At 44.5% G+C, this 72,089-nt stretch overlaps 1 protein-coding gene across 2 annotated transcripts; it reads right to left on the bottom strand.

The window, feature by feature from the left end:
- Positions 1–19,524: 19,524 nt before the first annotated feature.
- Positions 19,525–70,393, bottom strand: LOC139054642 (nose resistant to fluoxetine protein 6-like). Of its 2 annotated transcripts, none has more exons than XM_070531997.1 (15): positions 69,828–70,393; positions 61,957–62,168; positions 43,293–43,404; positions 42,896–42,980; positions 42,680–42,786; positions 41,293–41,472; positions 37,243–37,336; positions 36,066–36,152; positions 35,346–35,517; positions 31,944–32,026; positions 31,006–31,128; positions 29,221–29,341; positions 26,170–26,359; positions 23,668–23,810; positions 19,525–21,383 (listed from the first exon to the last, which is right to left on the bottom strand). In XM_070531997.1, the coding sequence occupies exons 1-15, from the start codon at positions 70,138–70,140 to the stop codon at positions 21,087–21,089; spliced, it is 2,319 nt and encodes a 772-aa protein (XP_070388098.1). In that variant the 5' UTR covers positions 70,141–70,393; the 3' UTR covers positions 19,525–21,086. The 2 variants fall into 2 exon arrangements, with proteins under 2 accessions (XP_070388098.1, XP_070388099.1); XM_070531998.1 differs by having other exon boundaries at positions 42,695–42,786.
- Positions 70,394–72,089: the final 1,696 nt, after the last annotated feature.

Here is a 72,089-nt window from a genome sequence, read left to right as displayed (position 1 = left end):
CCGCCACATTTCTCTCGTGATAGACTGCACTGTGCCATATGGCTCTAGCGCTTTTAACAATCCGCCTCCGTTCGAGGTGTGGGGGAAGCCAAAGAAGCTTCATCGTGGTATTCTTGCATTCCGGGTCTATGACAAGGCACTAGAGGCCCTTCACCGACAACTCGCCTTTGTCGACAAGTTTCTGTTTCGCGATGCTGTTTCGCGACACATGTCACTAACCACAAAGGACTAATCTGGTATTGTCCAGCGCCGAGGATATCAGTTGCATTTAGCACTGAGAGGAGTGCATCGCGAAAGTCTGGGGCCCGATACGGCCACCCTGCCCGGTCAGCATGCAGGAAAACTGAATCGAGAACGGTATTGCCAGTCGGTAGACGAGGGAGAACGGCTGAAAGCGAGCGCGGGCTAACATGACGCGGAAGAACTCGCCTACCTGATTAGTTGAAATCTGACCAGCTTTAACAGTGCTGCAACCAACTTGTGAGATTATTTTACAAGCCACCAATCTAAATATATAACCTATTTGATTTAAACCGCACTGCACATCTCATGCGTATATTTATGGAATCAGTGTGTGAAGTCTTCATAACGTTCATCTTCATCACAGAAACCACTGTTTCTATTTCTTACATCTTTATCAAAATCAAATTGTAAGCCCCCACAAAAAAATCCCTCGATGCATGATGAAGATGTGTACCTTGGCCGCCTGAGGTATCCTAATGCCCGAGTTTTACGTGAGTTTAGCCAGCTTTCTCAAATTCGCTCTTTGGGTTGTGCTGGCTAGAACTACTCTGTTTTGCACTGCCGTCCGTGTCAAATTGTTAAGTATGGTAGGTCGAAGTGCTCACAAACGTAGCATCCTTGTAGCAGTACTCTGCATTCACGCTGTACGGCATCCTGCCAACTTGCACTTGACTCCTTTGTTTTGGACACCGAACATTAAATCTTAGTCTTTACACGAATCATACCCATTGTTGGTGGTTGCAACAAAAGACTTCTTGTCCATAGTCCATCTCAGTCAGTCACTGCCAGGCAACGTCACCGCTCCAGAGGAAACTTCTTTCGTCTTGTGATTAAGCCTAGCCGTCGTGTTTCATTGATTATATCGAATACGCACGCAAATAAATGCTTATCAAGAGCGAAGATGAGTTATTGCTCAGTGGCGAAGCAAACGTTACGGTAAAATGTTGAAAGGCGATTCAACCACTAGTGGAAGTCAATGAAAAGGAATGTCTTTTGGGGGAGTTGGGGGTGGGAATGGGGTGTATGAACCCAATAATTTATCGTGAGAGTCGAGCTGAAGCGACAATTTTTTATCGACGTCAACTAGAGGTTGAGTCACCTTTCAACTTGCCATCAGTTATCAGCATTATCATTATCATCGTCATCAACATTACCGCCATAATCATCATCCTGTTCATTATCATCAGTGCCACTCAGAATAAATTATATGTTCATCATCATTCTCAGTCATCATCATCAGCTTTGTCACCTTTTTAGATTGCACTATCCTCGGGATTGGCCTAGGAACGGGCTACAAGCAGCGGTCTGAAGCAAACATACTCGATACGGGTATGTGGCGATAACTCTGTAAATACGGTAAAGAGGCGGTAACTTGCCAAGCAAGACATTGTCTCCACCTTTAAAAAGAGCGTGTCGTTTGCCCGCTTCCGCGACCACTTCCAAGCATGGTCACATCTCATCTGCTAAAGCAAGCGTCCCGATGCGTTGTCTGAGGCATTATTGTTGGTTATAGCGCCTGAGGGACCTGCATGTTTAATGTGGAGGATTCAAACAGCAAATATGATTACGCATTTGACATTTTTCAACGTGTTTTACAAACAACAGTAATTATTCGGGTGTTTGAATTTCCCAGTTATTCAGGCTCCTTACTTGTGCTGCCGCGCAGCGGTGCTGACGTGAAATACCACGACTTGTTTGGCGCTTTCGCCCCAGATGGCCCTGCGTTGTCGTAGCGTCTACCCTAGTAGCGTCTAGAACCCCTAAATGATCTAAAAGTCTAAAAGTAACGACATCTCCTCTCTCCTCCTCCTATGCTGGCCCTCCTTCTCTCGGTTCCTCCCGGTTGCCGACACGGGTACGCTAGCAGACGCTCCAAATGCTAGCCCCTTTGGCGCGCAGTGGCCTGCGCGCCTGAAGGATTTGGTTGTTGCGCTTCTGACAGGAGAGGTTCATAAATGAGTTACTCTAATAACTGCCGGGATCCACGTTGCACTGCTTTATCGAAGCTCCTTCCACTGCGGCCGCTTCGATTGCGGTGTCAACGGTGGATGGAAGTGGTGTGCGCAAGCGAGCTAACGGAGTGTTTTTTCTGCAACGGTGCCTTTTGATCAGCTTCATTTGAACTTCAGCACTGCCAAGAGAAATCGGAACAACATACACTTTGTATGTGGATATTTACCTTTTACTTTTTTGAAACACAGACGTGGAGTCTAGACTTTATATGAACCGACGGTGGTGTACTTCTTCCATAATATATTCCGTCAAAGACGCGTTTGCTCGTTCTACAGAAAGGCTTGGTAATGCATCTGGCCTGAATTTCTTGATGCCGTAATTCCGAAGGATTTGGCTTTCAAATTGGTATTCGGTGAAGTGGTCCTAAGATGAATAAACTAAGATTTGGAAGGGCACAACTTTTTGAGAAATGATATAAGGCACGGAAGAAAATATACGCCGTTACATTTTACAAATTATTTCGAAAATAAGAAACTGTTGATATGTCAGCACGCCATGTGCGTGGCCATAACAATTTCATCAACGTCGAACGTTGAAAATGGTCTGGGCCGACCTGCCCGACATATCCGCGTTAAAAATGTTTCAACCAGCTTAGATTTGCACGAGATCTTTGAACCCTGTATAATTTCGGCTGTGTTTAGCAGATGTCTGCATTCTGATTTATTATGCGCGCAGACATGGCATACTCAAGATATAGCTGCCGTTACTGCGCCTATGCACAGTATCTGCCGACTTTGGTAACAACATAGCAAATACGGATACGTGCATACTTTGTTTAGCGCAAAACGACGCACACGCCTTGTCCTGTCGTCTTTCTTGTGTGCGTCGTTTTGCGCTAAACAAAGTACTCATGAATTCGCACCAACTAGCCCGCCAACGCATTGTACGGATACGTGCACCAATGCGTGCTACATAAAAGCTAGACCTGCACCGTGAGTAGCATGAACAGCGGGGCCTCAAACGATGAGAACCGCCGTTTTAGTCTCGAGTTCGATAGCGGAGTCCAACTCAAACAAAAAAGAAATACATCTAGCAACGCGCGTCACTTCAGTATGCAATACGCGTCACTGAACGGCGGGTCGAACTAACATATGAAGCGCAACTTTCGTGTCCGACTGAACCCAGCAATGGTTTCAACTACAACTAAACGAGTGCGCCAAGCAATGTGCGTAACATCATAATGAAGCCTGCTGAATTAGAAGCGTGAACGGCGATGCTCAGACAGCATGAAGCACGGCTTTCGTAGCAGCGAATGAACGTTTCCAACTAGAACCATGCGGAACTTTATTTAGTGCGAAGAAAGGCTGCAGACGCTCGCGCTTCTCACCAAATCGTCCGAAAAAATACGAGTGCCTTCTGATGAACGGCCACTTTCCTCACAAAGGCGCAGGTCCCGCGCATTTTCAAAGTTTACCCGACCGATCCTGTGAAGCCAAATCTTTCGGTGAGCCGCGTTGCTTCTTCCGGATGGAATAACGAAAAGTCTTTTCCCCTAGCCTCCTCGGTTGTTGCACCCATAAGCATAACATAGGCTATCCAACGTCCCAACAGGTAAACGGCGTCAGCGCTAGCGAAACGCCTGCCGCCAAAACTCGGCTGCCAGGAACCGACGGAAACGCGATTTCGATACCCGGGAATGGCGCCGGCGTCTACTACGGACCAAAAAAGCACGTGCTAACACGTGACCACGGCGCTTCGACCAATAGGAGGGTCTACACTCCGGAGGCGTGGCAGGCGAATGAGAAAGCGGCATAGTTCAGAGGAAGTCGTTACTTCTTTATTGAGGGGCTTTTATAGCATCTGTTCTTACGCCGTGGCTGCAAACTATATATGCTTATTGCCCTCTCCTTTCTCATGTTACGTACCAAATACCACATCAGGTACTTTTGGTGTAGCAACGCATTGAATTGCACAACTGAACTTTTGCAAAAACTATTCTGTTCAAGCTGGTGCTCTGTAGTCCTGTATACGTTGTTTGCTTATCTTTGTTTTCCTTCTTTTCTTGTACTTCGTCTTACTTCTTTTTTGTGTAACAAGCACAGGGGAACATTATTCAATACAGTTTTTCTGCAGTAACATTGTGTTCAATTCTTCTCATTGCAGGGCATAAGAATGTTTTTTACATTATGCTAATTTTATGACATATTTTCTTGATGCGAGCTGTGCTGAAATTACATATTTGCTACCATTTCTTTTTTATTCGCAACATCCACGGTCTTCAAAAATGTGTAATCATGGGGAAGCTTGTAGTGCATTACATTATACCGGCATGTAGAAACGGCTGAATATCAACAAAAGATGACGTAGAATCACAAACATTCCATCAATTATTATATTTTCAGCTATGTGGGATTCGTAAAAATATTGTTTATGATGTCTCACACAAAAATAAAGCAAAGCGAAAGAATATTGTAATAATCTACAAATGTATAAACACTTTAACAAGCATCAAATAATTTTATTATTATCACATGATTACCAGATTACAAATATCCTTCTCACAGAATGACAAGAACAGTGTGCTGTTGTAAGGATTCCCGCGCAATGATGTCAGTGTTTCGTGGGTGTAACCGTTTCTTGTTGTGCCCACTCTATGCTGCGCTAAGTTGCATTTCGTGTGTTGCACACAAAGGAACAAGCTCTAATACGAAAAAAGAAAATAAAAAAAATCACAACGCTTTTAAGGAAAAACCGGGAAACCAAGTAGAAGTTCCACGCGCTGTATGATTGTATTCTCAGAAGGGCTTACTCGGGAATCTTGCTGTTTGCATAGTTACTTACCACCTGACGTCAAGAGAGCATAGCGGATAAGAAGCTAGCTACTGAGCATGGAAAGATTTCTTTCTAGTTAGGGTCAGATTGTATGGTAAATGTGCAAATACGAAATGAAGAGTGAAGCCACGATTAGGTCTAACGTTCATTCATCTTTCTAGCCTGTGTAACCAGTGACGCAAGTGCAGGGAGAAGGCTATACATGACGTTTTTTAGATCATACTGATTTTTAAAAATGAAAAACGCAATGAACGCAGCGAAGGCGGGCACACTTTGCCACTGATAACCTACGTTTCAGAAAAATGATTAAAAATTAATTAATTAACTTTTTATTAATTCCTTGGGGGCATTTGTCTAAATTGCAAATTTGGAGGCAGTGGAATTTGATGCACGCCTATATTTTTAATGAACGATAAGAAAGGGGGTTAACCGAGGGGCCCGAATCCGGCAACATTGATGCCTTCATGTAGCATGTGTGGGTTTACTGAACAGTCGCCTTCCCCCAAAAAGATCACGCACTCGGAACGCCTGCGGCAGACAGGATGTTCCACATCCTGTCTGCCGATGTTCCACAGACAGGATGTTCCACAGTGGTCACGCTGGCTAACACTCCCAGGGTTAGTTCTAGTAGCAACACATAAATACCCCAGAAATGTGTGCCGAAAAACGGCGTCGTGGTAGCTCAGTTGGTAGAGCACCGCACGCGCAATACGAAAGCGTGGGATCGTTCCCCACCGGCGGCAAGTTGTTTTTTCATTCACTTTCATTTCCATTATTTATCATTTATTAAATTCAAATAATAAGTACAAGTAATTTTCCCTGTCTTGTACTTAGTGTCTTTGTTTGTTGGCTTCCTATAATATGACCTGTATTTTTAGAATCTTGAAAATCGCACCTAATTAAAGATATCCATCATTAAATTCCAAAGCTCAATTGAAGCAATATCGAGACTGAGCTCGTCCAGACGCCCGTCAGACGACAACGCGCCGTAAAGAAGAGTGGGGGGAAGTTTGAATGATCGCATGGCGTGTCAAATACTGTCCCGACATTGTCGCACAAGTTTACCAGCTGCGACTGGCCGAGACCTTCGGTTTAAAACTTTCACATGCGTGTCATCATGGGGTGTTCCGGCCTGATATTATAGCAGGGCCACCTTTTTAGCGCTCTCACGGCGCTCGGTTTAGATATTGCGTGAATTTGCCCTTGAAATTTGATGTTAAATATCTTGAATTAAGGGCCACTTTCAGGATTTAAAAAAAAAGTGAGTGTGCATTAAAATGTGACTGCCTTCAAATTCGGCACTCAAACTGAATCTAAAGCAGTAAAAAAATGTTGAAAAATTCTTGTTAATTAGTCTTTCGGAGCTCCCGTTATAAGCGGCGAAGTATGTCCGCCTCGCGCAGGAATGAGTCTGCAAAAACGCCACACTCGCTTCGCTCATAGCTATTTTATAAAAGAACTGCATTATCTGAATGAACACCTGCATAGTAGAGCGGGGTAGGAAAAAAATAGAGAAAAGTAGCCACAACATTTGCCCATACAAATAACCTGTTATGCAGGTTATTAAAGGCAAAACCGGCAAAGATCTGAATGGTATTCTCACTATCTGCAAAGTTGTTATCGCTCTGCAGAAGCGAGTTTAGGGAAGACTTTTCTACTCTGTCAAGGAGGTTTTACGTGTCTCATCTTAATGTCATACATAAAGATATGAATAAAGCAAACAAATTAATACATTAAATCTTCTCTGTTTGATTGCACTTTCGTCAAGAGGTTACGACATTTCCATGTGCGGAGCCGCATGAGTACACGCCACACGCCTGTGACGTGGCACCTGCACGCCTCGTGACATGTGCAAATTGAGGAGAATGGTGCAGCGGCAAGTCACCTGCTTTGCCTGCTGCGGGAGACTGAAAATCTTTCACGAACACAAGCAGGAATGCTAAGCACAGTTACGCTGAAGTGATGCTGTAACAGATGTGGAGCTAGTGCAGCGGCAGCATTACCTGAGTAAATGCAGCACGCGAGAACAATCACGCTCGAATAAAAGGAAGTCAGCATGCTCTATAACCTTTCGCAGGCATGTATTGACAACCTGCGAGGCACCTAACATGTGCTCAGTTGCTTCCGCCAAATAGAGTGCCTGTTTTAATCGAAAAACAGGAAACATTGCCATCCTCCAGCTACTATTGAACATGCGCAACACGTTGTCGTCTCCTATAAAAAGCATGCAAGGCGTTTACATCGCCTGCCCTTCCAAACCAACCAGATGAAGGGGGCCAGGAACTCGTGTACCTTTGCTGCTTGCAGCGCTTTAATTTGAGAAGAGTGGCGCAGGTGGTGCATGCGACAGTGTTGAATCGAGTAAGAAAATGCTACACAAGCTTCCTTAACTAGTGAAGAAAGTGCAATAAAATTGAATAGGCCCAACAATGACAACTTCCGGGAATAATTGTTCAGCCGTCGACACCCTTTCTTGCTCTCCTGACTTTCCATTAGAAGTCCAGGTCTGAGCCTTAAGTCAGTGCGGCTGGAGATAAGCAGTAGTGAAAGACAGCCGATCAAGTGACACTGGAATCTGCAAAGCTGACAGTAGTGGCTGATATCTGCGTAAGTATACTTCCTTTGCAACAAGAAAGAGGTTCCCCAAACTTTAAAAAGGGTAATAATCGGAATTACTTACTGTTATTGATAGTTAGAAGTACACTTTCGTATTTTCCTCGATCCTATTTCTTCCTCCCTCATTATTATTATTTTGTGTGCGCTGACTATTATTTTTAACCTTAAATATCTCATCTGTTTTCTTCACATCGCGCACTATGAACATACCTAACCCATTTTAGAACATGTTTTTTTTTTGTGGCAGGAACCAGGGCATCATCAGGCATGCCAGCTTTACGTAGTCTATGAATCCAGCATGCAAAAGAGTTGCTCATCGTATGCTAACAAAATTGCTTTACTTCACACAGCAGAAGATTTACATTGTGTCACTATCTTAGAGTGGCTGTATGAAAGCCTAATACAAATATTTTTTTTATTAGTGATCTTGGCACAAACGTCTTTACTGAAAAGACTGGGGCAGGTGAAGAAAATATGGCAACTTTACAGAATTTCATGGATGAAACCTTGGACCGTATTCCTCAAACCAACTCTTTATGTCCTTGCAAAAAAATTCAATAGTAACTGACAAAAAGTAACCATCAACATAACTAAAACACTAGTTAGAAGGCCCACCAGTTCCTTTTCTAAAGCCCCATTGATACATATAAAGAAGATAAGACTCATGGCAGTTGCAATACAAGAAATGATACATATGTCTGGCTTTGACATGTAAACATTTTCCCCTGGAGGTTACAAAAGCTAATTTTTAGCAGAAGTTAAGGACATACAGACAGCTTTGTAAAGTGCTTTGTTGGAGACGGAAATTTCTTCCTATTCCTGAGTTATACAATTACTGCCTACAATCTACCCTACATATACTAAAAATGGCAGTCATCCCTTATGCTTACAAGTTGGCACATAATTTGAAAAATATTGGAAGTAGGTACAACGTTGACATGAAACTCGTGGCAAGAAAGAAGCTGGTGCGTATCTGGCCGTGGGTTAACAAGGTAACAGAACCAAGGCAATGTTCTGTTAATCATCAAAACAAGTTTGTCGAATCCTGAATGAGGGTGGTTTACCTGTCTCTTCCCTTGCGGTAAAGCATATGTGGGGCAGTAAGGCAGATGCGCAAACGATCGACTTAGGGAACACAACTCATCGTTAAAATCCGCAAACTGTACTCATCTAGCCATGCACTGCAGACACTGCAGAAACGATGGGTGTATGCCACAGTTTAGTGGCACGCAGATAATTTTTCTACTCAAAGATCAAGTAACTCACCAAATAGTCGAGGCATACCGTAATAGAAAAAGGGGTAGCGATTGTGTCAGTCAGACAACCATTACGCTGCATGATAAAGAGTGTGCGCATCTAAATAGGCAAGAATTGCGATATAATTTTGAGGGGTCTAAAGTCTTGGCACTCCTATCATGAATGGATGAACTTGCTTTGCTCCGCATGCGTAAAAATGCTGTAACATTTTTGAAAATATTTTTCTGTCAAACAATAAATCAGTTGAGAGTCAAGCGCTGTCCTGTCTATTTTTCTGTGTTCGCGTCTTAGGTGCGCTTCACTCTAACTGGAGTATGAACACCCAGTACGCCCCCCACCACCCCTTACGCTTAAACATTCGTGTTATACATTCATTACCGCCCTGTGGTTTTTGTATCCATCCTTGTCTGACGCTCTCATGTAGTCGTTATGGATGGAATGCCTTGGCAACCAAGGTGCTTCACATGTTTTCCTGGAGCTCCGCCCAGCAGTCACTCCTCTGAATACTTGCCGCGCCTGTCTTCATGATTGCTTTTAGCGCTGTGCGAATATTGGAAACTTTCGAATAACAAGTCGAATGCTGTCTTATTCAATTCGGTCCCCGAATCGAATAGCCACTATTTGATTAGGTCGTCGAATTGAATAGTCACTATTCTGAAATCCGAATATTTTTCGAATATATCCGGATACCGTGATCGACTGCGCCCAATCAAATATGAAATTAAAGCAAAAAAGCCCTAACTTCAGAAGAGTGGAATTTTGGGCCAGTTGGTGATGCATATTCGAGTATGGTGAAGCGCGACAGACGGGGCAATGCGTGTCGAGACAGGACAGGTGACAGGACTAACTTTAACGTCACCTAATGCCGAAAGAACACGATCGCTCGCAATGAAACGTTGTTTAGACACGACGTTAGGATGTGGGTATTGTTTAATGCTATTTAGAGAGACGGCACCTATGTCTCCTCATCGGATTAAATCAGAATACATTTTATTGTAACATACTTTATACAATAGTGGCACCATCCGCCGGCACGATTTGAACTTGAAAAAGAAAGAGTACTTTTTTCTCCTTTGTTGCAGCCACAGATGACACGCATGTCTGGTTTGGTCGCGGAGGTATACAAATACAATAATTGGTCCACAAGGTTAGCTTTATCTACTTTGTATGTTGATGAATGACTACGTATGCTGTGAAGAGCCCTGACTTTGCGAACAATCTTAGTTGTTCCAAAAGATTCCTTTGTACTTTCAATGAAGCATCCTTTAATGCGCAGTGAACTGAGATAAATTTTCTATTCATAATATATATCATAACGCATCATAATATATCATATCATAATGTAAAAATTTATCTTGAAAATGAGAAGGCAGTAGATTATTTTTAAGCTAATAAAAATTAGAAGTTCGATATTAGTTACGGCACTTCTTGATTTGTAGTCGCTTCGGTTCACTTCTGAAATTATTCAATTTTTATGCCATTCAGCCTCAAATACTGCTGCTATTCGTTTTACAATAGTAACTCTTGGGCTAGTTGGTTTCACATGATTTTTGCAAAGGGGAGAGCACAAGGCCTATGGAAGAAAGGAAGTCAGCATGAAGATATACTTAATTGCAAGGAGCGTCTTTCCTGTCCAGGTCACCTTTATCAGCAACGCTTCTGTGCTCCCATTTGTAAAAATCATGTCAAACCAACTAGCCCAACAGTTTACTATCCTAAAGCTTACTTCTACAGCTGGCTCTTTTCTGTCAAGCCTCCCACCAAAGGAACGATGCACAGCGTGGTGCCACCTCATAGAGACTATGACATGCCGAGCAAGATTCCTTGCCTTTCACCTTCAAAAAGGTCTGCGCCCTCTTGATGTTTTCCTACCTTTTGGCAGCTTCACTCCGTCCGAAGGGCATTGGAAAAGCATATTCAAAATTTTGAAATAGGAGACGTGGAAACAAGTTCGAGTCTTGGAAACTTGGCTCGGGACTTCGTGCTACGAGTTGGAAGGTCGAGACTGCAACGCAGCTGCGTTCCTGCGCCTCTGCAAAAAAAAAAAAGGAAAATGCCGAGGCTGCAGCAGATTTTCTATGGCGCCGGGTCCTGCTTCAAGTACTGAAAAAGAGCAAACGTGAGTCAGGCATTGTACCTGTCGTGTTCAAGGGGGGAGCGTGAGTCCCTAACAATGTGCAACAAGTACTAGAAAAAGGGCCAAAATTTAGCTTGGCGGCGTCAATGCTCAAGCAGAATTTGCTGGCGACAGTCCATAAGATTGCTGACAAATCGTCCAGTGACGAACGGGATCGATATCTCTCCGATGGTGTCGATGTTTTACGATGCAGTCACCCGGGCACTTCGGTAGGCCTTTCCTTTCTTCGTGGCACTGCAGCATTATTCAGGAAATCTGACCTCGGCATATTGCTTCGTGACAAGGAAGTAGCCTTCGTTGTTTTCCCGACGCCCAGGTTCAAGGAGAAGGGCCTCCTACTGCAGATATAAGAAAAAAACTTCGAAGAAGTGGGCGCCACACCTGAGAAAGTCAAGGCCAGGGCAATCACTCTTCTGAAAGACTTGAAACTGGATGCACTGTGCAAGCTGGTGAGGTCTTGCAAAGGCGAGTGCCTGAGGGTTTTTTTCCCTGCGAAAACCCACAAGGCACTACGTTTCTTTCGAGCCATAGTAACAGAAAGAGACAGTTGGCAGCGCAACGTTAGTGTTTTTCTTCAGCGTCACCTCAAAGCGTTCGCATCGGAGGACCCATTTGTGCTCAAGCATTCGGACCTGCAGTCTCATGCAGAATTTGAGGATGGGAGTACAGGAGGCGAACTTTGCAATGCCTGTTGACATTGAGGAGTTATTTTATTCTGTACGGCATAATGAACTCTTTGTAACTGTCCGGGAAGCAATTGATTCATAAGGTGTGGTTTTCTTTCAGAACGACTGCCTAATCCCGGGAGAGGGTTTTCTTGAGCTGTTGGACTGCTACCTCACCTCTCCCATTGTTAACTTTGACAGTACGATTTAGAAACAGAAAAAGGTATATGTATTGGAGCGTGCGTGGCACCCATTCTGTGTGAAATTTTCTTAGCTAAATTTTACTGTTTGCTTCAGCAAAAATTGAACAAAGACACTGTTCTTAAAGTTAATAAATATGTGGGCGATTTTCTTGTCTTTTTATCTGTTCCACATAATGACATTAGCACTGCAGTAGCTGAGCGAGTGTTGCTGTGTTTCAAACAATGCTTAGTCACATCGTCTTTCACAATGGAACTTCCTGACAATGGCACACCGCAGTCTTTAGATTTAGCGCTCTATTTTAACTCTGACAAACACTTTGTTGCCCTGAGAAACTATGCGCACCTTCCTGCGCAGTGCATAGATTGGGGCTGGAAACCCCTTTTCGATAAAATCGAGATTATAAGCAAATCCAAAGGCTGACTCGAAAGGGAAATCCTCGAGGCTGGTTAGAGTGACGCTCATGCTAACCTTTGCATTAGTGCCCCGTCAGTGCATCTAATGAACAAGGAATTTATGTTCGTCGCTCTTGACTAAGTTTCTACGCCACCCTCTTTTGTTGCCCTCCCCCCGAAGGTTTTTTTGGAATGATTTCTTCCAGGCCACTTGAACGTGCCGTTGTTGCTATCACCCACAGGAGCTGTCATTATTGAAGTGGTGATGTATGCCCCGTTAGGCGATTTTTTATTAAAAGAATTGTAAGTTTTGTTCACAATTCTTGATGACAGCGCATGCGCAATAAAGTTCCCGGTGGTTTGTCTCTGAAGATATACTTAAATACAAGTGAGCATCTTTCTTGTCCAGGTCTCCTTTCTTCTGCAACACTTCTGTGCTCCCCTTTGCAAAAATCATGCTGCTATTCGCATACCCTCATTTGATTTATATTTACAGCCGCCCAACCCGCCGTGGTTGCTCAGTGGCTATGGTGTTAGGCTTCTGAGCACGAGGTCGCGGGATCGAATCCAGGCCATGGCGGCCGCATTTCGATGGGGGCGGAAACACCCGTGTACTTAGATTTAGGTGCGCGTTAAAGAACCCCAGGTGGTCAAAATTTCCGAAGTCCCCCATTACGGCGTGCCTCATAATCAGAAAGTGGTTTTGGCATGCAAAACACCATAATTGAAATTTTTACAGCCACCCAACACAACTGCGCTGCGTACTTTGACTCAATTTGAAAGGTGCTCTGTATAAAGCATGACCGCTGGTAATGGTAATATCCGGCGACATCAATGCCTCACATTCTACCTGAGGCTACTCTCACTACTTGCCCAAAATCATAAACTGCAGACTGTTTACAACAGCATACACTCATTCTCCTCGTTGATCCATATGCACTCACTCGCATTGGCACTAGTCCTGAGCTTTCCCTCCATCACCTTAACACACATGTGATTGGCCGAATTTCGGGGAGTAATGCATGAGTGATCACTTTATGTTTGTTTTTATTGAAGCGAAAAGCCTTAGGAGTTTATGTTGGCGGAGCCCTTGGCGAAACTGCGCCGTGATGAAATGTGGCCGACGCCGCATAGAGTAAAAACACGTCTAAATATGCTTGGACTGACGTCACATTTCCCAGTGAGGTTCCTGTAAACAAATTAAATTAGTGGCTTTGAGAGAAGGTGTGGCACATTTTGGTCTGGATGAGAGTCGAATCAGGGCATCCGGGGGGGGGGGGGGGGGGGGGCGTGACGAGCACGCTTCCCTGAAACCACGGCTGCTCTACGGGTCTGGGTTACTAAAGGTGTGTCTATGCATACCTGATTGCAAACGTTACGCTGCAGCCATCTCGCTGAGTAGTGCGTGCGTCATTGGGCGGCGTGCGTGACGGTGTGAGGGAGGTGGCGCCACATTATGAGCGTATAAAATGAGCGTGTTGATGACGTTCTGAGGTCTACAAATGGTATAATGCTTTCGCCTTCCCACACTTAAACAGTCTTTGGTGTCTGCCGAAATTGAAGTTTAGTAATTGCTGTCGCGCCGGATGTTTCTGCGCAGAAAACTGGGCGCGCTCGCTCTGCGCATTGACGTCACAGTTGGAGCGGCGGCGGTTATCGGTGGCGAGCGATGGAGGAGCTTGCACGCTCTCGCGGCTCGCGAGGATGCATGGCCGGGCGAGTACGCCACTGCAGAAGAAGCGCGTGCCGCTGCGCCTTAGTGCCACACATGTGCTTCCCATTGCGGCTTGTTACGTCTTGCAGGAAGTCTAGCCCCGATTGTATAACTTAATGCATTACCAATATGCGTTACAAACAAGTCTAACCCCGATTGTATAACTTCATGTACTACCAAATGTGCAGCAGGCTTTCGTCTTCATGTGTTAAAAGAGTATGACAGCAGCCGAACTTTTTTAGCACTTGCGACTTTGCCTTAGAGATCCATTATCATTCATAACATGGACTTCACAACATGGACAACAAACACCTGAGATACACGACCACTCTTTCTTGAAGTTTGACTCACTGATCTTCAGTCTTGGCTTGCCGATATCATCTGCCACCTCATGACTTCACCTGGCATTTAAGGCATCCACACACACCTCCTCCATCTCTAAGATGCTCATTGCTATCATGTTCATCAGTGCCATAAGCAATGCCACGACTATAAATGTAATCTGTAGTGCTGCTGACTCTCAGAAAATTTCTCTAGATCTAGGGAGTTCAAGACTTATCTTGGGAAAAAGGGGTATTTGTGAGAACCAGAGGAAATTGTGCGCTCAGAAATAGCGGAAACAGATAAAATTCTTCCAGAACCCGTCCGCTTTCGTTTTCTTAGTTATACGAGAGCCCATTTGAACAACACACATACCTTTGCAACTTCCATTACAACTAACTGAACGGAGCGTGATGGTGCGTCCGTTTGGCTTTGTCGCTTTTGCAGCCAAATGTGCGTCTCTGGAGAGCTTCTAACCCTCCACTCTTAAACCGCGCATGCTTGTTGAGTTCACGGTAGCATGACAGTGGTGGTGCTGTCCCGCGGTACTGTCACACGTATTCCGCGCGGCCTTAACTGTTGGCGTCGAGTATAGGTAATTGCTTACCGCACTGCAGGCCCGGGTTCCATTCCACATTTGTCGCAAATGACTGTGCCAGCCCCAGAAAGCAAGTACTCGGTTTTTATTTTGCTCGATATGATTCGTGCATTATATCCGCATTAAAAGTAGAGTCTCTTATAGGCCTAACTATAGTTCGACGAAGCGGTAACGCGCCCACACGTTACATCACGTTAGCGAGATCAACAGCGTCTAGTTTGGTCAACGGTTCGACGTACTGCACGGCCAATGCGCTCCGACGCACCCGGCTTCTAACACTTGCCCTCTTATGTACGTAGGCATTTCGCAGTACTAAAAGCCTGAACCCGACACGCGCTCCTACGTTCCGCAAAGCCCTTGCGTGCTGCGTACGTATCGTCATGACGCAGTACTAAAACTGTCTAATATTTACGGGGAACCAACCATAACCAAAGTCACTCTGCACAGAGCCCCAGAGGCCACGTGGTTGGACGAGTTTTGGTGTGGAGTAAACAAATTGGCCACTTATCAGTGTGCATCGCTGCAAATGACATATAAACACGTAAGCATGGCGGTCAGCACGCAGCACGCACGCGAAATTTACTGTACATCTTTTACAATGGTGGTGTGAAGTAGCACACTGTTTTGTCACTGCTACATTCTATAAGAGAGCATTGAAAATTGAATTCTGGAGTTTCACGTGCCATAACCACGACTTGATTATGAGGCATGCCGTAGTGGGGGACTCCGGATTAATTTTTACCATCAGGGGATCTTTAACCTGCCGCCAGTGCATGGGACACAGGCGTTTTTTGCATTTTGCTGCTATCGAAATGTGGCCGCCGAGGCCGAGTTTTGATCCCGCGACCTCGTGCTTAGCAGCGCAACACCATAGCCGCTAAGCCACCGCGGCGGGTTTCTGTAAGAGAGGTGCAGTGGCAATGTGCTTACAATCTGAATGGTTCCATGTCAGTCTTGGTTTTTTCTGGTCATTGTTAAACCTTCGAATTTAGCTTTATTTTATTTTATTTTTCAACTTTATAACGCCTTGTTTCTCGGTTTTGCAAGATACAGCCTCCGTGTGCTTGGTAACACCGGGAAAACGAATCTGCGTGTACTCCAGGAACTACGAGCTCAAACCCTAACGAGGTGTCTCGGTCTTCCGAAGTATGCGTCTACAGCGACTGTTTGAGGCTTCTAGCGCAGCTCAGAAAGAGCAAAAAAAGGAAGGAGGTAGGGGTAATCAAAGGGAACGAAAAACAGAATGAGCGCTAACTTTCAACTGATGGTTTATTTGGTGGCACAAGACTACTTATATACTCGGGAAACCATGTGACATCAAGGATACAGTGTCCTTAAGTAAGGTAAAAGCCAAGGCTAAGAAACTTTGCAAAGAATGCAACTTGGACAAAATGTTGAGAAACTTTGCCAGCAGCAAAAGAGATCACCTAGAGGTGTTCTTTAGCGCGAAAACGCACAAACCTGACGTCCCGTTGAGGGTTATTGTTTCAGAGAAGGACACGTGGCAGAAGTCTGTCGCACTGTTTCTACAGGCCAGCTAGCCATTTTACCCGTGAATGACCCGTTGTTAATACCCAACTCTGATGAAGTAATTGAATTTTTTAAAGGACAACTCTGATCGAGGCTTTCAAGTCTTCTCCATCGATGTGAAGGACCTCTACTATTCTATTCCTCACAATGACCTGCTGTCAGCTATTTCGCAGACAATTGATGAATTTAGTGTCACCCGATTTCAAAATAATGCTGGGCTGTCTAGTAATCACTTTTTAGAACTTTTGAGCTTTTATTTGTCATCAACGTTCATTACATGGAATGACACCATCTATTTGCAGAAAAACAGAGTATGCATTGGTTCGTGCATTGCCCCGCTCCTCAGTGATTTATTTTTAGCTCGCTTAGACGTCGCCATCTCAGTGAACCTTTATCAGACTAACATTTTTAAAATATTTCGTTATGTGGACGATTTTTTGTTTTCTGTTCAGTGTTCTCCGGCTGACCTTGAGACTGAGGTTGCCTCGGCAGTGCCAATAGTCAAGGAATGCCTTGCGCCCCTTGACGTTACCTACGAGCTCCCACAGGATCATACGGTCCGGTTTTTGGATCTGCGCCTAGCTTGTTCGGATATTCATACGTGTTGGTACTATGAACTTCGTGCTAATAAACCACTTCTTCCGTTTCATTCTGCCCATTCTAAGTTGGTCAAGAGAGGCATTGCTAACCTTTGCCTTAATAATGCTTTGAAAAAGTCGTGCCACCACAGTGTTTCGTCTAGCTTTGCCTCTCAGTGCGAACGGCTTTCGCAGGCTGGTTATCCCGTGTCCCTACAAATGTCAATAGCAGAACGAATTCTAAGAGGGTGTAGAAAAGATGACCAGCACGCAGATAATCCTGCAACTACTCGGGGTAGGACAAGCATCATCCCTTATATTCACACCATCTCGCATAATCTTAAAAAAATCGCCCAGCGAGCGAACGTTCGTGTACTGTTTTCTGCCCCTAACAAACTCATGAGGATTTGCAAGCTCACTTATCCGAATAAGATAGCTCCTCTTTCCTGTGATAAGAACCACAAAAATAAGTTCGTTAATTGCGCACATTGTGTTGTTTATTGCTTTCCACTCAAGTGTGGAAAACGTTACGTTGGTCAAACTGGCGGAAGCCTGAATGACAGGCTGCGCGAACATGGTTACAATGCCAGGAATTGTATTACAGCTGGGGGGTTTCTTGCGCAGCACTGCAAAACGTGTGGTTGCGAACCTGTCTTAGAGGAATGCGTCATTCTTGGTCGCAGTCGTAATCAGCTCACAAGAGAAATCATCGAAGCAAAGGCTATCATTGGTCTGGGCCATGCATGTGTAAGCTCACCCTCATTATCATTATCAAGCGATGAATTGGCGTATCTCCGACTGCAGCCACAGGCTGTCTGAATATGTTGCCACTTGGTTACTATCGGTTTTGTTGCTTGGTTCTTTGTAATATTTTGATGTCACATGGTTTGCCGAGTGCATAAGTAGTCTTGTGTCACGAAATAAACCATCAGTTGGAAGTTAGCGCTCACTCTGTTTTCCGTTCCCTTTGATTACCCCTACCTCCTTCCTTTTTTTGCTCTTTCTGAGCTGCGCTACAAGCATAAAACAGTCATGACATACCAACTCGCCCAAACTGCCACGCTTTTGACCGTCTACAGCGGCAACGTTTGTCATAGCTCAAAATCAGCAACTATCAACGTACTTGGCAACCGACGCTCTTAGGGCGCATATTCGGCACGTTGCCTAACTACCTTCTCACCACCTTCTGTTTTACCCGCAGAAAGGCCGCACAGAATTTTCAGTCGCATAATTGTTGCCAATCGTACTTCGTTGCCATCGAACTACATGCTTGCAGCAAGACCGTCCTCACCTTTATGGTGCCTGCACTAACCTGAAATACGCCGCACCATCCCAGGAATCACGAATAAGGCTAACATGCCGTCGTTTGCCCTCAAGCAGGCCACATTAGTACTTCTATATTAGGTGCACAGTGGCCGCGGGCATGTTTACATTGATGGCTTAGTCACACCTACAAGTCCAGCTGCCGCTGTGGTGGTACCAGCAAGCTAAAAACGTCACATGTTTCATCAACGATACAATTGCGTAACACTAGGAAAGCCTTCGCAGACTGCGTGACAGTGGCCACAAAAACAGTTCGTGTGTATCGTGTGTAGGTGTGTGGGTGTAAGTTTTTTTTATATTTTTCTAAAATTATTTTTCTGTCTCTCACCTATCGCAGCCCTTTGCCTCTCCCCCGGTACAGGGTAAACAACTGGAGATAATCTCTGGTTAACCTCCCTTTCTTTCCTTTGCCTTTCTCTCTCTCTCTGGAGCAAAGTACAGACGTGCTGATGGCTTCTTCTTTGAATACCGCTTCAAGAAGCTGGCTATGGTGTACTCGTACAGGTAACATTTCCGACTTGAACCAAAGCAGTTAGAAACACTGATAACAGAACCGACCGAAGTGAACTTTTTGAAGAAATGTTTTTGAAAGTATTGTTATCAGCTGATGTGAACGATTGGAGTCGTTGGCCTGGTCTGTTGTGGCGAGTAGTGATGGCGTTAGTACGACTTTTGCCTTCTTTTGCAGAACGTTATGCCGAGCAGCTTTTCTAGCCTTGGCTAATGTGCATTATATTTCCAGCCGATCTCGGTAGGCGTGCTTATAATGACTATCATATATAATGAAGGTGTCTAACGTGTCGGATGTGACATTGTTTTAATGAGGTTCGACTTAGAGTTCTCACCGTATTTTTGTTAATTTTACACGTGCTCCATTTTTTATGTTTCTTCTGGCAGGACTTAACCATGTGCATGGGCGATTTTTTCTAATCCTACTATGCAGACTTGCGGCTTAAGCATTTCTGAAAGGCCTTTTCGTGTATTGATATGTGAATTCGTGCACTTCTATATTGCTTTTTGCACAGGACTGGCTGGCTATGTGCAACCTTCAAGGGTGCTTCTGCTGCATCTCTGCTGCTTTTACCTTTGCATCCTTCATATTTATAAAGATGAACCGAGAAATGTAAAGTGAAGGAAGTTCAGTTTTATTTACTGCTTTCGCTGTAAATATAGTGCAGTAATGAAGCAAAGAGGCATGTCGTTGACCTCATACATAAATTCAAAAGAAAGATGCCATTCACAAGATTGATGAAGAAGAAATAGCTTCAAAGGAGAATCTATTCTGAGTTTACATTGAGTATTAAACATTTTATTTTCAGAGTAGCATGCATGAATCAGTATTTATGAGGTTTTCATGAAAATGTGCATATAAATATACAGACAAGAGAGCCTTTGATATTATGGGGACGGCGGGCTGCATGGCTGCGCCGCTGTGCCGCCATCTCCACCATCTGGGCCTGGCTCCGGCGCCCGTGCCACTCGCAGCCAGCCTGGGGCAAGAGCGCCAGGAACGGCGACCAGGAAGCGGTTCAGTAGGCCTGGGGCTTCGGGCAGTAAAGGTTGTCTCTTGGATGGCTCTTGAGCCCTGTGTCGTCTCTGAGAGCCTCAGCTGGCCATTGGCTCTGAAGCCACGGTCCTGAGCTCACAATATATATGTTGGAGTTCTTTGTGTTTAACAGAAAATAATACAGCTTCAGCAAGCACAAGTACATGTTGTGAAGAAAATGTGCTTTGTTGATGCATACCAAGAAGGCCTGCCTCGGCACCCGCATTCCCTCCTATACAAATGTAGAAGACGGCTGTAGTAAAGCCAATATGCTCGAAGGAAACGTTAAAATCTTATGTATACCATAGTCGCGGACCCCCTTCTGTGGCAATGAAGGCAGGACTACGGAGGCAAAGCGCGCGCAAGGGAGAGCACTCCTTAAGAAAAGTCCAACAGTCTCATTCACTTTAAGCAGGCGAATAGAAAATAAACACTTTAGCTACGAAAGCAAAACAAGACGAAATACACCACCCAGTGTTAACTGACTCATTTTTCGGTTTTTCCCTTTACCATTTGGACAAATGCGAAACCGTAGCACGTGGCTGCTACGCTGATTCACCAGTACCTGTTCGAAGAAACCGAAAGAGCTGCCAAACAAAGCCGCAATACTTGGCGCAGTAACACATCTACAAAAGCTCTGCCCCTGTATTTTTAGTTTCATTGCCATAGAAAGCTGTTCGGGAGTATAATGCACTATCTCGAAGGACTGCACGAAACTTCATTCGAAAAGTAGCAGGTTGTCAGTGGAAGACCATGCATAGGTACCACACAATTTGTGTTCTGCACGTCATCTATGAAAGGTGACAATTCAAAATTAATGTGAGTCGGGTCAAACGAAAGATATAAGCAGTTTTTTAGCAATTCCTTGAATACAATTTCATTATTCTCCCACTATGAACGATGTAGAGGCCTTCTGAAAAAGGAGGCTTCTGAGATGCATATATTATTAAGATTTTATTAGTGTTTTTGCATGGCACATTTAGTTGATATCTTGGTGATAAGAAACAAAAGAAAATGTAAAGTTCGGCTCACTCTTGCCTTCATCTGTATGATGCTTCTACTTTGGATTAAGGTTCTATTTACCCATCTTTTCGTGATTCTTTCTTTTGCCTTACATCTTTAAGTCTACACCCCTTGTCTGACACCACAATAACCATGCCACTAACTATAAGTATTGCTATAGCTGGCAGCTCACGTTGCCATTTTTATAATGAATTTCATTAAATTCCTCCTTGCTACTGTTGTTTTGAGCGGGTAGTGCAAATTTGGTATCTGTGAGACTTGTGATGACGGACGACAGTTTGTCCTGTGCTGCGCTGACTTTTGGCAGCTCATTTCCTTCTTCCTTATCCACCTTCTTCCGTCGACGCTCGAAGATAAGCTTGTCCAGCTTGCCTGTCGGTGCCTCGCAAAATATAAATAGCAGGTAACTGAGCAGGTAGCTCCAAACGAGCAGATTGAAGAAGAAGGACACCTGCAAGGAATGCAAGGACGAAGACTCTTTATGTTAGTTTTGTTCTTCTGTTACCTTGGGGTAGGGCAGACAACATAGCTGGCTATATAAGCACGTGAAAAAAGTAATGTAAGGGAATCCCTTTGACAACTTCTTTTCAAAACTGTAGAAGCTAGATACACCTTGACATTGAGGACAGGAAGCACTGCCACCAAGAGCTGTTGTAACAACACAGTAAGGATTGTCTTTCCGGTTTATGAAACTCGAAACGTAAGTTGGAAGAGTGGTTCAAAATCATGACCATTATGGTAAATAGTTCCCGAGAGGAGTCTTCCGACAGCAATGCATTCACATGAATGTTACCAACATGTTTCCCGTCAATGTTCACACTTACAATGCAGCAAACACGTTCTATTAAGCTGCCCTAAGTTTGAACAGCAATGATATCATTTGAAAGCAACGTTGGTGACATTTGATAATCGTCCTTTCAGCTTAGAAAAGTTGCTTGGGCCATGGGATAAGACATCATTACATCGCTCAGCTCTGAAAGCTTTATTAACACTCTTTACTGAAAGAGGCATTGTATCAATGTATTAACACTTTGTACGTCCTTTGTGTGTTATTGTTCTGTCGCAGAACTTTGTGTTGGTTATACACTGATTTGTGTGCTGCTTTCTTATATTGGGTGTTGTTGCTAAGCATGTTTAAAAAAATGTACTTTATCCGTACCATTCTTTGTTTGTTCCTTTATATCATCTCATGTTATCATCCTTTCCTCATTGATCGGTCTATTGTGTGCAGAAAATACGCCGACACAACAGTTGGCCATATTTCCAATTACATATCGCAATAAATAACTCACTCATAGGTTATCACTCCTGATAAGCGCTAGTTTAATTGAGTTTGATTATATAGCTTACTCTGGCTAGCGAACTCTCTCAAACGCGATCACGCCTGCTCGGATGGACAAACGTACTGCCGAGCTATGACCTTCTGAATCCAGCGCGCGAGGCTATATTTAGCTTCGATTGCGTGATGTACGGAGCCACATCCATGATTGAGTTATGACTTTTTTTCTCTGTCCAAGAATACCAAAGTAAGGAGCATCACATTTTGTCACGCAAGAGGAAGCTTACAGCTTAAATTATGATACAGGTAGTGGGTATCCTACGGTTTTATACTGGCATGACATGTAGTGTAGCACAGCGAAAACAAGGACAAAGAAAGGAACACTACACCCGCCGTGGTGGCGTAGTCGCTTTGGGGTGGCGCTGTTCAGCTCGAGGGCACGGAATCAAATCCCGACTTCGGCGACCGCATTGCGTTGGGGGCTAAATGCAAAGAAGTCGTGTACTGGGTGCACGTTAAAGAACTCTAGGTGGCCGAAAGTAATCTGGAGTCCTCCGCTACCGCTTGCCTCCTAATCATATCATGGTTTTCGCACTTAAAATCCCACCACTTAATTTTCAATTTAGGAAACGGAATACGGACAAAAGCGCTTGCGTCTGTGTTCTGCTTCTTCCTGCGTCCTTGTTTTCGCTGCGCTGTTGCGTGCTGATCAACCAAGTCCACATCGCCCACTCTCAGTGTCTAATTTTGCAATCGTGCTCGCTCTCTATTCGTATAGGGCCCACCATGGTCAAAGGCGGTGGGCGCCAATTGGCATCTCTCTGTCTTGCTGTCCGTGTCTCTCTACACCGTTTATGAACCCTACGTGTCGAACACGGGGACGCCGAACCCGAGCAACCATCAAATTTCTGCAATAAATTTTACACTTGTAGGCCTTATGACTTCTGATGAGCACATGCTTGAGTTTGATGGAGTATACCTACCGTGATTGAGTGAGCTTTTTCAAACGCAACCACTCACGCCCTGATCGTCAAACGTGCTGCCGAGATACCTCTCCCTAAAAGCGTCGCGAGAGGCTAAATTGAGCTCTGGTTGCGTCATGCGTTGCGCGACAACGGCTCCGTCTCTGCACGCGGCACATTCAAGAACGGGTAATGGCTGCTTTGCTCTACAAAACGGCACCAAAGTAAGGCGCGCGCATAGTACGGTTTCAAAGATATAAACGATAATAGTATAACAAGGTTTCGTTACAGGCGGTTTTAGCAAGCGACCCCTAGACCAAACTGTTTACGCCAAAAGTGTTTGATCACAATTGACATGTTGGTGGCGCCAACTTTAGAAGTGGCATTCCTGGTCATCAGGCTGCTGTGTTACAGCCTAACAACCTTGTGGCTCGTACATTACGCGCAAATATGTAGATTCAACCAGTATGTAAATTGACGGCTCTAAAACTTACCACGAAGAAATGCGAAAAGAACAACCGCTCCCGAGCGATGTGCAGCGAAAGTTGCAGGAAGGGCAGGTGGATGATGTACACGCCGAAGGTCAGCCGGCTGAGGGGTGTGAAGGCACTCCACGAAAGGAACGTGCTCACAAAACCTGCATAACAAAAATAAAAATAAAAATCTGTGATCCACTTGTTCTGTGCACCTGAATGAAGAATAAAAAATGCTGGAATGTTTTCCAGCTGTTCAAGTGCTCGCTTCAGTTGCAAAAAGCGCTCGAAATTTTAGTTATATATACTCAGGTGTTTTTTCTTTCGGCAGCATAAAAGCTTTGGCTAATTGGTTCAACATTAGGAACAATAAAACGGCACGAAAGGCCGTTTACCTAAATTTAGCCAGAGATTAAATATATGAAAATGTCACGTAGCTGGACAGAAGCAAGGTAATGCTTGCTGTCGGTTGGGGATACTCAAACAGTTTCTTTTTTCATTCCGCCTAGTTAGATAATTAGGCTTCATTAATTAATCAGCTTCTCAAATACTATAGTTAGGTGAAAAGTGTCAATGAGAAAATTGTAGAGCGACATGAAAAACTCCCGATACAGCTTTCTGTTGCTCAATACGTGCTACATAAGAGTGTTTTTCCGGGCGAGAAAGAAGTCCGGAAATGCACACAAAATTGCCGCGTGACTGACCGCTCGAGGCACTTTGCGTGTATTCGTGCGCTTCCTTCACGCTCGGAAAAAATTTTTATGTAGCACGTATTGAGGAACAGAAAGCTGTATCGGGAGTTTTACAGCGAAGCTGTTGACCTCTAATTGGACGTAATTTTTCGTGTCCGTCCGCAAAAAAAAAGAAAAAAAGAAAAAAACCAACCGAAAAGAAGTGCATATCTCATTTGGAATCAGGCACACAACACAGAGCTCAGTATTCATTTCAATAAAGAAGAGCGTAAACCAAACGTCAAAACCGCATGATGGATGACAAGGCGCCTGTGAACAATGCGAGGCACGTTACTTCACCCCGCGTGTGTTTCCCGGTAAATATTACGGTTGCATAAGCTGCTCCGGTGCGAAAGGAGCACGAGCAGCATACGAATAACTGAGTGGCGTCGCAAAACTTCGTATATAAAAGAAACACCTGCCTAGCAACTCATTCAGTTCATTGCAAGGCCGCTATGGGTAGACCCCGCAACGCTAAGACTCCCGAAGAGCAGCGTGAATGCGATGAGCGTTGAAGAGTGCAAAATCGTAATGCTCAACAACGGTGTCGTGCTAAGACTAGGCGGAACAATAAGACATTTTATATCTCCACGGACGGCATTTACATTTCGGCTCTACAATTTTCTCATTGACACTTTTCACCTAACTATAGTATTTGAGAAGGTGATTAATTAATAAAGCCTAATTATCTAACTAGGCGGAATGAAAAAAGAAACTGTTTGAGTATCCCCAACCGACAGCAAGCATTACCTTGGTTCTGTCCAGCTACGTGACATTTTCATATATTTAATCTCTGGCTAAATTTAGGTGGGACACCCCATATATATATATATATATATCTTATAATGTAAGAAAGAGGAAGTGCGCCGTGCAGAGCTCCGCAGCCTGATCGCCAGCGCTGCTGAAGTGGGACTCGGGCTCGATGCTGTTCCTGTGTGACTGGCTACGCCTGCGCTGTTGGGTCTTCTTGTAGGCGGCCTTCGTGTCGTCCACAGTCGTGTCGGACTTCTTTGCCATAATATATATATATATATATATATATATATATATATATATATATATATATATATATATATATATATATATATATATATATATATATATATATATATATATCGTCTTACATGAATAGCAGACATGTGGAGCTATACTAATGATATATCACATATAATGTTAAGTCAACCACCAAAGCTACTTTCTTTTTTTGACCTTGACCACGAAGCTTTTCGAAAAAGAATTAAATTTCACATTTATTTTTCAGGCGATCGGCTGAACCTTCAAAGCTTCAAATATTTTTCCGCTATAGTATGTCAACCAGGCTACCATTCTAGTATATTTAATGTGTGGCTTCTGGATTTTGCCGCGTTCCAAGAAAAAAAAATGCGCACTTTGCAATTTCACCGGCTTTTTCCGGTGCCAAGGGCACCCTAAGTATTCAAGCATTTGATATATTGCTTATTTTGTCAGTCACATGACTTCATTGTCTTGCTATATACACCATTTGAATGGCTGGATCATACAATGTGTTTTTGAAAAAAAAAATGTTGATTGATGCGTTCCGACTCAGCTGGGTACGAACTATAAGTTTTTGGCAAAAACCCTAGAACATTTTTGGGAAGAAACGAGTAGAATGAGTGTTGAACTTCAGCAAACACGTAGAAATTTTTTCAACTATGTCTGTGGTGGTCTGAAAAAAAAAGGCTGATTGATTTGGCGTGGATGACCTTTCTAAATGATGAAATGACGGCAGCATAGGCGCCTCGCACAAAGGGTTGCAAACAATGGCGCTTACCTCCTCTCCCAGTGGCGCAAGCGAAGGTGATCCAAGCCCAGCATAAGGACCACAGTATGCGGTCGAAGAACGCTATGGATAACTTTCCGGACTCAGTGGTGGGGTCCTTTGCCCGGTACCAAGGCACCTTCATAAAGATGCAGCACAAGCCGCAGGCGATGGCAGCGCACCAGGCTGCTGCCTGGAAAGCCTAAGAATGCGGTTCCGTGTAAATTGAAGGTGACGAACCTGAGTCGAATTCACAGGAGAGTTCGTTATTACTCTTTTGTCATAGGTTGAACACTGCGGCTATAATAATGAGTTTGTGGTCGCGATTGGCGAAGACGCGTTTGTACGAACCTCTCTTGCGTACGAACAGCTTTGTCAATACAAGCCCAATACCTGCAATGATAAAACTTATCTGAAGTAACAACGCTTCTATAGTCGGATACAACTTTAGAAAAAAGGGGAGGCCCCGCCCAGATGACCGAAGCGGCGAAGTCACAGGCCGTCCGGCGCATGACGTCGGTCCAGAGTGCGCGCCCATTGGTGGATGCTTGTGTGCGTTCGCCTCGGAGGAGTAAACGCCCCCTTTTTTCTAAAGTTGTATCCGACTATAGATTGTACGGCGTTCGGCCACCCGAAACCCTCAATAGAGGTTGAGGCCCTTGCTCTCTATAGCGATGACCAAACACAGTCGCAAGGCTCCTACGCAAAATAGTTAGCGTGAATACAGGCCCCAGTTGTTCAGAAATATGCATCGTCCCACTTCTCTTGTCTGATAGGTTGCAGAAACGCACGCCGGCACGCACACAGCAAGAAAACAAAAACCAATGACTGCGCTTAGTTTTCACGAGGTTTTACTCAACGCCAAGCTTCCACAGAGCTTACAAGAGGAAGAACGTAAGTTTTAATTGTACATTACATAAAGTGTCATGGTGTAGCGGCCTAGGGCAAACGAAGTTATGCTTAAAGAATGGTATTTGAAAAAAGAATCGTAGAATAATACAAAACGCCACTTCAATAAAAAAAGCAGTGTAGGTTGCCGATTATCGCTAGCAAGTAGTTCTGGGGCCGAATTCACAAAACTTTTCGTTCGCAAAGGCTCTGGCCAGTCGCATTCGCTAGCGACATCTGCAGCACCAGGCTTGACTGGAATTTTTCTTACCAACATTTCTAACTTACAAGCCTTTTACGAAAAGGGGCCCTGATGCTTCCCTGGCTCAGAATAAAGCATAGCCGTTGCTCGTGAGTATCATCGCATGCACTGTGGAAATTTGGAAATAATTTTATATCTATGAATGTGTCCTTCATTCATTCATTCGTTCAATCATATTACCCTTAGGGCCATTCAGCATTACACAGAGTGGCTCGCACGTTAGCCGTTCAATAATATAAATATACACAAATCATCATAAAAGGTTTTCTGTTAGAAATCACAGTGTATAAGACATCAAAATAAACTGAATAACAAGATTCGTCGAGATCTATCTCACCATGACTGTCGACGGTAATGCGTTTAGCATTGAATCAACATAGTGACAGGACATATTGCCACCGTCGAAACGAGCTATGTATGAGGAGCGTACTGCAGTGGGATTTCATTTTCGCCCTTCCCTAAGGACACCCGGTGCCCCGCCATCAAGCCTGCGCGTGGAGGCCGAAATGCATGGCGCAACAGTGCGCGTGAAGGCTGAGAAACGCGTCATGCGGCAACCGGGCTCCTCTCTCGCGCTTGACTCTGCCGAAGGGGTCACTCAAGCATACAGGGTTTCTCAGGGTCCAAAAAACACGCAAAGCATCTTGAAACGAAGTGAACATACAGCAACATATTCATTCTCTAGGCATAAGCTATCCATACCATTAGAAATATAATGGGCTACCTCCTTCTCTTTAAAAATATAATGTACTTTGTCCTGTGTATATATCTAAATATATTGTATAGGTGCATGGTGTTTACAGTGGAAATTTAAAACAACCTTGAAGTGAGAAAATACGGATGAGGCAGCCGCCGCTGGTACTTCTAGTGAGCTTGTCCTCCTATTGTCAGGATTTGCAGAAATAAAGCAAAGTATGAATTAATATCCGTGCATTTCCGCTAACAATGCTGAAGTAAGCGATTAGCTACAATAAAATTTTGAGTCAGAAGGTCGAGGCAAGGGAAAAGGAAGTTAATATGATGTGGGTGACAAAACTCGGGTATAATGACACGTTAGGTGGCAGGGGTGGGGTAGGCTTCGGCATCGCCGAGGGGCGATCTGCAACACCCTCCCCCCCTGGAAAACTCCGGAAGGTGTTCGGGCCCTGGAGCTCCTCCGTAGTCCGCGCCTACGGCACGTATGTACACATCATCACATACTCAGTGACCCAAGTTGGTCCGATAGTTGTTATCGAACCCTGTTCAATCAGCACAGCAGCTCGAGGTGCTATCCATTCGAGCACGGACTACCCCAGTGACACAGGCAGGCGGGAAAACGGTTAGATACAAACATACATAGATACCTATAGCCCTCGGAAAGTGCATGAAGTATACTTTGAAAATGCTAATGCATTAATAAATGTGCAACACAGCAGGAAGTTTTGACTACTGTTAGCAAAAAAAATGACTAATCTGTTTCCTCATAAGATTACCTTGTTAAGTTATTCAGGTGCAATGAGATTATTTATATGTTTAAAATGGCACACATCAGCAATATTCATAATGCTGTATGCGTGCTTATTCCAGTCATTGCAAGATTTACGATGAAATGAACTTGAGAAAGCTGCTGTTTTGCAGGGAGGAATAAATGCATTATACGCATGATCAAGGCGACGCGATATGAATGACGCTTGTGTTAATTCTTGTAATGAATGAAAAATGCAACCGGAAATTCTAGTTACAGGCCTTGCATCATAGATAAGCCACTTGATAGTGGAATCTGCATTATTATTATAACTCTCATATCTCACTTGATCTATGCAGGCTGGCGATCAGAGTGCCCGCAGTTTAAGAAGTGAAATACTTTTGCAGCGGTACATCACACGCAAATGTACATTATATGACAAACCAATAAGCCGCGAATATGTACTCACCTTAGACATCTTTTTCTGCCTAAGCTCTGCGACGAAGAAAAACGTCATGCAGCCTGCGAAGTAGCACACAGCGTGGTAGAACGGATAGAAGTAGTAGTGGTAGCCAGTCTTCAAGAAAGTTCTGTTTTGAGAAAACAAACAGCACAATGAGGTAGTCGTTCAGTAAGTTCACGCACTCCGAAACTACTTCCAGGGCACAGCCGTAACTGACAGGGTTCAAAGTCATGGTTCTGCCCAAGGCCACATAGTCACCTATTACGCGTCTAAGCACGCCGCCCTCAGTCTGAGTATTTGCAAGGTCATGTTCTTCCAATGAGCAACATTTATGAGCGTGAGGACTAGAATCCGGGCAAACACGCTAGCCTTGATACCGCCTTACACCATCGGGGTGCCCCCTGGTTTGTGCCGGCTTGAGAAAGTACTGCTGTGGTGCATCCGCACTGGATGCGCTGTCACTCCGGATTTCCTTCCATTCTGGAGAGGAGCCCGAAGCCGAATCCCTCAAACATGTATACATTGATCAGGCCAAGCGGACCAAGTGGATGTGCACCAATTCATCTGGCCATGTTGGCAAATGCGGGCGGACCACCTGCGCTCTTTTTCGTAGGCAGGGAAACGAGCACTGGACCCCAGAAGCCTACCTGACATGTATCAGTTCCAACCCCTGTACCAGGAGCCTCCTGGACTTATGCCGCTAGCTTACCTGGCCAGCTTTATTTCCTCTTTCATTTTCTTTCCCTTTCCTAGGTACGCGAACCCTTTCTATATTACAAGTAAGCAAGAGCACCACCACCTACAAGAACCACTTGTGCCTTCCTCCGCCGTTTTCTTTTTCGCTTTTTCTTTCACTTTGCCCTCGAGCATCGAACATCGACTCTAGCATCGACCCGAGCATCGACTTTTATTATGTTCAAACAGAGCTCTTGCACTTGTTTTATGACATCATGTACGGAGCGTGTTTTCAAGAGTTCTATTTGAAGCTGAAAGGTTTTGAAAAATCAATGCATGAAGGCCTTCCAAATTAAGCTGCGTTTTTGTGTGTACATGTGCTCGTTCGTGTGTGTGCGCGCGTGTGTGTGCGCGCGCGTGTGTGTGATGTGTGTGTTATGAAGTTCATTGCTCGTATTCACAAAATATAGTTCATAAGTTACAACGGATCGAAGAACAAGTGCCAGCCAGTCGTGCCAGCAAACTTATCATTAGCGAAAATTAATAGCCAATGATAGCTCGTATCAAGCGGAGAATGTCGACAATTTGGTCACTGAAGTTTTGCACGGCAGTTCTCATATATAATGTAATTGGCTTTAAAGGGAGAAAGGAATTTCACTTCAGATGACTGCGGCTATTTAGATTAGCTTCCTTTCATGAGTACAATGGCGCATAAAGGTGTCAAGGAATGGAAAGAAGAACGAGGAAGCCATGACGTGGGTGGTGTGCCGCATCTGTATAGGCCCTGCTGAAAGTCACCTATCGGTGGATTTCAGAATCGCAACCAGTAGGCCAAAGGTCTGACCCCCGTCCCCCCCTTCCCTAGAGGGTGAAATAACAGCTGGTACCTGTAATTAGCTGTGCTCTTGCGTCATTCCCACCAAATATTTAATGTGACAACTGAGGCAAAGTCCATGCAAAAGATGCGGTGATTTGCAAGCTTGTATGGTTTGTGCCACATTGGCAGAGTGACGTTATAGCGGTCACATACTGATCGGCCCCCACCCCCTTTCCCCTTTTTTCTTGATCGCGTCATCGTTATAGAACAAAGTAGTTGAATTAGTTGAAGTCACTCACGTTAGTGACTCGGTCACTGGTAGGATGAACGGTGTCATTTCGTTTCCAGCAACCTGCCACGTTGCCACGGAACAGGTTATGAGGGACAGCAGGCCAAAGGCAGCCACGGCAAACCTTGGGCGGCTGTAGCATTTAAAAAAATGTTATTCAACTTGTTTATTTTCGCGCATGTGCAGCAGCCGCCGTAGAAAACCACAGCAGGTCTTGAATGCCTTTTTGCTTTGCCTGCAGTAGATTTTCTGGCGAAAGTACTACATTGTAAGCTCCACTTATCTTAGTAGCTGTATTCTTTCCAAAACTGCGGCAATTTGCTAGGAGAGTGTCTTGCGCGTTCGGATAAGGTTAGAGTGGTTGTTACGTTGTGAGACTTCAAACATGTGACGGAACAGGGTATAATAAAAACAGCTGGTGGTTGGCGCCCATGCGCCTCTGCTGTATGTGTGCTTCCAGTCACTCGTGTCCTCGTCTTTGTTTCACGCCGCTGGCGCATCTGTTAAAATGTGTTAATACGGGATATCAGCGCCATATACCAATGGCCTCCACACAGCCAGTTGTTAAGGACAGCGTGTAGCCAACCAGGACCTATAACGCACCAATCGGTGAACAATATTAATGTGGGTGAGTGTACGCTTTATTCGCCACTGGCTCCGGCACTCACTTGCTTCTAAGCTCTGAATGCAACTGTCCATTGCGCACCGTTTCGCGACGGTCAATGGCGATGCATAAACACGGGCTGTAACTAAAATTAAATGATTGCGTCAATGCTGTAACATGCTGCAAAATATCGGGTTCAGAAGTGTACCACGAACCACACAGACGCTGCGAAAAAAAAAAAGGATCCCATAACGCCGAAGTCGCGAAATTAGGACACTATATAGAAAGGTGCTTCGATTATGGAATTGCATTAATGTATGCACCTTAAGTGGCTCTTTACTTGCCTTTTCAATAGGATGAGCACTGGCAAGCTAACGAGGAAGAATTGGAAGTCCAGGGACAGATACCATAGATGACCCAACACAGGCTGCAAAGAAAAAAGAAAACGTCGTTTCAACATTATTTTTTTAAATAATAAGGAAAGCTTACAGGTACACAGGCCAAAGCTGCTGGCCGTGGTGCGTTTAAGATACGTGTGCGTTGTTAGAAGAAAACGAAGGGGACGAATTCCGCAGAACACTTCTATGGAACGCTGTCGGTGTGCATGCGAGAAAATTCGAACGAAGACTCGTGTCCTTCTCCTACAGCAATGGCAGGAGCAGAGACGTTTTGTACATCGTCACTCCGATTTGAACAGCCAACAGGAGAGGGACTGGCGTCGTATTCAGACGAATGCATACCCCAACCTGCACCACCTACACAGAATACACCCCACGAGGTTCACTGACGAGTGCCCGTGGTGCACAGACAAACCCAGACTAAAACACGTTCCATGGGAGTGCCCCAGGAGGCCTCTGTACATAGACAGCCGCATATTACACCAACATCCACTAATGAGGAATAGGCAGTGGGAGGCGTGGCTTGCGGATGAGGGTCGGGAGAGCCAATTGGCTCTTCTGGACCAAGCCCAGCGAGCCGCTCGCGTGCTAGTGGGGCCCTGGAATAGGGGCCCCAACCATCGTGCCTTATTTTTTTTATATTCAATAAAGTTTACACTCACTCACTCACCCAGCTGATAACTGTTACGCAAACATCTGCACACGTATACCTATATCGAGTCGTTCCGGCAATGTCATCGTCCGCTCTCCAGCAGGAGACGATGTATGGCAATGTACGAAATATGTAGTCGCGAGCAATAGTTTGGAGAACACATCACCAAAAATTAAAAAAAAATCTCTATATAGATAGTCTAACACAAAACCAAATTTTCTTCAGACCACAGACGCAGTTTGCTAATAAATAAATAAATAAATAAATAAATAAATAAATAAATAAATAAATAAATAAATAAATAAATAAATATAAAATTTCGTGGCGCGTCCATTAGTGCTTGAACTTTTACGCTCTGGTGTGCTTGCGCAATTTGGAATTTCATATACCTTTCGCGACGAGGTGGTCATTGACTCATTCTGTGCTTGCGATGATGCTTACTACGGGCTGAGCGGACCTCTCAGAATGCGAGTGCATCTTTCGTGAGTTCTGCGAAGGCCCTGACGAAGGCAAATTCCCTTTATCGAATTGTCAGCTACAGCTTGAGGCTTCTCTCGTTCACTAGTGCAACAAGTGTCAAAGCAGCATTGTTCTATTAGTCTAAATGGTGGGTGGGGGCTCGTGGGGTTTGGGACCTTGATGACGGGGGTGTTACAAATGATAAAGAGGGTGTTTCACGTAATTTGAGTCAAGTATTGTAAAGAAGTGGTTAACCGCAGCTCGGTGAAACCAACGACATATGGTTTGCGGTCATGTGGCGCTTTTCAAAATATTTTTTTATTCCGCCTAATTAGTTAACTAACTGCGCTCAAATATTCAATATCTTGAATGTTCAATTTCGGAGCAAGCGCGTTTCGTTGCATTGTATAGGAAGTTACGAAACGAACCATCCAATTTTTTGTGGCAATGTACATGCCGCGTGGTAACCTTTTTTGGCGTTTAAAGAAAGCCCGTGAAATGAGAAATAAATCTACGTGACTGCGCTCACGCGCTACCGCATTGCAGCGCTCTAAATCCCCTCTACAACGCAACGAAACACACTTTGCCCAAACGTGAATATTGAAAATTTTGCGTGATTTTATTTAGTTAATTAACTAATTAAGCAGTATATAAATACTTAATGTCAGGGGAAGCGGGCCAATCGCCGACGCCATCACCACCCTCCTCATACGGTTATCTGCTTTCACTGCGCTAGCTCTGCCCCGCAGAAAGATTCTCCCCTTTCACATGCTCATGGCCTCATTTCAGCTAATTAGATAAGAGGAACATGTCAATGATAGGCAATTATAGTCTCTTTGAGAGCAAACAAAAGTGACCTGCCATAAACGAGGAGAACGTTTGATTGGGCTGTTCAAACAATGCCGAGGGTCACCGCCTGATGCTTGCGTCGGCGCTTATCTACATTTGCCGAAAGATTAGAATGAAATCAGAATGGATTAGTTTGACGTGATACGGCCCTTCATGATCCAATTTCCAAGCTCTTGTAGTAGTAGTAGTAGTAGTAGTAGTAGTAGTAGTAGTAGTAGTAGTAGTAGTAGTAGTAGTAGTAGTAGTAGTAATAATAATAATAATAATAAGAAGAAGAAGAAGAAGAAGAAGAACAAGAACAAGGAGAAAAAGAAGGAAAGAAGGTTCGTACGTTGCGGTCACACAAGACCAGCATCATGTGGCTGGCAACAATCATGAACACGAAGAAGATATTTTTCTAATGCGTCTTATTACCTATTATTATAAGGGGAGCCTACTGCAATAGTGAATTTTCACGCAAAGTTGTAGAAGTATCTGCATAGGAAGTTATTTGATATTGTCTGCAACGAACTTCGACATCGACATCGACTGCAACGACTTCGACATCTTTTTGTGCATTGTAAAAAATGAAATTGAATAATTTTCCAGGGTTTTGCGTGCCAAAATCACGATATAGATATGAGGCACGCCATAAGAGGGGGTGGGGGGGGGGGCGAGAAGAGGGGAAATCAGGATTAATTTTTGCCACCTGAGGTTTTTTGATGTGCATCTACACGAAAGTGCAGGAGCGTTTTTGCATTTCGCCCCTTCGAACTGCGTCCGCCGGGACGAAACGCTCGGCAGCGCAACGGCCCCGTGGCTATACCGCGGCAGGTGGCTGCTGTAAAGAAAGCTCACGAGGTGGTAAAACGTGGCGCCACTACGCGCTTGTACCGGTTTGATTTTTACCTCTTTCGAGCGCATTGATTAATAAAACAGCCTTCACGCTGGCCGAAAAACAAGCGAAAGGACAGGGCATGCGGTATCGGCCTGACAGCCACGTAAGAAACATCACCTCGAAAAGTCATAGGCGCGCGGTATAAATTATGGCGATACAATATGTTTATACTTTCAACTGTTTAATATGTATGTTTATACCCACGCTGAAGGCGTCACTATTTAAATATGCACTTTAGGGTCGCTAATGTCGGACGCGCAAGCGCGTAAAGCTTTCCAGTTTTTCATACTTCGTAGGTTTTGTTCTGAGCCTGCAAATAGACCTGGGGGACATGTATAAACTGGTTACAGTTTATCCTACAACTATGCTGTTGCAATAAAATGGCGTGACGTAACTATGTTGTTACGTTATCGCGTTATTGCATGGCTATGTCACATAAATATGTCGTGTCTTACGAACCGCCAGATGAGGTGCGATTCGCATCCACTAGAACATAAAAATGTAAACGTACCGTGTTGGCATTGACTTCGAAGTCGTAGTTCTGCACTTGCAGCAGTATAAGCAGCCACTGCCTCTGGAATTCGCTGTGAACCTTGTCGAAGTAGGTCTTTGCATCCGGTCCGGACGTAATGAGCGGCATAAGGTGCAAGACCATAATGAGAAAGAAGACCGGAGCCATGGTTCTGGAAGAGCACACTCATATGAAGGCGTGTCCCAGAAATTGAGGCTAAGCATGCGGATGCCTTATTACAGCCAGCAAGCGAGTATTACAAATCATTGCTCTGAGTTTGCGTTTATAAACTGGGCAGGCTAAAAGCGTTAAAAGCTCCGTCCATGAGACCCGGCCCAGTCATAGCGGTCATAGCGCACGTCGGTTCCAGCCATTTCGACGAATGAAAACAAATAAATTGCGTTTCGGTTGATTCAAACGTCAAGAGATGCGGAGGGGGAATTCTTTCGATAGAGCGTACCATACCCGACTGTGTAACTATAGTTTTGTTAGAATGGTCCCCAATCCGTTATCTCGCTGCACGTAGCAAAAGTGTTGTGTTCGTGCACACGCGGGCACTCCCAGCCGCGCATCGCACAAAGGCAGGTGCACCTGTGCCAATGGCGCGCTTGCCCTGCAGATCGCAATATGGGTATTTACAAGTGCCGCCTGGCGTAATGGTGAAACACCCTGGTGTCTATTGCCTATCTGCAGCTCCTTACGGTTCGGTAACAAAATTACCTGATTAGTCTTCTGACCGTAGCTAACACGAACAAGACGAATCCGGTCCTCTTTTGCTTGCACACGACATAAGCGAGGAGAAATCCGCTGCAAGAGAGAGAGCATCGGTGAAGTTGGTGAAGTCTGTGAAAGGGAACAAGCTAGTGCATGCATACTAGCTAATGGGAATGTTTGAAATATTTCTTAATTTAATAGTCAGGGCCTAAGCACTGCTCTCGCACCTGTTTGATTTCTATGTTTTTATTCAAACTGTTGGCTTCTCTGTGGCAAGTGTTTAAAAAAATTATCTCGTTCTTCATTTGGAGGCATCACGCCAGTGTAAATTAAGTGGGCAAGTACATTAAGGTGAAAGCATCGGCTAGTTGGTTGTCCATCTTGAACGCGAGAACAGCGCTACAACACGGACACAGGTGAAGGCTCAAGCAGCGCAGCGGAACCTATCGTTTTCTTTCCATGCGCTTTCTCATATGTGTCCGTATTTTGAGCGCTGTTACCGCATTCAAGATGATCATGTACAGTTGGTATAATTTATTAGACGCCTTCTACTTGATGCTTTATGTAAAAGACCACATTGTGCGAACATGTAATAAACAAATGTAAAAAAATCTAAGTTGCTGTTTCTATGTTCCTGTTCCTGTTGCCTGTTTCTATGTTCAAATACTGGTTGTGAAATATTGAAAAGTTTTAACGATGATAGCGTACAAAAAGCATAAAATTTTGGCAAGAGTATAATTGCGGGAAGAAAGTATGCTCCATGGGGTAGAGGTGCTGAGAAAGCATAGAATAAGTTAAGTCTGTGTTTTCATTTCTCTCAAACAATGCGTCTCCTAAGTACATTATAGCACTTGAATCGCAGTTTCCCAAGTACAGTTACATCGTCAAGCGATTGAGTTATAGAACCTCATTATAACGAAATTGTGTACGATAACATAAAAGAAATAACGTCTAACGTTACCCTTCAATATACTGTATAAGTACATGCAGATACTATGGGGTTTTAACCACCATAAACTTTCCTAGCAAAGAATACACCAAACCAACTATCGCGATGAGGAATAGAGCACATTTTACCCCGCGTAACCACTTCGAAACATTGTTTAATGCGCGGGGTCTTAAAGGTGGTCACGTGCACTTATGCTGAAGAGGGAAGGGACGCTTACAATGCAGCAGTACTCACCTCAGAAAGAAGAAGCAGTCGACGCTCATGAACCCAACCGCTGTAAATATATTTTGCCATTTTTCTGCGTATATTATGACGTTCACCATGCGAGCTAAGGAAAGTAGAAATAAAGAGAAAGGGCTTTAAGTTCTTAGCTGGTCACCGCATGGATGCACGGCAAAATTAAAGCTCTACGAAAACAAAGCAATACACGTTCATGTTTTCTTTATAAATTTATTTTTGTTGTTGGGAGCTTGTGCGGTTTTTGTGACGTCGAATGACAGACAGGCGAAGAGGCAGTGGTCCAAAAAGTGACAAATCGCGAAGGGCTGATTGCAAAATCGGAATAGAAAAGCTCATAATAGCTTTACGTTATAGCGCCCCATATCTATGACATCGAGGGTGTGCGCTGTTTCTCTTCGCACTTTTCTGCATTTCATACTAAGTGCAGTCCAGTGCCACTCCACTTTGCACAAAATAAACTAGTCATGCTCAGCAGTTCTACCTGCCAAAACTTTGTAAAAAGCCAAAGAAATAAATCAATTTCGTTAAATGATGGCATAATGTACGCCACACTCTTGCATGTGGAACTTGATTCTTAAAACTGGTTCTGCTTGTTTGTTGTTTTTTCTTGCAGGCTTCCCCTGTCGCACATTTCCTGGTACTAACATGCCCTATATAACGAACATCTTGGCCTCGCTTCTCGCATGAGACATAAAGTCTCCTAAAGAGCACAAGTGTCTGGACAGCTCAAGCCAAAACACAAGTGTTGTGCTTTTGTAGCACTCGACATTTTTATGGTAATTTCACTTACGTTTGTTATGTTAGTCTCTCGAAGTGCCTAATTCGGATTTCTCGAACGAGCATACAAATGTTGTGCTTTTGTCACTCTTGACATTTTCGTCTTAATTTTATTGATTATAGTTATGCAGGCCTCCTGAAGAGACCGTGTTGGATGCCTCAAACCAGAATACAAGCGTTATGCTTTGTAATTTTTGTATTTTTTCATGGTAATTTCATTTAATTAATTTATGCTAGTGTCTTGAAAAGCCCACATAGGCTGGCTCAAACCAGCATACAAGTGTTGTGCTTTGCAATTTTTCACTACGTTCTTATGCTAATTTTTGATGTGGTTCCAACAAAGATTCTGCTCTTTTGCTATTTATTTTTTGGTATGCCGGGTCATTTCATGCCAAGCAACCCAGTTTTGTCGGAAACTGTTCCACATGGCATACCATTTTATGTTTTTATAATGAAACAAAACTAGGTAGAATGAGAAATTTCATGAACATTTTGGTCTCATACATACATCTGAAAATGCATCTCTGCCATTATGAGAAGGATTACGTTCGAGAAAAACTGTATTTTACATAACTTCGCACAAATACTTTATTTTGTGGTACCAATGCATGAGTAAGAATTAAGCGGTATAAGTTAGCTCGATATTAAAGTGCAACAAAAGCTTTAATGTAATGACAATGATGTGCCTGTCATGTATGCATGAAACCAGATTTTTTGTCGATTCTTTTATTCTACCTTTTTGGTGCACTTTACAAAACTGAAATAGAACTCCCATGAGGAATAATTTCTTAAACGCTTCCAGCTGGCCACTAATGGCCACGGTATTTCATACAAAAGCCTGAAGTAGTAAAAATTAGTAAACCGCTTGGTAGAGAGTGGTCCACTCAGGAACCTAGTAATTATGACAGAAAACACAGCTGGATAATGCAACAAGCAATGCAGCACAGTAAACTGATACCATGGCATCACTTATTCCAATTGCCATTTTGTTTCAAAGGTAGGCGATGTTTGGTGAAACTGGCACAATCCATTGAACCAATAAATAAGAGGATTCTACAGAGAGAACATCTTTGATATTTACGGAATTTTCAAAAGTCACCTGTGGCCGATAGCGTAACTCTTGTTCCTGAGCTGAGTTCTTGAAAGAGGCGGACATTACTAGGACATTCTAAGCACAGAATTAACAAATTCTCGCAAGCTTACTAATTCACCTAATTAATTACTTCCTAGTACATATTGCAATTTACAAATTATAGCCGGTGAGTTTGCAAGACGCGTCCACTTGAAATGAATTTCCAGGATGATACCAGTTTCGAGGTATTTTCGAAAATATGGGACGAAATGCATGGGCATTCCAGTCACTTTTATGCTTCAATGCATAAAAGAGCCTCTTGCATTTTGCAAAACGAGTGCATTTTTAGGGCCATTTCGATGGCGTGTATCTCGAAACTGGTGTCATTCTGGAAATTCACTCCAAGTGCATACGCCTTGTAAACTCACCGGCTACAATTCGTAAATTGCAGTTGGTGCCGTAATGTAATAAAGAAGTTAATTTGTATATTTTGGTTAAATGAATATGGGATTTGATTTCTTGTGCAAGTAACGTGTGTTTCCCTAAATAATCCAGCTCAAGGAGAAGAATTATGCAATCTCCAACAGCCAATCTGTAAAAATTCCATAAAACTTAAAAATAACCACCCCGTATATCAGTGCCTACCGTGGGTTCGTGCGAATCGTGTCATGGTTACTATCACTGGCGACCTAATGAATAAAGCAAGCACCTTTTATGAGTGTTCTTGTTTGCTGTCATGCCAGTGTAGTTGTACATTTATTTATTCGTTTTTATTTGTTTACTTATTTTCGCTATTTATTTCTACTGGAAATATATTTTTTTCACTTTAGGGTTACACAGACTTTATGTTTGTCAGTATTCGACTTTGTTATGGTGTCAAGCTGCAGGCAGTTTGTACTTTGCAATACTTTTTAAGTTTCGGATATTCTCAAGTTACAAATGGTTGTATATTTACACAAATGGTTGTTTAAAAATAAACACTTCGCCTAGAAAAATGGTTTTTTGTCAGCTTCAATATTGTACTGTTGATTTCGTGAAGGAGCATTGGCTTTGCTGTATTAAGCCAATTGGAAAACTGGCATAACGGTTTTGCTGACAGCATTACAATATAGTTTATTATAAGTAATCTAAGTGCATGTTTTTGAGGCCAAGGTGACCTAGGCTTGCTATACAGAAGCGCCTGTATTTAAAATTACCCTCACCTCTCATATACAAGGACTGTATCAACGTGACATCAAAGGTAATGCTATGTGACGAAACATAGCTCAGCAGTATTTTAGGAAAAATGCAGTTTTCAACACTCCTCAATATACATTGCAAGCACATTTCAATGGACTTTTAACGTTGACGTACAATACAGTTCCAACAATATTTCAATAAGCTTTCAATATTGACGTGCAACTTATTTCAACAATGTTTTACTGGTAGTTCAGTGTTGGCAGTCAACACATCTCCAACAATGCTTTATTGGGCTTTTAATATTGAGATCTAAGGTGGTTTAAATAATACACCAATGACCTCTCAAACTGAAATTCCTCAATGACGTTTCAACAAAATTTCGCGGGCCAATTACCAACACTTGTCAGCACCTTCCTCAATGATGCTATAACAATACCTCAGTGTACTTTCAATGTCATTTGTTGATGTTGACCAATAATGTTTCAAACATTTTTCAACATTTTTTGTTCAATTATGCGGTTTTACGTGCCTAAACCACTACCTGATTATGAGGCACGCAGTAATGAGGGACTCCTGAAATGTGAACCACCTGCGGTTCTTTAACGTGCATCTAAATCTAAGTACACGGGTGTCCTCGCATTTCGCCCCCATTGAAATGCGGCCGCCGTGACCGGGGTTCAATCCCGTGACATTTTTTGTAAGGAATATCATGCGACACCAGCGCTTTGCCTTAATAATAATAAACACTAATAAATACTGCTTATTCTGACATGTCTAGATAGACAAAAATGTATGATGCCGGCGAGATGAGGCAAAAGGAAACAGACAAAGCATGTTTCCTGACTAGGCCTACATCCTAGTTCGTAGTCTATCTCTACTGGGTCTCTGTTTCGTGCTTGTTTATTTTTGCCACAGAAATTTACATGCGAAATGATAAGAACAACAACTGCGGTGTTCTAGTATTTCAGCTCCTGTCAAAGAAGCGACTGATATAAAATAATTGAAGACTCACGTACACCAGACATCCGAAGGAGCACCATAGCTGTGTCCTACAAGGATCCAGACAATGCTGAAGAAACGAATGCCATGCAGAAATTTCATGCTGTAGGAGTCGGAGGTCTTGTCTGTCGCTATGTGGAGCATCATTCGGGTATTGGACACCACAGAAAATGGCGTCAGAACGGAAAGTAGCATATCTGAAAGCAAGACGAAAAAAGGGGAGAGAGGGAATAATTGTTAACAGAAGCGCGAACAGCGAGAACAGAGAAGGGATTGCTTAGGACAACCATTGCACTTGAGCTAATTGTTATTGCAGAAAAACGAGCAGCTATATCGGGGGTTTCGCGGTACTTAAAGAAAAGCAATGTTGTGCACCTTCGCGAATGAGACCAACGGCAAATTGTTTGTAATCGCCGTGGTTTACACAGACTATATTTTAATTTGGAAATACTTATCTAACTAGAAGTTTAATTACACACAATTTTATATATATTTCTTTGAAGGTGTAACTTCAGTATTTCAAAAGTTGTAGTGTGCGCTAAAAACATCCAATAGGTTGTGTCTATTACGGTGTCATTTATGTGGCTTTCAAAAAAGACTGGAAAATATGAAGAAAGAAAGTATCACTGTGATTTTGCGCGTTTAGATTGCAGCTTTTTCAAACATGTTTCCAAAGAACGAAGCCTACATGCCTGAAATTTAACTAGAAATAGTTGTGAGGTAGAATATAATTTAACATGAAGCTTATGTTGCTTTATATCTCACTTACACCTCCCCCTCTTCCGCCCTCCAAACAATCAGGTTACTAGTCCTATCGCTCGGAGGAGCTGCGTCATCGGACAGGGTCGTCGGCACAACATCGCTCGATAACACTATTGTCCAGAGCACGTTTTTACAAACCGTTCTTGCGTGCAAAAAAATTAAGAATCCAGATTTTCAAAAGAAAAAAAAAGCAAAGTAGAAATATTGCATTCAGATGGAATTAAGCGTTTCGTGATTAAGTGCACCTAATGTCTTATGAAAGTGAAAGCCATGCTTCAACAAATAAAAAAAAATATAACAGGAAGAAGCATAAGTGTTTGTGTCTGAATGCAGTCATGATATTTTTATAAACACTCTCCACTTCAAGGCTACGTGTTCGTGCACTTGGACATTAAAGCCGCATCTCTAATGTCTTACAGAGGATTGAGTAATAAAGTGTATGTTGATGGGATCAGTAATTAGTGAGACGTTCGTTACATTGTACTGTGTATAAAGCAAGAAAGTTTAACTGCGAGTCAGGAAGAAGAATGCACGAGGACAAGCGCTCGTCCACGTGTATTCGTCTTCTTGCTCTCTGTTAAACGCTCGCGTTTTAGACAAAGAATAAGGCGCCACAAACTAGCCCGAGATCAGTGACGCTACCTTCGTTATACTCACTCTTGGCTGGCCGTTTCTCCTTGCTGCTGGAGCAACACACGTCCACAGCTGTTCCAAGCGCGATCAGCAAGGTAAGAGCCCCGAGACATGCTCTGCCAAATGAAAAACACACGAGAATGGCGGAAGAATGTCACTGGACGTTTTTTTTCTCACAGCGCCTATCAGTAAGCATCACTGGATAAGGCCTTTGCTCATACTTACAGAATTATAAGTTGTGTCTTCGTAATAACAGGAGGTAGAGATGTGACGCAGTTTGTGATAGTGACGTCTATAATAGCAGGAAGCACTGAAACAGTAAAGCGATGCACTGCGTGAATACACGATTGTTCATGTAGGATTCGATTCTTGTTGAACATGCATGATGTGCCCAATACAATGAAGATACGCGTTAAAGAACCCAAGTGGGCAAAATTAATTCGGAGTGCCCGTCAATGAAACACGGCGTGCCTGCTAACGTGATTGTTGTTTTGGCACATAAAGCCCCTGATTTATTGTTCATTTTTAACAATAAATGCCACCGCTTGGTTCATATTGTTTCTTTTATGTGCGCTGAAGCCAGAGATGAAACTCAAGGGTGGGAAGGGTTGAAGGAACTCACCTGCTTTTAACAGGGAGTTCAGTTCTCGCTCGCTGCAGGCGTCGAGCAAGCAGATTCCTAATCGTAGTATCGGGACCCTCTGCTCGTAAACGTGCTCTCGAAATTTCGATACCTGGTGAGAAAAAAAAAAGATATTTGAATCAGAAACACTTGTTCAAGAGCAGTTCAATGTAAGCGGTATAGAACAGATTCTCGTTCCTTAAAATCACCGTCAAAGCAATTATTAAGTCAACTCTATTGCTAGACAAATACACGAAGCACCGTATGTTTCAGTTAGGTTAGCCAAAGAGAGATAAAAAACAACAGCAAAACTTTTATCAGCTCTACGCAATGTCTTTGTAAGCTTACATCATGAATAGTATTAGTTGTTAAAAGTAACCCCCTAACAGCCCACTAGGATTTCCGAATAACATCTAATGTACTTTCCGATCTTCTTAATGAAAAAAAAAAAAGGTTCAAGCTGTTCTGTTCAGCTTTAAGTTGGTTGCAGTGAAGAGATTGTCGTGGAATAGTACATCAATTTCGCCATTTTGCTGTGCTTTACAGAAAAAAAAAGAAAAAAGTGAGAGTAAGAAACATGATAAAGACAAGCATGCATCGATGGTGAGTTCCATTAGCATATATTAGACTAGCCCCCACCACAACACAAATGCGGGATAGCCTTTAAATTTTAACCATTGGAGCGTGAGTCCTCCATCTTCTAGCATCTTCCACCTCCAAAGCCAGTTTTCCTTTAACTCGGATACAAAGATTCCCTAGATTTCCCTAGATTTTTGCGACATTTGGTTTTCAGTATCAATATGTCTTCTGTAATCACAATTTCTTGTGTGTATTATGCACATAGATACTACATGTTATAGCTGATGTTTACTTTAAGTACATTTTAAAATGTTCTATTTATGAATACACTCGATTAAAGAAGAAATAATGTAGTTGTGCAAGTTGGCACGCTCACTACCTAGCCTACTGCTAGAAGTGATGTTCACGCATGAAGACGTTAGCATGTATATACGTTCTTGTCCAAAGGTGTTTTGCAACTAAACCAAATGGCCAAGAATATAGGAACTTTATAAGAAATGTAAGGAAGATGGGCGCCAGAATGGAGCGGTGTCAAAACAGCGCGTAACTTTGCGACACCAATGTAAAAGATATTAATATAAATTTTTTTAATGCCGCGGACTGACGTAGCACCACCACACTTACGCGCGTATGCATCATTTGCAGCGGAGCACAGATATGCGCGGCTAATTTTTCTGTTTCCTCTAAATCAAAACTCGCTCAAACACATGACCACATATCCAAAGTTGCTCTGCCTATGGGTGGTTCCGCGTAAATTTGAGTCTGCGCGTGAGTAGTCGGCTGTTTAGCGCCACAATAGCATTGTCGAGCTCGGCGCTAGGTACACATTTCTGCTTGCATCCAGATTCGCCCGTACTTCGTTTGGTATTCCAGCATAGGCTGGTTTCGCCAGTTAGTGATAATGCATACTTCATTCAGAGTGCACATACATTGGCAGTGCAGCTAGAAGAATGAAAAGCGCAATCACAGCAGCAGTGCTTCCTTACAGGGCCCATGGTGTCCACAGACTGTCGTTTACTTGGCGAGATGCGTTCACTGCACTGCAGTACATTCAAAAGTTGTACTTCGGATGCTAATGCAAAGATAATTTTGGGTGACTGAAATCAAAAGTAAACACCGTACAAATTTCTCAGGCGGACAAATGACGGGTGTGCGTACGCAAAGCCGCATTGAAGCACATCAGCATCTATGCAACGCTACGAAGAGCCGTGGTTGCTTAGTGGCTATGGCGTTGGGCTCCTAAGACCGAGGTCATGGACGCCTCATTTCGATGTAGGCAAAATGCGAAAACACCCGTGTAACTTGATATAGGTGCACATTAAAGAATTACAGGTGGTCCAAATTATTCTAGAGTTACCCACTACGACGTGCCTCGCAATCAGATCGTGGGTTTGGTACGTAAAATCCCATATTTTATAATTATATTATGCCACACTACAGAAGCGGCTGCCCATCAAATCTGCACCCGCGTGGTAGATTTGTCGTTATGGCGTCGCTCGAGGTCGCTGGTTTGATCCCGACCGCTACAGCCGCATTTCTACGGGGGTAAGATGCAAAAACGCTCGTGGTACTCAGATTTAGGTACACAATAAAGAATCCCAGGCGGTCAAAATTAATATGGAGTGCCCCATTGCCGCATGCTCCATAATCATATTGTGGGCTTGGCATGTAAAGTCCCCTATTTTAATGACTGTTTAACACTTCTGACACGATGCGTTGCACCTTGTGAGGCAGTGACAGTGCTAACCTTCTAGCAGGCTATGAAAAATGGCGCACAACAACGCCTCGAGCAAACACGTCTCGCTGTGTGTTCTGTTTACCGCGCGGTGCACTCAGGTAATGTTTAACATCACCTCACCACTCTAGTATTGCACTAAGCGAGGATGAGCTTAAACATTCGCCTGAAAGCACAGAAAGTATCGCTGATATTCATTACCGCAGGGCGTGGAATCCGCATAATTTTGTTGTTGTTATAGTCAACCTTCAGTATTTTACCAGAAGAGAGAGAGAGAATGAAGAGGAAAGGCAGGGAGGTTAACCAGATATGAGTCTCCGGTTTGCTACCCTACACTGGGGATAGGGGATAGGGGTTAGAAAGATGACAGAGAAGAAAACGCAAAAAAAGAACGCACACACACGGAGACACACACACAAAAGGCGTTCCAGTTAAAGTCGTTCACACAGGCCGGTAGATCGCAAGAAGCGCAAAAGCGCTTGCACGGCCTTCTTCTGTGACGGTAGGTCCTTTCGATGTTGTAGAATTCTTTTTTCGGATAGCGGTTGGTCGTCCAGTTGGTCAAGTTCGTGGCTAAGGCATGCCCTCTGTGGACTGTACTGCGGGCAGGCGCACAAAATATGGCCAATTGATTCTTCATGGCCGCAGTGGTCACAGGTTGGGGTTTCGTCATCCCTTTGCGGAAGGCATAGGCTTTAGTAAAGGCAACGCCCAACCAAAGTCGATATAAAAGCGTGGCGTCTCTACGGCGAAGCTGTGATGGCGCTCGAAGACTTAATGTTGGATCAAGTGAGTACAGTCGCGTATTTCTTAAATAAAATTTACGTTGCACATATTGGCATCTGCACCGGGCATATTCCCCACCTCCAAAGCTTCACCTCGATCCATCTATCCTGCTGCGGCCAGAAGTTTTAGTATACACGTCCGGTGACGCTCCGAGTGGGATAAACCGAAAGTTAGCTCGTCGGAATGTACCTGCTACGGCTTGAAAGGTCCCTTGCAACTTTGTTAATTAATTGCAGGTGTCAGACATTTACCGGGTCTAGTGTAAAGGATTCACCAGTATATGCACATGCTTGGATTCTTCGTTTTCGGGCAAACCCCGATAATTCCCCATCTTTTCACCCTGAACAAGATTTATGAAGATCGAGTTATGCCATATTGCTCCGCTAAGGATAAGAGCAAATGCACGTGTTACAAAGCCGATAAGCGCTGCCCTCCTTATGTAATGAAGCAGGAAATATACAAGGTGTGCCACGTTATTTGAGCCAAACATTAAATATATGCAAATGCCACGTAGCTGGACAGGACCAAGCTAATGTTGTTTGCCGTCGTTTACAGATACTCAGATTATTTTTTGCATTCAGAATAATTAGGTGATTAGTGTTAATTAATTAATTTATCAAATATTATAATTAGATGACAAATGCTAATGAGAAGGTTGTAGAGCAACATCAAAAACAGCCGATGGAGCTTTCCGTTGCTAGATACGCGCTGCATAAAAGCGTTTTTTCGAGCGTGAAAGAAGCCCGCGAATACAAGCAAAATTGACGTGCGACCAGCCGCTCGTGAATTGATGAGGTAAGCAAACTACTGCAGGTGGCGGCGCCAGGTGCGCTGATGAGTTTCCGATCATCATGAGCCGTTATCGCTCTTTAGCGCCTTATCCATTCGCGTCGAACCACTATCAACCGTGACCAACCGTACTTCGGCGGCGGCTGCGTATGGCGAGGCCACGCATGCCACTATCTTGAAAGCGATCTGCGATGGGGACACAGTGCGGTGAGTATGATAGCTTCCCGCACGCTGTGTTCTCGCCGCTCAGTTCGCGTTGAAGCGAGAGGCAGCACGAAAGTCAATGAGGCCAAATCACTCGCTGCTGGGGCCCTGTCCTGAAAGCAATCGTTTTACGCGACGGACGGACGGAGGGATGGACGCACGTTTTTCCTTCTTGGGCAGGCATAGAAATACTTACGCATTTGAAAGCAAGTGTACACAAAATTGATGATGCTTGTGTTTGGGGACCAGGCAACACAGGTGTATAAGTAAATGATTGTACCAACTACATGAAGAAGCGCTTCCGGTCACCTAATATTCAACAAGATACTCACAGACTCGCAATAGAAAAGATGCAATGGGAGCGCCGTGAAACTTAAGCACAGAAACACACAACGACAATGCCCCGAGGAACACAAATAACGCAGTAGTGGCCCACTTAACACATATGTCGGCACATTATACGATTTAGACAGCTAGAGCTTTCTTATTCAAATCATGTGTGCCTGAATTGGAGGAATATTTCAGAAGGCCTCATCAAAAGACGGTCAACAGACTCGCTAATCAGCGTGATGGCATGCCTCACGTGGACAGGCCCGCGCCTCCCGATTGCCTCGTTCAACTGCCGCCTATACAGAGAAGAGCACAGTTCACCCAGATAGAAAACAAAACAACGAAACACCTACTGTCCAATAAATGCGGCGTGTGACACTGTCATTGGAGGAGAATAAACGGGGAAGACGTGGGAATATCTGTTACCGCAAACACAAATGTACTCCTTTTGACAACGAGAGCGCATCACATCCCCTGTCGAAGCCCACAGTGACTCGACGAAGGTGTCGTGCATGGTACTTAAAACAGCTGGACGATGGAAATATCATTTATATAGTTACGGCGACATTTCGGGTTAAAATTCTCGTAAACGGTCCTCGTTTAGTTTGAAGCTTATAATATCCCTCCTATTCTCGTTTCGACGTTCTAAAACCAGAAGCCTCTGTGGCATCGCGACGACAGAATAACCTGTGTAGGAGAGTGGTAGCTAGTATCTCTCTGTGCATCTCCTGCAGTCTCTCTACACCGCAGTGCTCCGATTTCCTCATCCCGGGCGCTTCAAAACGGCCACGTTGTGTGCCGAACAGCTTTTTCGACAATTGCACGATACCCGTTTTGAAAAGTTCGCGCGTCACGCTGCCGTGCATTAAGCATTGCGCTCGGCGCGAGAACGCGACGCTCGAAGCACGGCACCAGGCACCCTGGCAGCCGGTCTCTTTGAGCGGAGCCTCAATAACGACCCCATTCGACGACGTTGCGTGCGGCCTGAGTGCGTAACGAACTGCGGTGCATATCAGGCGTGCGACGAATGGAACGGTATTAATGTTCGCGCATCACATGCTCCCTTGGGCTCCCTGGCGGGAGCCCACCGCGTTGTTTGCTTCTCGTTATGTCAACAGAGTCACCCACGCGCCACATATTGCGTGGCTACCAGCGTCACACTTTCCTCAACAACAGTCATTAATGCCACGAGTTGGCTGCGCGCCAACCAAGCGAAATGACTTGTTGTCACCCACCAACTCGGCACACAGAGGAATGCGTTCATCTACGCGTCTAAGTGTTGCCACTCTATCACGGTGAGTCTTACGTCGTCGCATTATACACAGGCTGTCGCAGCTATCATGCATCGCGTTTTTTTTAAATGAATGGGTCATTCTACGGGAAAATAACCACGTGCATATTTTTCACTGTCCAGTACATAGAGTAGCCGCCAGTGATTGCGTTGTTGATGCCATTCAATTTAATAAAAACACCGATCCAATCGTGATAATAGATGTTATGAATGCCAACTTTAGCGACAAGTGGATTCCAAACAGACATCAAGCTAACAGCACAGAGACTCGTAATGTTTGTTGCTGACAACACAGAATTTGTGAGTGTGAGATGAAGTGATGCCGCTCGTGTGGTGTGCGCCTAATGTGTCATCTGATTCTCAGATACTTTTCATGTTGTCTTCATATCTCGGCTACATCACTAACATCGGGTGGTTTTCGTAGATGATATCCGGCAGTGTAAACTCATCAAATGTTCTCGTTCACTTAAAAGATGTGCCAAATCCTCTGAGTCCACCCAGTCCTTCGCAGGCGATATGCCTGTGTAGCCGAGCATATGCGCACGTCATTACTGTATTGATTGCTTTGACAAATCAGCGGAACAGACAAATGGGCACTAACCTTTGTGCAGGTATCCAATTTGGTGGTACGTTCGAAGATATGTTAGAAAGGCACTGTACTACTCATCATCGTTGGCAATAACACAAGCGCCTGACGTGTCTTCTGACGGCTTTTGCAAACAGTGCATTCATCCAAGTGTGCGTTCCAGCTGCATATGATAGCCTAAAGCGTTTGTAATACAGCGAGCCAACGCATTTCCTTGCTCCATAGAAAAAAAAATTAAAAATCGTAGAAAAAGCAACCCGTTTCGAGCGTATGGTACGCAGAGAGAGATCGAGCGAGAGAGACAGAAAAGTCACAGTTTCGCCCGAAAGGCGAAGCATTGATAGCGATAGCAAATTAGTAGACAACTATACGAAGTAAGGATGGCAGCTTTATCGGTCGCATAAACTCGGAGACACTCGCTTACTAACTCAATAAACGAGCATGGTGTCACCACGCGCATGCAAACATGAACAAATCACACTCGATGAGCGCGAACACTGGCTGTCAGAACGCTGGTGAGACCAAGCGTGGCAGCAGCAGCGAGCGAAGTGATCTTTATCTATCACTTCGATGCAAGAACGGCGAGAACATGGCGCGTGCAAAGCTATGAGCAGTCTAGACATTTGGCTATAGAGATTTCATAGACTTCAGTGTACAAAAGTAAAACCATGCAAGCCTACGCACTTTTCTCTATAGACATTTTGCTGACATTAGTCTATAAAAATCACTTTTCATATCTACAGACCACATATAGTGAGTCGAATAGACTCAGACCTTTTCCACGCTAGTCTACAAAAAGTGTAAGGCCGTAAGTCTTTATATACTCTATAGACTAGCCTAAATAAATATCTACAGAAAGTCTATTGAGTTCACTGACTCTTGTCTAAAAACTTTATATGTACTTTCTATACAAATTTTTGTTAGTGCGTATACGCGTGTGAACGCCTACACCGCGGAAAGTCCTCGGCCGTGTAAGCAATGCAAGGCGCGGTTTCGGCAGTTATACCGCACAGTGGGTGTCGGCGGATCTGGGTTGTCCCTCTTATCACAGGAAACCAACAGAGACACTGGCTGTTTTACAATGATAACCCGCTGAATTGACGTTTAGGAGATCCCCCCCAAAAAGTATGTTTGCTTGAATGGAACTTGCCGGCAGTATGTGGTATAGGGCAGATATATATGGACAACAGCACTGGGCCTGAAATCTCCCGTGGTGAAAATAAATTTCCAATTTATTCCGTAGCTTCCGGCCTTATTTGGCGTCAGCTGCGAACGAAACGCCAAGCGAGTGTTGAGTGTGTGATAGCCGAGCGTTTATTGTTTATCGAGTATAGATAAACCGATACCTTGCTGAACTTATGTTTGTTCTCTAAGGCCCACACTGATAAAGCGCTCTTATATGCTAGAATTGTTCATAAGAGCACATTCCAGCGAATCCAGGTCTTGGAGATATTATTAATGAAGGTGGCTGGCCAATGGCTAGTAGCACTTTCGAACGAAAACCTTTGTAGAAAGTCACAAAGTTTTTCGGCTGTAAGTTCTCTTACCGTAACTTTTCTTTCGTAAACTTGTGCGTTGCCATAACTGAAAGACGTCCAACTTCATTCTAGCCGCGCCTATACAGGGTGTTCTTTTTATACCATACAGATTTTTTATTAAAAGGCTAATAGTGTAGCGAACGCTTAGTTCTCACAGATAAGTCAGTGAGTATCAAAAGACTGATTAACAAAAATTTTGTTTAACTTTTTTATCAGAGCCTTGGGGGCAATTGTCTATATAAGAAATTTGATTACATCCACATTTAGAGCTCCCGTTTTTTTTACCTTCAAAATCGCACGTTATAAAAAAAATAATAATAATGGTCGAATTTGAGCCCTCAATCCAGCCAATATCAAAACCTAGCGTGCCATGAGCACTGAAAAGGTGACCTTGCTATCATATCAGACGGAAACGCCCCGTAACGAAAAGCGAGATGAAGTTTGAAACAACGTCACGGCAGTCGCGGCAGATACTGATTTGGCAAATATACCCTGGGACACATGGGCCGCCACGTGGTGTATTCGTATTTGCCGCGACATGCCACCATTCAAACCTCGCCACACACATCGTCACAAGGCATTTCCGTTTGGCGTAACTTCGGGGTGCGCTCAGCTTCTATGTTCCTTGGACTGAGCCTCGAAATTCCACGAGGAATGTCTGAAATTAGGCACAATTTCAGAAATTAAAAAATTAAAAAAGACACGGGTGCGTTAAAATGTGGCTGCCTCCAATTTTGCCACATAAAGAACTGCCTGCTAGGCTCTCATAAAAACGTTATTTATTTTGTTAATTAGTCTTCAGATACTCACGTTATCAGCGGCAAAGTATGTGCTCCTCGCCGAAGAAGTTGAACAACTTAACTGCAAGAGCGGGCAGGTTGACTAGGCTCATAAACTTTTTATCAAAATCTGTACGGCAACAATAGGAAAAAAATAAAGCTGTATGTACCCTCGGAGGGCGCCACCATCCAGCCACAGAGGTCCATGTCTTTAGTGCCTTCCACAGACATAATATACGTAAAGTAAGGTACGCAATGGCTGTAGGAAAGGTGATCAGCGTTTACGCTCGTACAGGTACTAAACCAGTGCGTTCAAAACAACAAATGCGTGCTTTGTGAACGTAGCATAGCAAGAAAAAAAAGGAAGCGAACATGAAGAACTCTGTATGTAATATGTATAACCGAACATTAACGTAATGAAGGACTTGCGCGCAGTGGAGCAGGAGGAAATGTTTAATAAGTGATCATAAAAGAACAATTCTTTTTTTTTATCATGTTAAGGGGAGTCTAACTAGGAACAGTAACTTAGGCTGCATTAGTGGGCGTAGCTACAAGTGGTTGCCACACTGATAGCCCCTTGCCCGCCATACATCTACGCTCCCGAGCTACATTAGTAGCAAAGGGCGACTCTTGCTGTGAGATGATACTTAGTCGGCTAGAATACACACGGAAAGGATGGAAAAGTGGTGACGCTGCCCGTAAGTTGACGCACCAGCTCATCGCGACGTCATCGGGTAGACGTCTACTCGGGTCTAGCTAATTGTTTATCGGTAAAGAAGGACAACATTATATATTCAAGGAACCGAAGGCTCAACATGGCAGATTTCGAGAACTTATACTGGCCCAAAATGGCCTCAGTACGATGAAGTATGCCGAAATCTGGTACGCCACACTGAGTGCTGAGAGAGTGATTGAGAGAGAGAAAGAATGCATAGAAAAGCAAGAAGGGTTAGCGAGAGGAGTAGTTAGTTGCTACCTCACACGGGGTGAAGACAGTGTTATGATAATGAGAGAGTAAGCGGAGGGGACGAGAAAAACGGACGAGCAGCCCCCGAAAGAAGTAAACCGCAAGCACTGTATAGCAGTAGCAGCAGGCGTCCTTAGAATCTACAATGTAGCCCAGTCAATGTCAGGAACTTAAACTAAATTCTAGGGTTTCAGGGACCAAAATCACTATCTGATTATGAGGCACGCTATAGTGGGAGACTCCGGATTAATTTTAATCACCTGGCGCTCTTTAACGTGCACGTAAATCTAAGTACACGAGTATCTTTCTCTTTGTTTTATTCCGTCCCCACCGGAATGAGACAGCCTCGGCCGGGTCCAAACCTGCGACCGCGACCAGTGCGGCGGGTCTCAGGAACTTGAACCAACGCGGAGCATGCAGCGTGAAAATAGGCTAAAGTATGGCTTTTGTTTTCTTGTGTAATAATCGATGTTTTCCCGCTAAATAATAGCAAATGGAGTTTTTATAGAATATTCTGTCATTATAAATTCATGTAGAGTTGCTCATTAGTGTCTATTTGAAGGCCGACTGCAATAGAATGTCACTTTGGCTAAATTATCTTAAAATGAATACTGTGCAATCGACTCCGGTTAATACCACCTCGATTATTTCGACTTTTTGCTCAATCCGAATGGACTGGAAAGTATCAGCGAGAAACCATATATTGCTATGGAAGGAAAACTCATTTAGTTCAAATGCGAAAACCCATCGCCTCGGCTAATTCGACCCCCCGCTGGCACCCCCTTATGTGAGCGGTGGTCACTAAAAGCTTGAAAGCGCAAGAAATTCAGCACATGGCACAACTCGTTCGCTAAGCGGCAACAGCAACACAGCAACCATTCCGCAGTGATGATGATAATGGGCGCTATATATGACAATTTATATACGATATATGATGATCGATTATGACGATATATGATGATCGGCGCCTCATATGACGATTTTGTCCGCGCGGACGATAACCTTAAGGTCTCTGGGCCACTGATCTACAATGATACTGTGATACAATGTGATATTGTATTGAAGTGGTCTTTCGATGACAGCATAGTTCAAGCAATAAAAAAAAGACTCGAATTCATTAATTTTGCCAGCGTTCGCTAATTCGTTCAAAACTAGAATTAACCGGAGTCGAATAGAAATGTATACTGTTGAATCGATTCCGGCTGCAGGACTGTTAAATGTTTACTTTTCTTATTAACAGCCTTTAAATAGCACATAAGCAGGCGAAGAGGGTACCTGGTGGTTAAAGGCTACGGTCTAAATCTCATACAATGGCCTCTGAGATTTTGAGCACGCCGCGGCCGTCGCCCAATCATGAAAGTCATGCTCATGCTTAAGTGCAGCGGCGGTTCTCAATGTTGCGGCCCTAAACTTTATTGCAGGTGGCCTTCAACAGACGAAAGCATAACGCACGTGTTTCTCCCTGTAGGCTACATAGTATGAGAGGAAAGCAGTTTATAGTTATTTGTCCAATTAACTCCAACTGTTCCAGTGGAATTGAACCGAATTTCGCTGCTACTTTAGAGACGAATGAGATTTCCCGAGAAGCCAAACAGCGACAGACAAGTGCGCCCATGTGCTTAGGCGCGCCATAAAGAGCTTTGTGCGGCTTCAAGAACTTCCCGCAAAGAAAGGCGTGTATGGCGAAAATAATGCAAATATTGTCTTCTTAATAAATAACTTTTGTAGACTAGCATGGAGCGGAAAACAACGTTGAATAGAAAAAAAAGCAATATTAAGCAGAACGAAAATCTCATTTTCCCAGAAAACTTTCCGCCTGAATTCACTTTAAGAGTAAACTTCAGTTCAGGCCCAACTTCGACGCGTCCTATATTCAAATACATGCAAAACGCAAGAACATTCTTTTGAGATAACCCCTGGACCAATTTTAATAATATTCGTTACATTCGAGAGAGAAAGTTAAATTCTACTGAATGCTGGAAGCGGAATTTCTATTTAGAACCTGAATTTTGTCAAAAAGATTTTCAAAATTTGGCAGTTTGAAAATAATAGAAGCACGAAATTTACAAGTTAATAGCTCTGCATCAAGAATAGATATCGCAGTTCTGTAAACGACACCCATTAGATTATATAAAGCGGACAAATTCAATATGTAATTTTATATCTTATGTGAATTTGTTACGTTGTGTAGAAGGGTTCTGGAAAAGCTGTATTTTCGTGTTACAAATTTGTTTTTGAGATTCATGTGTAACATATCAATTTTGTCCGCTTTAAATGTACTATTAGGTGCAACGCACAGCATTGGGATATCATTTTTCATTGCGGAATTACAGAGTTGAAAACTTGATAGTTTCGTCTTCTGAAAATTTTCGATTTTTGCCAATTTTTATACGCAATTTTGCCAATTTAATACACAAGGGTTCCTTGAAGTAGTAGTTTTTGAGGTATACAGGGCACACGTTATAACCATGGCGTACCCTTATACCCAATATAACTTCCCGAAGTGGTTTGTTTAGTTAGGTATACCTCGCAAATTTACCTGTAAGCTGGTACACCTCATGTATACCTAAAAGAATATATAAAGAAAAAAAAAAGATATTCGCTGTCACTCCATGGCGCTGCAGTATACGTCATAGGTGAAGAATGAAATTTGTGAAAATAGCTTGGGCAATGTTACAGAATGCTTGCGCGGGGTACGTTCTGCTATATACTGGCTTCTTTACTAGAGGTCCTAATTGTTCAGGACTTACTGTTATATCGTAGCTGCTTGCCTTGTTGCAAGTGTATACTCGCACTGCGTATATTCTCGTTGTTTTCTTCCTTGCTGCTTTACGCAAGGTTCTATTCACTTCTTAACATATATTCGTTGTCGTGGCTCCCTTAACCAATATTTGCTGGTACGAGATATTAAGGGCTACGCAATATAGCCTCTGGAACCCAAGCTTTGCAAGGATACAGTTTTGAACTTGTTGAAACGACATGGTTTTCTAGTGTATTGTCACGTTGTCTGACAGTGAAGAATGACACTATGTCAAAACCGCGAGTTACAAATTGAACTCTTTATTGGACTAACTTGTGGCCAGCCAAATAAGTAAAGCTCTATCACAAAGGTAGCGGCCAGGAAAGTCGGTGATCGTCGAAAATCTTATCACCGGGTCAAGCGTGTCGGCTTTTACACATAATTTGTCGAAGGTTCCAGCGTTATTGCTGGTACCCATGTGGCTTCCAGAAAGTACTACACAATTCGCGTCGCGCATGCAATCAAGTTACAATAGCTTTGGTGACAACAGCCATCGGATAGAACTATCGATAACGTTTGAGAAACTTCTGATACATGTAGGTGCGCCTTGCGTCGAACCATAAAATTCATCATTTGTTAGATGGTGAAAAGCAGTCACCGAAGAAGGATAGAGAAGTGTGCGTGTCACTACAGCGCAAACAAATTTGAGCCAGGGACAGAGAGAAGGCAAGACAAGCATTAATTTGTATGAATACGCTTCTTTGGACGAGATCCCGCTGACGAGAATTGTGTGTGCCAATGAGTGCTTCCCATTTGAGATCTAAGATCTGAGATCTTGAGGCCACGAATATCGAATGAGCTCGGCCATGCCCTGCAGGGCCTGATAACATGCTGTTATGGTCATGGGAACTGTGACGTCGAAACATGAATATACAGATGGTACAGGTTTTCCCGAAGGAAATGGTACACACGACAGGGTGTTGGTATCCGTCCCCAGTGGCGCGTGGATCAAAGAAAATTATGGCCCATTCGCACGCATGCGCATCCATTCGTTGCACGAGGTCAAAAACGACTGTTAATTCACGGGAAGTATAGTATGCGCGTGTTTACATTATTTAATGAAAGCTCACTCTGTTAACCTTTGGGTCCACTTACACCTCATATTGCTTGTTCTCCGTGCTATTTTCTTGTAATTGAGATATTTTCTTGTAACTGCGAAGCACCCGTTCCTGCTGCGAGCGTCGGCGTTGGCCTCGACGTCGGCGTAACCGAGCGAACGTACACAGCGAACGATGAAAGCGACCGCGGAGCACAGTGGGCGTATGAAAGACGCGAGAACGAAAGCGGAGAGGAGGGTGCAGCGCAACCAGGAGGCGGAAGGCAGAGCTGGGTATGGCAAAATGGTGAGGGGGAAAGCGGCGAGCCGGCACGACCAGGTATGCGGCCAGCGATGAAACAAAGCGCTAGCATGGGCTTCGGCACATGCGCTACTTCGCCTGCGGCGCCACCGCCACCAGAGAATGCGCTTCGCGCGAGCCACGCGTTCCCGTGTTCGCGCTTTCTTTCTGAACAGTGAGCGACGCAACCGGTGGAAACGCTTCGTCTGCGTCTACTGCTAAATGAGCTGCCCGAGCAGAGGCTCAGCGCCGCCGCCGAGAGCGCCTTGTCCGTCAGAATCAAATTCTGTGCCATAATATAACGCGTATTCAAAACACCCAAGACATTCGCGTCAGTGAGTATCGTAGTCGGCGGTGAGATTATTGAATGTAATTAACCGTCTTCCCATTGTACGACCAGTTTTCTTTCCGGCTATCGATCAAATCGTTTTCGTGGGCCGATCTCAAATGAAGATAGTGTGCCTAAATATGTGGGCCTAACCTGGTTCATGCAGATCTTCAATGAAAAAAGAAAGAAAGATCTTCAAAACTTTGTCCGAAATTCTTTTGTCTAAAGAGAATGATATTAGCTTGCTTGGGTAGTCGTCGCAAACTAGTTGTGCCTGAATTTTTCGTTATTTCTTCTCCGGCTTTTTTTTTAAATTCACAGAAGTCACAGTTCTTCGCGACGCTTTTATTTTTATCAATGAAACAATGATAATCAGGCTAGAGCGGGTGAATATACGGTACCGTCTTACAGAAAGTTCAAGTAATCGTCGCGTTGCCTTCAAAAATGCTAGGAAGAAATAAACAGTAATGTTCCACTGAGCAATTACCTAGTTTGAAACCGCGGTAGGTTTTTTCATGGATAATATACTTTTCCCTTGAGAAAGACAGACAGCAAGAAGAGGAAATGCAGGCAGGTCAATCAGATGAGCGTCCGGCTTGGTGCCCTACATTGGGGGCAAGGGAAAGGGGAAGAGCAATAGGAAAATAGGGAGAAAGTGAGCACTGAATGCACGTGGGATGATGCGCAGGGACACTATAAGCGGTCTCTTGGTAGTGTACTGGTAGTGTACGAGCGCAGGATCGCGTTTTGTGCCAGTGACGCGTATGGCCAGGGCCTGAGTATTTTTGATTCAGAGAACGGTCTCGAGTCCAGTCGGTTTAAAGTTGTCCTGAGAGAGAGAGGCATTGTGCGTCGTAGCGAGGACAGATACACAAAAATTGGAGGACGCTTAAGCTTCGCCTTCAAGAGTGGAACGTGACAGCGTTCCCATCGACCCGCCAAGGGGTGTAAGACAATGCGCTACGGCGCAGGGATCACTTACAAGGCGCCCCGCATCGGACTTTGCGCCCACCTATCACACGGAGAGCGTGGAGCAACGCAGCGTTCGGCGCGGCAACGGAACGTGCGCCTGAGCAAACGGAACGAACCAAAGAACTCGGTGTCTCGGAGGAGGAAACGATCTACGCCAGCCAAACGTCGTGATCGGCACGGGCAGAGAGATAGATAGATAGTAATCTAAAGAAAGGAACGGCGCTTGATTCTGCAACCCGCGTGGGAGACGGCGAAGCGTCGTCAGGGAGAGAAAGTAGGGACCGCGCACAGCCCCAATGCGCGCATGGCACGCCACCTGGCGGGGCAACGCCGTACATTGAGAGGAGGGGGTCTTCTGTGTTTGTCGCAAGATGGCTCTGCGTGTGCGGTAAGCGCAGAACAAATGTAGCGGAAGCGTACTTCGCTACTCGTGTAAATGCGACTTCTGTAAGTTACATGCTCATAATTACCGATATACACCGCAGTATAACTTTCTACGGCACGTTTTTAAGGCAACACCGCGTTCACTAGAAGCGCGTTTGTACCGCTTTCACGCATCGTACTCGTGGCTGAGCGGTAGCGTCTCCGTCTAACACTCCGGAGACCCTGGTTCGATTCCCACCCAGCCCATCTTGGAAGTTGCTTTTTATTTATGAAGTGCCTGCCGTGATTTATCGCTCACGGTCAACGCCGCGGACGCCGACACCGACGCCGACGACACCGGCTTTTCTGCGACACGAGCTCCTTAACGCTATCGCGTTAATAGGCAATGGATGGTTTCCTGGCCCCTACTGGCCCCTACCAGACGACCAACCACGCACCTTTTTTTGTTAGAGGATATTGTTTTACCCTGTATATGTTCCATCAGATTACACAGCTGCAGCGATAGTTCTGTTTCCCCCTTGGTGTTTGGTTCAGCCAAAAGTTCGACTGACAGTACCAGGAACTCGAACGAAGGCACAACTCTTATCACAAGCTCTCAAGCAACTTTCACTGCTCTTGCTGTACGAAAAATACAACGATCGTACCCATCTGTACAATGATGGCTCAACCACCGTGGACGGGTCTGCAGGATCAGTGATTTTTTTCCTGAGAAATTCACCACCGTAAAGTTCAAGACATCTCATCAGACGACATCGACAGCCACGGAGCTTGCTGCTCTTGCTGCTCTGAGCTTGCTACCCTACGAGCAACTACTTGTCTTCGTCGAGGCCCAGACGAAGACAAGCAGGTGCACAGAAACAAATGCACTACCCGAGGCATGTTCTTTTACTTAAAGCGAACCTTCCTTTGCGAACCCTCCCAGACTTTGTTGACCGTGGGTGCTCCTGTTGCCTTGCAGCATAGCTTATGCTTTTAAAAAATTCCAACAGAAACTCCTCTAGGAGTTGTCTGTGTAAGCATTCTGCCACTTGTTCATCTCCTCGTAGCCCGGTTTCATTAGCGATTTTATGAAACATGATCCGACCAGTATAAACGACCGCGATGTGGTGGCCCGAACGGCTGCTGACGGCGGCGGAAGGTGAAATGATGACGCAAGCAACCTAGTGCAGGTGGCGACGCAAGATGTGCTGATGATGTTCCGATCAATATAAGCTGTTATCGCTCTTTGGCGCCTTATCCATCCTCGTCGAACCATTATCAACCGTGACCAACTGTACTCCGGCGGTGGCTGCGTATTGCGAGGCCATGCGTGCCTCTATTATCGCCGCTTAGTTCGCGCTGAAGAGGGATGCGTGAGCTGTACATTCAAAGCGATCGGCGATGGGGACGCAGTGCGCCGAATGCTGATAGCTTCGTGTGCGCTGTGATCTCGCCACTTAGTTACCCTTGAAACGAGAGGTAACACGAATGTGAATTCGCTCGCTGCTGCGTGTCCCATCTTGAAAACGATCATCTTACGTGACGTACTGACGGACGGGTTTCCTCACTGGGTAGGCATGGAAATGCTCACGCATTTAAAATGAATTACGTGTTCGATGGTTTGATGGAGCATCTGCGCCCCAGCACAGCAGCCGGATGCTCTAACCATTAGGCCACCATGTCTACCGTGCCAACGCCCACTAGCTCTTTGTGAGCTGGTGGGCGTTGTGCTCTCGCGCACATGCGCACATGGGCCCGCACCTGTTTCCTTTATTCCATTGATGCAGGAATGAAGGGGACAAATTGATAGCATTTGATTAACCACTTCAAGAAAGCTTCGCTTCACATAGATTCCAAGATGTGCGTTGGATCTGCATATTTTTTTTTCTCGGCATAGTTTGAGTGTGCTCACTGTAGTCACGCTCACGTAGTCAGGCTCTAAGAAAGAGGAAGAGAGGACAAAAGTAAGTTCGCATTTTGTATGTCCTCAGGCCACTAATGTGCGATATGTTTGTCGAGACAGAAGATATTTGGTGACAGCGAAACGGCACTGCCACCGTGGTGCTGTCATAACTTGGACAATCATCGTATATGCATAACTTGGACAATCATCGTCGATGTGTTCTTTCAGAATTTTTTTTTTGTTCAGCGGTATTTTGTGCCAACCGATACTGACCAACCGAAAAAAATTGACTCGCCATCCCGACCATGCGAAAGCGGATGGCCAGCGAAGCTGTTAGAAAACCACGCAAATGCCGTCAATGGGCGCATGAAATGTTTTATTGGACTGCCTTTCTTACTGGAGCAGCTTATGCAACAGTAAATTTTACCGGGAAGCGCACACAGGGAGAAGGAACGTGCCTCGCATTGTTCACAGCCGCCTTATCTATCATCCATCATGCAGTTCTACGCTTGTTTAGTGCTTTCCTTTATTGAATTGAATACTGAGCTGTGTGTTGTATGGGCCTCGTTCCAAAAGAGATATGCGCATTTTTTTTGTTTAATTTCTTCTTTTTTTTCCGGCAGAGAAGAAATTTGTGATCAACTATACTCCGTTTCATACATAGCAGTTGACGCTGTGGAGGCTAGACAGCGTTCTTGCAGTGGTTTCGTTCGCACTTGGATATGGTTCGACGCTTTTTCACCGCAATTGTGCGCAACTGTTTTTTATATAGGCTCAGTATTGAATGAAACAAGTTTCAACCCTTAGAAACAGACACACTGTGGTATGCCGTTGCTAATGCGTTGTTTTAGATCATTTTTATTTTCGTTGTTCTTTTCGGGCTTTTTTTTTTGCATCACGTTGCGAGGAACCTCACGTGCATGCTTGCGCGAGCGAACGCAACTGGCACGCAGCAAAGCATGAACGGAACACCTAGCGAAGCATAGACGAAACGCGCGAAGTGATAACTTTTCTTGACCGAATTTCTTGCGTAGCTTCCACAGCGTTGACTGCTATGTATGAAACGGCGTATAGAGGCTAACAGCTTCACTGTAAAAACAAAAAAAAACAAGCATAGCGCATTGCGCGAGGACCCGTTAGCGATCTGTAGGGTGCCGATATTGCCTTAGAAAGAAGGGGTTGAATCCACAAAGGTTTTTGTTCGTTAGCACTGTTTGCCAATGGCCAGTCGCCGCTTATAATGATACGTCCAACACCATGATTGGCTCGATGCTATTCTTAGGAGGAGTTTTAGCGTAAGAGCTATTTTCCTTTTATTTCTTTTTTTTCCCGGGGCCAAGAGTAACTGCAACAAAAATGGTCGAAGTGCCAGCTCACCCGCGGGTGGGATAACGTTACGGCTTTTGTGATGTGGTCGTCGAGGTCCGTCTTGTTTCCGGCGTAGACCATTAGGTTGCAGTACTGCGCGCGCACCGTTTCGTGGCCGTAGTCGTCACGCACCACGGTCTCGATGCACTCGTCGAAAGCGCCTAGATCGACTCGCGTCGTCGTGAGGGCCCCGGTCGGGTACTTTCCAGAGGCGTCGAACACTGCGAGAAATGGTGACTCGTCAAAAAAAAATAATAAAGATTTTACTCTGCTGGAACTATCGAGACCCCATAAGAGGGGTCTTGATCAGAAAACGACAGGCACAAGCGCAGAACCGAAGCTCTTTGTAAAAGCTACAATGCTTGTTGTGTGGCTTTTATACCCTCGTGTGTCGTAAAAAGTGCCACAAAATCTTTTTTCTAAGTATTTATGCTTCAATTAGCGAGGCATATTACACAATTAGTGAGGCTTATACAGTACTGACTAACGGCCATATCCTCTGCTATAGAAGTCTTCCAGGAAAGAAGCAATACAGGGTAGGATTCCTAATCCACGAGGACATATAGTGCACATTGACGAATTCTACAGCATTAATGAGAGGGTAGCAGTAGTCGTAATCAAACTTTATAAGAGGTACAGATTAAAAGTAGTACAAGCCTGGGCTCCAACATCCAGTCACGATGATGATGAAATACGTAGATCAAGTTTATGAAGATGTTGAATTAGCGATGAGAAAAGTGCAAAATCAATATACTGTATTAATGGGTGACTTCAATGCAAAAGTGGGAAAAAAGCAGGCTGGCGAACACGCAATTGGCAGCTACGGCATCGATTCTAGGAACACCAGAGGAGAGGTGCTTGTAGAATTCGCAGAAAGGAATAAGATGCGATTAATGAACACCTTCTTCAGGAGGCATAGCAACAGAAAGTGGACCTGGAAAAGGCCTAATGGGGAAACAAGAAATGAAATTCATTTCATACTTTCTGCCGATCCCAGCATAGTGCAGGATATAGAAGTGTTAGGTAGGGTATAGTGCAGTGATAATAGGGTAGTGAGGGCTAAGATTCCCTGCAATTTGAAGAGAGAAAGAGTAAAATGGGTCAAGAAGAAACAGGCCAACCTAAAAGCAGTAAGGGTAAAAACAGTCAAATTCAGGCTGGTACTTGCAAACAAATATGCAGCCTTAGAACAGAGAGATGAAGATGACACAGAGGTAATGAATAAAACAGTAACTAGATTGGCTCCAGAGGCAGCAATTGAAGTGGGAGGCAAGGCACCAAGGCAACCAGTAGGCAAGCTCACCAAGTAACAAAGAACCTAATAAAGAAACTAAAAAAATGAAAGTGTCCAACTCAAGAGATAGAATAGAATTCCCAGAACTGTCAAAACTGATCAACAATGCGAAAATACGGGATATTCGAAACTATAACGTGTGAAAGACTGAAGAAGCCGCAAAAAATGGACGCAGCCTGTAATCGGTGAGAAAGAAACTTGGCATAGGACAAACCAAGATGTATGCACTGAAAGATAAGCAGGGCAATGTCATCAGCAATCTCAAAGATATAGTAAAAGAAGCGGAAGGATTTCATACTGACCTGTACAGTGCCCAGAGAATTCAGGATACCTCAATTAGAAACAGCAATGAATAGGATACAGAAAATCCTCTTATAACTAACGATGAGGTCAGAAGGGCCATGCAAGACATGAAACGAGGAAGAGCTGCAGGGGAGGATGGAATGACAGTCGATTTCATCAAGGATAGAGGGGACATAATGCTTGGAAAACTGGCGGCTTTTTATACGGACTGTCTATCGGCTGCAAGTGTCCCAGAAAACTGGAAGAATGCAAACATTATACCAATCCACAAAAATGGTGACGTTAAAGAATTGAAAAATTAGTGGCCCATTAGCTTACTCCCAGTATTATATAAGATATTTACTAGGATAATATTCGATAGAATGAGGGCAACACTGGACTTTAGTAAACCAAGGGAACAGGCTTGCTTCAGGAAGGGATACTCACATCCATGTCATTAATCAGGTTAACGAGAAATCCGCAGAGTTCGATAAGCCTCTCTATATGGGTTTCATAGATTACGAAAATGCATTTGATTCAGTAGAGATACCAACAGTCATAGTGGCATTCGTAATCAAGGAGTGCAGAACGCTTACGTAAATACCTTGGAAAATATCTACAGAGGTTCTACAGCTACCTTAATTCTACACAAGAAAACCAGGAAGATCCTTATAAAGAAAGGGGTCAGACAAGGAGACACAATCTCTTCAATGCTATTCACTGCGTGCTTCGAAGAAGTATTCAAGCTAATGTGGGAAGGCTTAGGAGTAAGGATCGACGGCGAATATCTCAGCAACCTTTGGTTTGCAGATGACATTGTTTCATTCAGCAACACTGCAGATGAGTTACAACAAATGATTGAGAACCTCAAAAGAGAGGGTGCAAGAGTGAGATTGAACATCAATATGCAGAAGACAAAGATAGTGTTGTATAGCCGGGCAAGGGTACGAGAGTTCAGGATCGCCAGTCAGCCTCTAGACTCTGTGAAGGAGCACGTTTATCTAGGTCAATTAATCCCAGGGAGGCCTGATCATGAGAAGGAAATTCAGAGCAGAATAAAAATGGGTTGGATCGTATACGGCAAACATTGTCAGCTCCTGGCTGGAAGCTTAACATTATTGTTCATAAAGAAGGTGTACAATCAGTGCATTTTACTGGTGCTGACATATGGGGCAGAAACTTGGAGACTGACAAAGAAGCTTGAGAACAAGTTAAGGACCGCGTAAAGAGCGATGGAATGAAGAATGCTAGGCATAACGTTAAGAGACAGAAAGAGAGCGGTTTGGATCAGAGAGCCAGCGGGTATATCCGATATTTTAATTGACACTAAGAGAAAAAAAAGGAGCTGGGCAGGTCGTGTAATGCGCAGGTTAGATAACCATTGGCCCATTAGGGTTACACTATGGGTGCCAAGAGAAGGGAACCGCAGTCGAGGACGGCAGATGACTAGGTGGAGCGGTGAAATTAGGAAATTCGCGGACGCTAGTTGGAATCGGTTGGCACAGGACAGGGGTAATTATAGATCGTGGGGAGTGGCCTTCATCCTGCAGTGGACACAAAAGAGGCTGCTGATGAGGATTATTTGTTATATAACAGAAATATAATAGAAAAGAGGAAGGTAGGGAGGCTAACCGGAACAGCGTAGTATAGGCTATCATACACACGATAATAGAGAGAAAAAGATGTAAATATCAGAGATAGAGTGAAAGAGAGACAATTTTCTGCCCACATGCACGCACAAGGTAATAGTGTAATTTGGCCAGAGGCGTCCACACAGGTGCACTGATCTTAAAAAAAAGCACCATAGAGCCTCCTGAGCATTATGCGTCCATAAAAGGTTAGTTATGCGTTTAGAATTGTGGTCTGCGGATGAAGAACGATCGTCAATTTGTTATAACCGGCGAGAGTGATTGCCTCTGTGCATCTAAAGGAGTACAGTCACATAAAAGGAGGTCAACGCCTGTGGTGCACGAATACAGGGCACGTGCTCGACGGGCCCCAACTTGAGAGAAAACAAGAAGAAAAAGGCAGAAAAAAGATGATGAGGCGAGCAAAATTAGACACAGATTTGGGTGAACTGGTTCGGATCCATGGTGATATGCGGGTACCGCGACAAATAAAGTCGCCACAGACCTTCAATAGCAACTCAGAGGTTATTAAAAATTTTTTTAAAGGGAACCGGTACTAAGTGCAAACGCATCAAAAGTTTTTACACCCAGACCACTTTGTCCAGGTGAAAGTCAGGAAAAGAAAATCAAACGAGAGCGAGGGATTAAAAATGGAGTTATAAAAAGCGTAGAAGTTCAAATTGAATAAAAGAATGCCACGTCACGCAGGCTGGCCTCATCAGTTGCTTTCAAATACGTGTTTGTTTCGATTAAACTCTTGGTTTCGAATAATTTAAGCCCGTGGTCTTCGTCCTCATTTGAGATAGGCTGGCATCTCTTAGTCTGTCAAGCTGCAGCGGCCTTTCCCGCATGCCGGCCAATGTAACTTGGCCAAGGTCGTATACGTACACGACCCTCGCAGGGGCACAAGCACGACGTCGCCTCTGCGAGCGCACGTAGGGGACCTCGCGGAATCGCCCGATTAATTTTCCGGCTCGCTTCGATTACCCACAGACTTCCTCAAATGTCTCGTACGCGTGCTCTGCCCATGCACACCTGCACCAAATGGACGTAAAACCGCCCGAATACTGTCGTGGCTACACTATTCCGTGACCACGCCGTGGCAATACGTGTTTTTCTCGGAGCAATCGTTGGCGCGCTTCGCGCTGTGAAGTCAAGAAAAAAAAAAGTGTTACGGTTCAATGCGCCCTCTTTTCTAATTTTTGCGGCCTGTCGAGGTTCTTCCTCTTTCTGTGCCTCTGCGCGTCACCGAGCCGAGACCGCTGCGTTTATTTTTTTGCCGACACGACGCCGCCTGCGGAGCGTGCACGGCTCACGCTTCGTGTGCACACGCATGCTTTTCTCTACAATGTTTCCTTGCGTGGCGGTGGACCCGAAAAATACCCAGCAGTGAGGAAAAAACGTGATTCATTGGTGGGATGTAGACCTTTAGTAAATCATTCGTTGCTATGGATTCGCTGTTAAAGCTCAAAAGGGAAAATATTTTCTTTACGTCTTCTTTGCTGTTTGTGCATGCTCCATTCTGCATTCGTCATTTGCTATTATGCTAAAGACATTCGTATCGTTATAGCTCAGCGGCCCACCGCACTGCTCATTCGTTTGAGTAGGCAGTGGAGGGGCGACAATTGCGCGCGCTGGATGACGATATGCGAAGTTTGTTGCTCATAGTTGTTTGTGAACTCCATTGCGTGTCGGCTTACCGATAAGTACACGTATGAACTTGCTAGCGGTGCTGAGAGCCCGATACACGCCACCGTGGCTGAGCGGTTACATGGTGTTGCCCTGCCGAGCACGTGTTCGCATGTTCGGTGCCGGCCGCACTGTGATGCCGGCGGTGTGCGAGAACACTCGTGCACCATACCTTTGGTGCCCGTTATGGTACGTCCACACTAGCGACAAAAACGCGCGCGACACAACGCGCGCGGCGAGCGGTGCTGTCGCGCGCGGCAAGATTCACGAAAAGCGGCAGCAACGCGCGGCAAACGCGCGAATGGGTGCGAGACCCATTTTTCGCGGCAGACGCGAAACGTCCACCAATCAGAAGCGAGCCGCTTTACGAGCCGCGCTGTTGTGGCGCCACCTGTCGCATAAGCAAAGAATCATAATCTATGGGCTCCGAGACTGAACAGTGACACGCGCGCCGTAAAATCTCAGAGGCCATTTCCAGTCAAGGGGGCTGTTTTTGTTAAGCCTTACCACACCGCCACTGAGGCGTCGACGAAGAATTCGCCTCGCAATGGAGGCGTTTTTGGAAACCGTTCGCGGATATGCGTACCTCTATGATAAATCGAGCGTCGGACAAGGAGCTGCGCGCCAACCGCTGGCACATTATGGACAGCAGTTTGGCATGACAGGTGAGTAATTGGTGAAGGTGGGGAAGCAGAGTGTGCGCCTGGCCCTCAGTGTCCCTGTACCGCACTCAAAACTTTCTTGTCCGCTGTCTGGCACGTCGGCGTCGCACAAGTAAAGAACAAACAAGTATTATAGTGTTCACAGTCACCAGTAGCTCCTCGTCCGTATCCGACATGCCTGAGCGTGGCCGGCAGTGGCGCAAAAAAACACACACTTCCGATGGAAGACGAAATGGGCAGAACGGAGAGCGCGTTGTCGCGAGAAGTATCGAATGGAACGAGACAACGCGGGACTCCACGGGCCGCTGCCGCGTGCCGCAAAACGCGACTGTGGACTTGCCCGCACGCGTCTGCCGCGCGGGCGCTTGCCGCGTGCGGCGTGTCGCGCGCGTTTTTGTCGCTAGTGTGGGCGTACCATTAAGGAACTTCGGGTGGTCAAAATTTAATCCGAAGCCTTCCCCTACGGCGTCCTTCATAATTCACTGTGCAGTTTCATAAGTTACAGACCGCGATTTGATTTAATATAACAGCGTGCTCGAAACCACAAAGAGAGAGAGAGAAAGAGAGAGAGAGAGAGACAGAGCGAGGCGCGCGAGCTCTACTCCGTGTACCGGGAAGTGAATACAGGGCTGGGATTCCATTCGTAACTACTCCGTTCCAAGTTATTTAATTTCAGGATTTACCCTGTGGCCCGAGTGGCACTCCGCGCACATTATCACCGTGATCGGCCGGTCGGGAATGACGGATGATAAGGAACGAATATAATTGAGCGAAAGGAATATTTATGTCGTAAGGGCCAATGTATATATTACGTAGAGATCTGCCCAGGTTAAAAAAAAGAATAATTAAATGTTACAGAGTAGCCGGATGATGCCGACTAGACGTTGTTGACCACCGTCTAGAGGAAATAAGAGTAATATAGCGATAAAGTCGATGTACACTATGCGCCAGTCAGTTGCGCAAACGTTTTGATTGACTTTTTTTATGTTTTTTTAGGGGCACAGTTGTCGCTCGACAAAATTGTACACCACGTTCACACGCACTCTAATTATTTCCTCCTGACTGGCTATATATAGACTTCGAAAGCGGTTCTATTTTCCGGGTTCTAAGCAAAATCCTTAAAGCACGAGAAAGAGAAAAACAACGTAACAATGTCGGTTGCACGCCTCGGTTGGAACCCTCTCAAGCGTGTCATCACCGAGCAAAGTGCACAGTTTAGGTGTGAAAAAGAGTGGGGCTACGGCATTCACTTTCGAGCCGGTAGTGAACGATAGCTGCAGGCTCGTATTCACAAACTTATCTCACTATAGGAGCCTTCCCTGATTGGCCGGCGTCCCGGCGGCCACAAATTATGATAGTGGGCGGCTTGATAAGGAGGCGGCCGTCTCGTTATCACGCTCATCCCTATCAAGACTGACAGGCGTCCTCGACACTAGCCACAAACACTAGAGAACCTTTACGAGCATACGTGTCGTGATTCTTAGCGAAGAAGGAGAACACTTATAAAAGCGCAGCTGAAAAGTGAAAGGTTGACCATGATAGCACACAGAAACATTCTTAATCACACCACGTTTACACTCCGCGAGCAGTTCTGGCACTTCAGAGCATTAGATATACTTGAGGATATAGCGTTAGTAGCTCGCATATGCACCAAAATATTTAATTGTCGATACCCATGCATGCACACAGAGCCCCCAAGCAGACAGCTCGCCTGTGACATTCCCAGCATCGACGAATGTGTGCGATAACAAATGAATAAAATCGAGTGAAAGAATTCTTTACATAATGCTGGCCTGGGGGCCGTATGTAAGGATTGTTTTCCACTGATTCAATTTTTTTTTTCTGGTCACCCATTGCAACGAGTGGCCGATATCAGCAACAACGTGTAGGCGTGGCGTCCTGCGACTAATGGTGAAGCTCAGAAACAATAAAAAACAAAGAGAAAATAGCCAGATAATACCACCTCAGGGCCTGTACACTGTGAGGATTCCTTTCGCTCGATTCTAATCATTTCTCGCGATCAGCATCGCCATACGCCGATAGATCCCAGTGATAACGTGGATGGAGTGCCGCTCGAGCTGCTGTCGAAGCGCGAAAACAGACTAGCACTTAAGAGTCGTTATATTTTCCCGACCCCGATTCACATTTGTATGACGTACACATGTCCCGTTTTACATGATGTGCTCGGTGTCGTGCGTCTAAAGCAGAGGATAAGGGCATGTCTAGCAATGATGCCCTTGTCCAACAGTGCAGCCGGCACGATGTAGAAACTAAAAAGCGATTCCGTTCATCTCGAGGGCCAGGCATGCACGCTTATGGACTCACATCGCATCGCCCATGGGTCCAGGTTCCGGATGCCACGCACCAACTTGAAAAGGCCGATGCTGCAGTCGACCGACAAATCCGCCTCGAGGACCTTGCGCGCGAGTCGAGGAGAGGCTCCGTCCATGGCATTGCCGATGAACTCCCTGAGTTTGGCCACGTAACTCACGTTCGGCTGCGCTGTCGCTGCGGTCGTGAGATCCGAGTCCGTCTCGCCGTCACAGAGGCAGGACGTCGCCAAAGCGCACAGAAAAACAGCTAGCACGAAGAAGGCCGACGTCGTCGACGAACAGTTGGCGCTCCTTTGAAAAATCATGACGGACTCCAAAAAGAGTGTGTGCCAAACACGCCAAGCCCGGATCAAGGTGCCGAAAAACCACACTGCTTATTCATGGGCATTTAATAAAGTCGTTGAATTCTCTAAACGCGATATCAGTTCGTCGAACTAAACCGCACAGTGCGCATTGTTCGTTCGTTACCACCTATAATAATGGCGTTTGCGAGTCCGAGCGCAGAAGAGGCGCCCCGTCGCATCTCCAGCCGACCTCTCAGTAGCCGGCGCCTTGAATAGAGCGACTTCGCGTATGGCAAGCAGCGCGTGGACTCGATGCCCACCTTCTTTTATAACCACGCATGTCGTCACGACGCCAGGAAGGTGCGTCGATCCCCTCGAGATGGCCTTTCCACGTGAAACGCGGAAACACAGGCCATACCGATCACCTTTCTCCTTATTTTTTTTTCTCACTCTCGCTTTCTTTCGCGCGGTGGTGACCTTCTGGAGGCGGCGGTTGCGAGACTGCGTTGGCTCGTGCCTAGCGTGCCAGGCCTTGAACCCCGCCGTGTTTTCTTCACCACGTGCACCGCAAGATAGCTCGCGCCTTGCGCCCGCCGTCCTCCGAGCCTGCTCGCATTAAAGCGATGAACCAGCAAAGACAGCTTTGACAGCTCTTCACTCAACGAGGACTCGTCAGCGGTCATAGTCTCGAAATGGCCCGTTCGCATAATGTTTGCAATCTGCTGCTTCTATTTTCTCACGGTCACCAATAGTCAGGCATCGAAAGTTTGCAATTCGATTGAGCGGCTGCTTTTTTTTTGTCTCTTTTTTTTGCTTTGCGTTTCGCGTATAAGGTGCGCTGCCTTGCCAAATAACAGAATCATGCACTTTTTCGGTGATCTCTTCGAGAGCGATTTTCTCCTTTATTTACGCTGCACGCGAATGCATCGAGATGAGAGGTTTGTTCAACCATGGAAGAAGAGTCACTGTTGATTCGGTGACAGACTGACGTCGTTTACCGTGAGTAAACATCGTTGCACTTGATGTATATTATACGCTGTATTTGGAATTTACTGACGCCATCATTCTGTCAAAGGGACTGAGTATTCAAAGTCTGCAATGGAACCTTGAACTTCATCGCACTTGGATATTCGATGTGTGCAGGGAAAAAATACGTGGCACTGAGAGATATGCCATGTTGAAAACACTGCTATACGCCGCCTATCATTCAATTTTTTGGCAATAATTATAACATGAGGGTGGTAGAAAGATGACTTACGCATTTATTTGTAAAATATCTTTTTGCGTCATTCATTCATTTATTCTTAATGGGCGCTCTGTTTCAGGCGTGCAATTTGTACCGAAGAAACGGCTGTGATATTTCTGTATTTTGGAACATTTTCATTGTACAATTTTTACATCCTCTAGTGAAGAAGTCGCAGTGTCGTGCCATGAGAAGAGCATTCGTAATTGTGTAATACATTCACCTAACATTTTATCGCATTTTTCACATTCAGTGTGTCCTTAGCAGCCTATAATTTGGTTGAAATCTGCAATTATCATTTTAACCTCTGCGTCGTTGTCGGACGTGAAATTCAATCAATCAATTGAAAAGGCCGATGGGTGGAGGGAATCAATCAATCAATCAATCAATCAATCAATCAATCAATCAATCAATCAATCAATCAATCAATCAATCAATCAATCAATCAATCAATCAATCAATCAATCAATCAATCAATCAGTTGATAACCTATTTTCTGCGAGAACCGAACCATGATTGTAAAGTTTCGTCACTTTGCCGCGCAAGTGCGTTCCACGAACACATTGTGTTACTTTCATTCTTACACCGCTGGTTATTTCCTCAGCTCATAACATAGTCTTAACCTCTTAATTAGTACTCTCCTAATATCGACTGCAATACTAACTGCTCACTTTAGATTTCTCATTCATAGTAACGTCACTTGCTTTCTTAATGCTACGGCTATCGC

Source organism: Dermacentor albipictus, chromosome 1 (assembly GCF_038994185.2).
Source record: "Dermacentor albipictus isolate Rhodes 1998 colony chromosome 1, USDA_Dalb.pri_finalv2, whole genome shotgun sequence".
NCBI lineage: Eukaryota > Metazoa > Arthropoda > Arachnida > Ixodida > Ixodidae > Dermacentor > Dermacentor albipictus.
The sequence above is the reverse complement of the archived record's forward strand: the minus strand, read 5'-3'. Positions and strand labels throughout refer to the sequence as shown.

What these genes read in the sequence shown, in the direction of transcription:
- LOC139054642 (XM_070531997.1), bottom strand. Translation starts at nt 70,140, where the DNA reads ATGATTTTTCAAAGGAGCGCCAACTGTTCGTCGACGACGTCGGCCTTC. An exon ending in TAACGTTATCCCACCCGCGG is followed by an intron (nt 43,405 to 61,956) that starts GTGAGCTGGCAC and finishes TTTTCTCACCAG; the next exon opens with GTATCGAAATTTCGAGAGCA. An exon ending in TGCTCCTTCGGATGTCTGGT is followed by an intron (nt 37,337 to 41,292) that starts GTACGTGAGTCT and finishes TACTTTCCTTAG; the next exon opens with CTCGCATGGTGAACGTCATA.